We start from the raw sequence: 61,299 nt of genomic DNA on the forward strand, positions 1-61,299 counted from the left end.
CTGAGCCTGCTATGCCCTCGCTCCTCCCCCCCAGAGCCTCCTGCATGCCACGAAACAGCTGATTGGGAGGGAGGGGGAGGTGCTGATTGGTGGGGCTGCCGGTGGGCGGGAGGCGCTGGGAGTGGGGGGCAGGGAGCTGATGATGTATTACTGTGACTCTTTGGCAATTTCCATTGGTAAATTCTGGCTCCTTCTCAGGCTCAGGTTGACCACCCCTGCAATACAGCTTTCTGGCTGTCATGCCTGAGATTGCTGTCTGGGGTGAGCAGGAGGGCAGCAGGGGCTCTGGCTTTGCCAAAGTTATGGTGGGGGGAGAATTTTAAGTGTGAAATTAAGATTGGTTGGTTGGTTGGTTTGTTTTCCTAATCCTTGTGGCTTCAGTACGACATCAGCAGGCAAGGTGCTACTGTGGTGCAGCTGGGGTGGTGCTCAGAGATCTCCTGAGGCCTGTAGTCCTGCCCGTCCTATGAGAATCTTTTCCAGGAGCGCCTAAAGGGAGATAGCATGAGAAAGGGGGGTTAGAGCTCTGGAGTCCCACACACCTCCCCGTTACAGCGACAGCACTAGGTTAAAGAATTCCGAGCACCATGTGTGATGGGGTGAACCTTGAGCATCATGCAGCCTTGAGGCGCTCCTTCCAAATCCCCAAGGCACAAAGACCTGAACTACAGTAGTTAGGTGCACCTGGGCAGCAATGCTCAGGGGTGGTTTCAGTGGCCTGTGCCAGGCTTTCACTGGAGGGACATCAGGAGAGATTGGAAGGACTGGGAGGGTGTAGGGGGAGTATGGAGTGGGAGTCACACAGCTGTTTGAGGTTGCTGAGGAGGAGGGGAGGAAGGAAAGGGGGAGTCAGAAAGTGAATGGAGGATTGTGAGGCGGTGGGTTGAGGGGAACTCAAAAAGGGCTCGATCCCCGGATCAGTGAAGTCAATGGCAGCACGCTTAGTGACTGCAGTGGATAGTGGATCAGAACCAGAGTCCACATAAACATCTGAACCTTGCAGTGATTACTTGAATGTGTGCTCAGAAAGGTCAGAGGTTATGGGCTGGATGCAGGAGTCCCTGGGTGAAGTTTTCCATCTGGTGTTATCTGGTCTGACCTCCTGCATGATTAGGGAGCTCCCCCGATCTGCACCTGGCTCCCTGCTTCAGGGAAAGCTGGGATGACTATTGGGCTTGGTCCTGGGAAAGGAGTGGCCCAACAGTTTGCCAGTGGGCTGAACTCTCATACCATCAGCCAGACTGAAGGGAGGAGGCGAACGGTGGGAGACGGGCAAGGAGGAAACAAAATACAAATTTCCCTCCTGCTTCTGGCAGGTCCTGGCAGCACTGATTGCAGAGTTGGGGGTTTCTCTTGCTCCCCTATGTTTCACTAGAAAGGATGATTTATTATTGAAATAAAAAAATAAAACAGGCCAAGGCTTCCTCTGTGGTTTTGGGGAAGTAGGTGATGTCAGGCTCATTAATCATGCATTGGCAGCAGCACTCTGTCATGAGGGGTGTGGCAGGAACACCCAGCCTGGGCAACTAGCGAAACTTCAGTGGTTGAGCTGCAGTTGGTGTCATCACAAGAAATAGGCAACTGAAAATTAATGAAATCTACGCAAAGCAAAATCTATGAGCTGTTAGGAAACCCCAGAATCAGCACCCTGGGAATATCACAGAAAGAAGGGGTTCAGGCTGCACAGGCCCAGGAAACAAATAGCTATTTCTGGAACAGTTCTCCCAACTCTTCGCCATTGCCTCGTCCACAGCACTTTTGCAGGAGCCCCTCCTCTCTGATTCTCCCCCTCCACTTCCCTCTCCCTCCTCCAAGCTCTCATTAAGGAGACCAGCAAGGAGTCAGGCCAGACCATATCCATTTGGATATTTCCAGGTTTGTTTTTTGAATTTGTGTTTTAATACAGTGATCACGATGCAAGGGACCATCAGCCTCAGTTAGAGCTGTGCATAGGGCAGTTCCTAGAAGGTGCAAGCATCCTGATACGTTCCTATCACAGCATCTCAGTCCCATCCTGCAAAAGCCCAATAAAGACAATAGACATCTAGGTGATTGTAATCTTTTCTGTGGCAAATCAGAGAGTGCAGAGCTGCGCTAGAGCTGTCACACTCTGTGTGGAGAGTGCAAATCCTGTCAGCAGCACAGCACCCAGTTTTTAAGTTAGTTGCAGGTGCGTGGAACTGGCTCACATTCAGAAACTAACAGTTTGGAAGCAGCTATCGCTGCATCACACTCCTGAATGAATCTGGAATCTATAAAGTCTCCAGCAAGGCAGAGCCGGTGACTCTTTTCCAATCACCAGCTTAAAGGTTCCACATACAAGACTGCATCCCAGATTCATTTTCAGGTTATTGTTTGAATTAAAATTGTTATGAATTACTCCCGAGAGGAGGAGTATTAGATTTCATACTATGTGTGCTTTTGTATTACCTTCCACACTTCACTCCAGGACACAGCAGCTTTCCTGTCTCCAGTGCTACAAATCTCTGCACCTCCAGGAAGTGAAATGCACACACTAGAAGAAAGCATCCCCATCTCTGTAGCAGAAAGTACAGAAGTAACTAGCTGGCTGTGTTACAGTACCACGTGCTACATTGCCATCTCACACTCACTGCAGCATCTGCTTATCCTAATGCATCTGTGCCTGCCTGTCTCTGTAACAGGAGGGAAATGTATTCCACATGCCACTGCCCTCAGTCCTGCTCAAACTGAAAGGAAGAGGAAAGTACCCACCTAGGCTGCGGTTTTGGGTGATGCTAACAGCTCTACGAAAAGCAGAAATAAGACAGAGAATTGGGCAGGAAGTGAGGTCATCACTTATAAGCCTGTGGCTGCACTGATGTCATCATGCAACTTAGTGGCAGGAAGTGATATGGGACCAGGAGTCAAAGAGGAAACCGAATCAAACAACTGAGGTTAGCAAACTTGGCATTCATCATGTGGCATCTCCAGGGACTTTCTAAGAAACCAAGATTGGGTTTGGCTCCTCGACGTCAGTTAGCTTGCTTTGCACTCCAGGTTAAACGACACCAACGGTAAAGGGATGAGGGTGCAGCTGTGCTGACCGCATGTCAGTGTTAATGACAACTTCTACCTCTTGCTGGTTCCCTTTCCCTACCCACTCAAGGGAAAGCATTAAAGGACCAGCTTCCTGCAAACTTCATTCTGCACAAGTCTTTGTGAGAGAAATGGGCTCAAGCTGCAAAGGTCAAATCTGGATTCAAACTTTTCCAAGGGTCTGGTGTATTCAGAACCAGGGTTTTAGCTGTTGCCCATCTCTAGTTTTTTATGACAATGGTATTACTTTTACCTAACACCATTCATCCTGGAGAATCTCAAAGCACTTTACAATCAGATATACACACTAAATGCTGTTGTCATTTCATCCACCACTAAAATGTTAGCATCTCTGGTGAAATCCCAGCAACCGTTTAACAGCACACAATACTAACCTAGAGTTTAGGACTGGAAGAGGAGAGGAATAGCGTACTGGAGGCAGCATGGAATTATCCAGAATGGAATTTATCCATGACAATAACAACTTCCACACTCTCCTGAAAAGAGCAGAGGAGCCTTCACTCCTATTTTTAAGGCCAGAAGGGACTTCATCTAGTCTGACTTCTTGCATAACACAGCCCAGAGAATTTTATCCAGTGATTCATGCATCAAGCCCATAATTTCTGGTTGATCTTAAGTACATCCAAAGTGGCCAGAACCTCAGTCTCATAACTTGTTGGAAAACCAGAAGTACAATGCTTCCTCTCTCTGCCTGTAACAGCATCCTGGAATATTCAGTACTGATACAGAGGGAAGTGTCATATACTGGTTTGCTAAGCCTACATGATGCAGTGTTCCTTGGAGGTCTCGCATTCAAGTACTGACACACCCAACACTGCTTAGTTTCTAAGATCCAGCAGAGTCCCAGCATTTGGTGTTATAGATGCTGGGATATATGCATGGTTTACTGTTAGGATGGTTGTATATTTTAACCCTGTGATAATTCTGTTTATCTAATCCCAAACCTCCTGTGGCAGGCGGTGAAATAGAATTCAGGTCACTGCTCTCTTGGAGATATCCTTCCTGGGTTTCTTTCTGCTGGATCAGTAGCTGAGGCTGTAAAGAGAAAAAAACCCACCAACAAACAACACAGAAATCATGTCAGAGAAGATAAAATACAAATCAACCCAATCAAACGAATTAGATCCGAACAAAAAAATCTTTAATTAGTGCCTTTTAAATGATTAGCTGTGCAGGAGTGAGGACAGGCCCATCTTCTCAGCCTGTGCCCGTGTTGGCTGTACGTGCGCATGTGCTCAATGTGTATTGTGTGTGGTGTCCGGATGTGTTCCTGTGGTGTATGCGTATGTGATGTGTGAGAGTGTGGAAATAGTTGTTGAAGGCGTTCAGTTATTATGATATTTGTGAGGGAGGCAGCCCCGCAGCCTGTGCAATGTTGGCTTAATGGGGAACACTCTCCCCTATGATGCAGGTGCACAAGACAGCAACCTGTCAATTTAACCAGGAAATCCCATAACCTGCCTATGGAATATCAGAAACAGAAATCGATTGCAGTCTATGAAACGAGAGGGTAGCCATTCAGCTCTACTCTCGTCTCATTTCTAGCCCATTTAACCCATTTGCAGATGGAAAATAAAGAGGATCTTATGTGCACTAGTGTGCTGGATATACAGAAAGTTTGATACTCATGTCAATTTGCCATAGGTCCTGAAACTATCAAGATAAACCCATTGGTCTACTATCCTCAGTGTGATATAAAAGCATCAAGGAGGAATAAAGGAGGGCATCACAATGGGACACAAGCCATTTGTCAGATTTCACCATCGATATGCATAGATTCCAAGTCCAGAAGGGACCATTGTGATCATCTAGTCCAGGGGTGGGCAAACTTTTTGGCTTGAGGGCCACATCTGGGTATGGACATTGTATGGCGGGCCATGAATGCTCATGAAATTGGGGGTTGGGATGTGGGAGGGGGTGAGGGCTCTGCCTGGGGGTGTAGGCTATGGGATGGGGCCAGAAATGAGGAGTTCAGGGTGCGGGAGAGGGCTCCGGGTTGGGGCGGGGGGTTGGGATGTGGGAGGGGGTGAGGGCTCTGGCTAGAGGTGCAGGCTCTAGGGTAGGGCCAACGATGAGGGTTTGGGATCCAGGAGGGGGCTGCAGGCTGGGGGTGGAACAGAGGGGTTCAGAGTACGGGAGGGGGCTCTAGGATGAGGCAGAGGATTGGAGTGTGGGAGGGGGTACGGGCTCTGGGCTGGGGGTGTGGGTTCCAGGGTGGGGCCAGAAATGAGGGGTCAGGGTGCAGAAGGGGGCTCTGGGCTGGGGCAGGGAGTTGGGGGTCAGGGGAGGGGGCTCTGGGCTGGGGCTGAGGAGTTTGGAGTGCAGGAGGGGGCTCCAGGATGGGGGAGGGGTTGGGGTCTGGGGTGGGGGGTGAGGGCTCCGGCTGGGAGTGCGGGCTCTGGGGTGGGGCTGGGGATGAGGGGTTTGGGGTACAGGAGGGTGCTCCGGGCTGGGATCAAGGGGTTCGGAGGGTGAGAGGGGGATCAGGGCTGGGGCAGGGGGTTGGGGCATGGGAGAGGTCAGAGGTGCAGGCTCTGGGCGGCATTTACAGGACGCAGCGGTATGTCTCCCCTCTGGCTCCTATGCAGAGGTGTGGCCAGGCAGCTCTGCGCGCTGTCCGGTCTGTGGGTGCCACCCCCGCAGCTCCCATTGACAGGGAACCATGGCCTGGTGGCAGAGCTGGTGCTTGCGGTGGGGGCAGTGTGCGGAGTCCCCTGGCTGCCCCTACGCGTAGGAGCCTGAGTGGGGACATGCTGCTGCTTCCGGGAGCTGCATGGAGCCACAGCACATGCAGAGTGGGGCAAGCCCCCAACCCCGCTCCCCGGCTGGAGCGCCGGAGCGGGGCAAGCCCTCGACCCTGCTCCCTGGCGGGAGCTCAAGAACTGGATTAAAAGGTCTGACGGGCTGGACGCAGCCTGCGGGCCGTACGTTGCCTACCCCTGATCTACTTTGACCTTCTGAACAACATAGGCCACAGAGCTCCCCCAAAATAATCCCTTTTGAACTAGAACATATCCTCTTTTTTTTTTAAAGGCATCCAATCTTGATTTTAAAATTGCCAGTGATGGAGAATCCATCATGACATTTGGCACATTGTTCCAATTACCCTCACTTAGAAATGTATACCTTACTTCTAGCTTCTATTTCCACCATTGGATTATGTTATACCTTTGCTTGCTAGATTATAGAGCCCATTATCAAATATTTGTTCCCCATGTAGGTACATATAGAGTGATCAAGTCACCCCGTAACATTCTCTTATGAATTGGTTGACTTGCACCTGTGCTCTAGTTTCCTCCTTTGCTGGTTCTTCTGTGCACCATGGTACTCTAACTACTAAGGATGCTTCATGGAAAGAGGGCTCCTAGATACCACTATGTCAGGGGCTTAGGTCCAAACATCAGGCTAACTCCAGCTCCTGGAGTCCTATTAGCGTTTTACAGGTGTATGTTAAACACCAAAAGGCGTCGTGTTTTACCCATCTGGGCTGTAATTTAATCCGTTTTCATAAACTAAGGAAGATTTGGGCCAGAACAGTACGTGGAAAGGTGACCTCCAAGGAAGAAACAGGAGATGCAGGAAGTAGTATTGGTGGCTCAGTAAGGATTTCTGTCAATACTAAGCCAGTGGCCCCGTCTGGCACCAGGGAGAGCTGCGCTGCAGGATAAGATGTAAAATTGAGGTCCTGGCCAATTGTGGTCATTAAACATCCCATGGCATTTTTTTCAAGAGCAGTGGTGTAAGCCACAAATTCCATCTTGGGAAATTATATTTTACCTCCCTGGATTGCCCTTGTAGTTTCATATGCATAAAATGTCTTTCATTTTCTCCTCTCCTAAAACTCTTGTGTAATGTTGCTGTGTTCTGTTAAATACCTGCTCTATTCCACCCAACCTCATCCTAGGCATTGAATGAGACAGGGGTCCTGTAGAAAAAAAGAGTATGGGATCATATAATTAAAGACTGTATCATAATGCATCAGCACAAAGGAACGAAATTATAGTTGCACAGGCATCCTTAATGCTGGCATTCCTAATTTTTGAGTGTTTGACTTTGCAGCTTTAATGTTCTTATAACTAGAGCTGGTTAAAATCAGAATTTCTGTCCTATGGAAATGGCGATACTGTGAAATTTGGTTTTGGCCTGAATTGGGATGGAAAGGTGAAATATCAATATTTTTCACAGAACAATAAGTGCAAAAAAACAAAAAAAGGTTGATTCAAAACCTTTCATTTCAACATTGCTGAATCAAACTCTTTCATTTTGGTTTGTTGAGCCCATTGAAATGTTTTGTTTGAGGCTGGTTCAACATTAATCTGTGCCTGCATAAGCCGCTATGGTGTCTCATAGAAGTTTCAATTCAAGGTCCCCCTATTCTCCCCTGTGGGCTGGCGCTCCCTGGTTGGACCACATCTTCATGATGCAGATACATTGTTATGTTAACTCCCATGATGCATCACATGATTTCAACCAGAGAGGAGACCATGGTGCATAATGGGAGATGCAGTCTAGTCAGGGAGTCTGGCCCATAGAGAAGAACACGGGCAGGAAGCACCTGAACTACCATCTCCCATGAGGCACTGCATTAGCTCAGGTAGACACAGACTAATGTCAAACTGCTCTGAAACAAAACTTTTTGATTCAATTTGATATGAAAATGTTCTGATTTAGGTCAACCCAACCCAAAATGATCTACTTTGTTTAGATTTTTCTGATGGGAAATAAAAAAAATTTCCTGTGGGAAAAATTTTAATGTTATGAAAACTGCAATTTCCAATGAAAAAACATTGATGGAAAATTCCCAACCAGCTCTACTTTTTAATGTAGTTTTTTGGGATGTAATATATAAAAATGTGACAGGATGTTTTAGCTGTGAAAGGACAGTGTAAGGTTATGCCACATAGGACAATTCTTATTTTACTTGGTTTTGTGTTCAAGAACCCTCGGTAATTGTATTTGGATACTCACTGCCTTTTCATGCCTTTTCTGTCTGTCTGAGGTAGTTAGTTATATGGTCCTCATTAACATAGTATCTTAGTGTCTCACAATCTTTAATATATTTATCCTCATAACACCCCTGGAAGGCAGGTCAGGGCTGTTATCCCCATTGCATAGATAGGGAAACTGAGGCACAGAGAGACAGACTGACTTACCCAAAGTCATACAGGAAGTTTGTGGCAGAGCAGAGAAATCAAGCCCCAGACTAGTACCCTAACTGCTGGACAATACTTCCTCTGCTGGAACAGCCTTTTCTGCCTAGCTCAATTATTTCATCTTTGGAGAATCTCTTAGTCGTTCTCTCTCAGTTCTTCCTACTCCTCCTCACCTCACTTCCTCTTTAGAGCCCCAGGGAGGTATCCACATGCCTTTAAACTCATGCTTGGCTGCTCCCCCCCTCCACACATTGCATTTCAAATGCCACCTGGGGTGATCCTGGTCTCTACCCATGTCAGGCACACTGAACAGTTGCGAAGTGGGCTGAAAGTCATGGCTGAGCCAGTCTCCTTCCTACATGTTAGTGTCAGTTTAACCACAGGGCAGACTGTGCCAGCAGGTGTTTGACAGCTGGTTAGTGCTCTGAATCTAGCACAATATTTCTCTCCCCCCCCCACCCCCAGTCATGCTCTTTAGGGAGCCTCAGCTTTCTGTATATTTACTTGCTTAGATTTCTGCAGCTCTATAATAATAGTGCACCCAACCTAGGCTTTCCAACTGCTACTAAACTCATTGTTCAGATAAACAGAGGCATCACTGCCACGATGACAATGTTTCATGCACTCATCCCAACAGAGACCCCACCAGAGCTCCACTCACACAAGTATCCGGCCTCACCCATCTCTTTACTGGCCTGGGAGAAAAGATGGGTCTTGCGGTAATAACTAGAGATGAACAAACTCAGATTATTACAGACCATTGGGTAAATTTATCAGGAGTATAAACCAACCACCACTGCCAACTCTCATCAAGGATTGGCAGCTTCTTCCTTTGCATACACCTACTGTAGCTTGATGGTAACACAATTCACTGGCATAGGACACCTTTGTCTATCCCCCTTGACTGAGACGGGTGACTGAGACCCCTTTTGCCCCCTATACCTCTTAGAAGTTCAAGTTTGCTGCCTCCAAGGCCAGACTGCTTGGAACACCCATATGACAGCAGATCTCCTTAAAACTACAAGTGGTGAGAATAAAAACAGAGAAAATGGAATTTAAGCAAAAGAAGTGTTTTGCTTAACAACCCTCAATTTACACTTCTCATAAGCTGAACTAGCTGCTGCTTTCTCAGCTCAGTTACAGAGAAGAAAAGGCACTCCCATGTGTTTGAAGAGCAATTATCTTCTCTGGCCTCCCCTGTCATGCTGGACCCAGAAAGAGAATTTCCACCACCCTGTTTATCAAGTACCCTGAGGTCATCTTCTCTCCTCCCCCACCTCAAACCATTTTTTTTCTGCCAACCTCCCCAGCCAGGTTAACCCTCAGGGGAATCTCTCTCTTCCCAAGCTTCAAGTTCAGCAGCTCACAGATCATTCTGAAATTCCTACCTGACCGTGTTTGTACAGCACCTAGCAAAAGGGGAACCAGGTCCATGACTAGGACTCTTAAGCACTACAGTGATCACCTCCCACCCGCCCCCCAGACCTTTCATCTGTCCCAGAAGGACTGTGGATGTACTCCTCAGCTAATCTGCTTGCCATGTACAGCGTTTTGGGATTCCGATCCATGAGTCACACTTTCAACTCCTGAGCGCACAGCATATAAAACTGTCCCATTCCCATCAGCCCAAAGGCCTCTTCTGTTGTGAAGTCTCCTCCAAGCTGAGTAGCAACTTCGGAATAACCCTTAATACACTGCTTCCAAGCTCCCTGAAATTTCTTTCTGTATGAGTCACAGGTCTCTTCAAATTTCTGCAGCAAAGTGATTTTAAACTCGTCATTCAAACACTCTTCACTGGCCACTGAGATCATGCTGTTAATATTAACCATTCGGTAAGGGAGCTAGAAGCTGCATCTTATCCACAGCAGCTACCCAGTTCCGTGTGCGCCTCCATTCACAAGCCTTTAGAAAACATAGATGGTACCACCTTCTTTATGTATAGGACACAGTTCAAGAGCTACATTGCCTGTGGAATTAGATGGGTGATTTCTATCTCCACTTACCCAATAGCTTAGCCTCTGTCTGTGCAACCACTCAGTGCCCACTTCATGATAATGCTGTCTGGCATGCTCTCCCTTCTTATGTTGGCATTTTAATTCCTACTCAACACATTATCTTTCCTGCAGCTGCAGTCTCTTTGTCTCCAGCTGGTGTTTCTTCCACTCCCAGACCCATTTGCCCTGGGCACTCTGCCCAGGCGATGCTCTGCGGTTCTTCCTGTCACTGCAGACATTCCATTCATCCTCCAAGCTCCCCACTGAGGTCTCATCCTCCACCTTGGATTCTCCAGCTTTTCCTGGTCTGCTGTGGCCCTGGTCTCCCTCAACTTCCTCAGGCCCTGACCTGGCTCCTGGCACTGGCTGTGCCTGGTTCCTCCCTTGTGAGGTTTCTCCATTCTCTGCAGTTCTTGGGCTCCCATTTGGCTGCATGTGACCATGCTGGTCATGATCCCATGAATACAACACTTGTTTTTGTTGATTGTTGAAGTTGCTAAAGTAGTTTTCTTTCCCCACACAGCTCTATTGCTACTCCTCCTTTAACATCTCATAGCTCACCTCCTCCTTCTGCCTTTTCTTAATCTTAACCAAAAAGAAAATAAGTATAGAACCGATTTTCTCTTTTTCCTCCTCTATAATTCTTGTTTTTCTAACGGTTGCTTCTTATGAGTTTTCACCACAGCCAGACCCAATATGCTGCTAGCACTGCAAACCAAACACCACCACCAACTCCCATCTCCTAGGACGGTCCTTCAGCCACACCCCTTGTGTTTGCCTGCCATAGCCTGATGGCCACACAACTCACTGGGATAGGACACCTTTGTCCATGGCCCTTGACCAAGACTGGGAGGAGAGCATAAGCTCCAGAACTCCTTTCGCCTTCTGTACTCTCCTTAGAGATTGTTCCCTTCAGGGCCGGACTGCTTAAAAACCCCACGCAACAGTGGATTTCCTTAGAATTAGAGGCATTGAAAGTAAAAAGAGAGAAGATGGAATTAAAACAGAAGAGGTGTTTAGAGTATCGTCTCTGGATTTACACTTCTCACAAGCTGAAGTAGACGTGGCCTTTTCTCAGCTGGATGCCAGAGAAGAAAAGGCCATTTGATATGTAAATAGCATTTCTCTTCTCTGGCCTTCCCTGTGGGAGATTCAACCCTGAGCTGTGTCCAGAGGACATTCCCCCCTCATCAACTGTTTGCCAAGTGCTCGCTCCTCCTAGGAGTACTGTATTAGGGGATCTCACCTTGCAAACCCTCCAAGTCGTGGCACTTCCCCCATGGGAATTCTCTCCCTCCAAGCCTCAAGTGCAGCCCTTCATTGGTTGCTCTGAGAGAAGCCAATGAACCTATCTGGCTGATAGGTTTATCATGGGTCTATCCATTGTTCTGGGGATAGGTATCAGAGCATGACTTCAGTCTGGCTTGGGTGGAGTTTTTTAATCCTATCCTCCCCTCCATACTTATCTTCCTAGGTTATAAATATTGTGACAGACCCAGACCAGTGGGGTACAGGAGTCTGGTAGAGGGCAAATATACTGGTCACTGGATGAATAGTTTTCTGTTCCCTGAGTGACCAGAGCAGGGGCTGCACTAGAGTAATCAGAAACCTGCTAGAACCAGTTAAGGCAGGCAGGCTAATTAGGACACCTGGAGCCAATTAAGAAGAAGCTTCTAGAATCAATTAAGGCAGGCTAATCAGGGCACCTGGGTTTTAAAAAGGAGCTTACTTCAGTTTGTGGTGTGAGTGTGAGGAGCTGGGAGCAAGAAGTGCAAGGAGCTGAGAGGGTGTGCTGCTGGAGGACTGAGGAGCACAAGCGTTATCAGACACCAGGAGGAAGGTCCTGTGGTGAGAATAAGGAAGGTGTTTGGAGGAGGCCATGGGGAAGTAGCCCAGGGAGTTGTAGCTGTCATGCAGCTGTTACAGGAGGCACTATAGACAGCTGCAGTCCACAGGGCCCTGGGCTGGAACCCGGAATAGAGGGCGGGCCCGGGTTCCCCCCAAACCTCCCAATTGACCTGGACTGTGGGTTCTTCCAGAGGGGAAGGTCTCTGGGCTGTTCCCCAACCCACATGGTGAATCTCTGCGGCAAGAAAATCCGCCAATAAGCGCAGGACCCACCAAGATAGAGGAGGAACTTTGTCACAATATATATTATTGATGAATCAGATCATCTGTCACAGGAAGGATCTCAACTTGGACCAGTCTGGTCAAAGCCATCAGAAGGCTTGGGAGTGGGAAGCTTGCAGAACTGATTTAATGCGGCATTAGTTTCTGACACAAGTTCCCACTGATGCCTGTGGGTTCCCTGAGCCCCATCTCCCACAGCCTTCTTTCTTAAGGGAGGAATTCCATGGGCATCATCTTCTGAGTTCATAGATTTTTAAGGCCGGAAGGATGCACTGTGATCATATAGTCCAGTGGTCTCCAAACTTTTTACGCCCAAGATCACGTTTTCAATTTAAGGGCAACCCAGGATCTACTCCGCCCCTTCCCTGAGGCCCCACCCCTTCTCCAAAGCCCCACCCCACTCACTCCATCCCCTTCCTCTCCATCACTTGATCTCCCCCACCCTCACTTTCACCGGGCTGGGGTAGAGATTTGGGGTTTGGGAGGGGGTGCACACTCTGGGCTGGGGCCTAGGGGTTTGCAGTGTGGGAGAGGGCTCTGGGCTGAACCTGGAGCAGGGGGTTGGGGTACAGGAGGGGATGAGAAGTGCAAGCTCTGGGAGGGAATTTGGGTGCAGGAGGGGGCTCTGGGCTGGGGCAGAGTGTTGAGGTGCAGGAGAGGATACAGACTGCTGGCTCTGGGAGGGGGGGTCAGGGCTGGGGCAGGGGGTTGAGATGTAGGAAGGGGTATGGGGTGCTGGATCTGGGAGGGGGGTCAGGGATGGGGCAGAGTGTTGGGGTGCAGGAGGGGGTTTGGGGTGCTGGCTCTGGGAGGGGGCTCAGGGTTGGGGTGCGGCCTCCTGCTGGGCAGCACTTACCTCTGGTGACTCCCGGTCGGTGGCGGGTGCAGCAAGGCTAGGGCAGGCTCCCTGCCTACCCCGGCCCCACACTGCTCCTGGAAGGGGCCAACATGCCCCTGGGGTGGGGTGGGGGGCGGGGAGCATGTGGCTCAGAGCACTGCCCCTCTCTGCAAGAACCACCCCTGCAGCTCTCATTGGCCACAGCTCCCTGTTCATGGCCAATGGGAGCTGCAGGGCCGGTGCTTGCAGGCAGGTGCAGCATGCGGAGGGAGACTTCTGCCTCACCACCCCCAGGGCCGTGGGGCGCGCTGGCTGCTTCTGGGAGCAGTGTGGGCCCAGGGCAGGCAGGGAGCCTGTCTTAGCGGCAGCCACACTGTGCTGCTCGAGATCGCGATTGACTGGGTGGTACTCTAGGATCGACCAGTTGATCATGATTGACCAGTTGGTGACCACTGATCTAGTCTGACCTCCTGCATAACAGATTACAGAATTTCACTCACAGATTCCGGCAACTAGCCCATATCTTGTGGTTGAGCTAGATCATTCTCTTTAGAAAGACACCTAATCTTTACTTAAAGACTTAAAGTGACAGAGAATCCACCATATTCCTTGGTAAATTGTTCCAACAGCTAATTACCCTCTCTGTTAAAAAGACACACCTTTGGGCTAGAAATAAGGCATCTAACTTCATCTTCCAGCCCTTGGATCTCTTTGTCTTTCTCTGCTAGATTAATGAGCCCTCTGCTGTCAGAGTTCTAGGTTTCTCACTCCAGTGACCTTCTCTTTTCCTTGAATTCTAAAATTCCCCTTTTGAAATGAACCTGAGATCTAGGAATCCCTCTTACTCCATCAGAATTCCCAAGGAAAGCACCGCTCTTGCTGAGAAGCTCAGGAATCTTTGCTTTTGAAGTGTTGGGAATAGGGAGTGGAAGAGAGTTGCTTCCTGAATTAAGTGTAACATATTGCCAGAGGTTCTTGGATAAGAGAGTGTTTTTGCAGAATGTTCAACCCTAGGGTGGGCGGGGAGGGAGGAAGGAGGAAGAATCTTGCTCTCCTATCTGGCCAGATCAGTGCTCAAGACCCAAAGAAGGTTGCATCCAGGCCTCCTAGGCTGAAAGAGCATCAGCACAGCTAATGCTCTTGAGAAGAGGAGCAAACCAGAAAGATGGGGGATCCTCTGGGCTTTGAGAGAAGGAACTCAAGGAGAGGGAACAAAAGAGGATTTTGATGTCATTGTACTTACCCACTTACGGGGTCTCCCTCTTGGTCTTTTCTCAGCTGAAGATTCTACCTTTAGTTAAAACAAAAGACATGATCTAGTCCTCTTTCATAACTTATTGCACTTGTGATCAACACACTAAAGCCATGTCCGCATTACAATGGCACAGCTACAACATTGTAGTGCCATGGTGTAGATGCTTCCTACAGCAATGGAAAGGGTTTTTCCATCACTGTAGGAACCCCACCTCCCCAAGTGATGGTAGTTGGGTCGACAGAAGCATTCTTCAATTGATCTAGCTGCATCTACACCATGCGTTAGATCAGCATGAGTACAGCACTTGGGTGTGTGTGTGAATTTTTCATAGTGACAGTGCTCAGATATGTGGATTTTTTAACACCCCATAACACTGTAGCTACGTTGCCCTAACTTTTAAGTGTAGGCCAGGCCTAAACTTGGTCGGGGTGGCTTCATTTTAAGGTCTTCCTATGTGACTGTGGATTATGATTAAGAGTATAACAACTAGGAGGAGGCGGCGGGGTCTTAGGAGGGAGAGGAGTAGGGAAAGAGTGGAGAGGCAGAGGAAGAAGGAGGTTGCTGTCCAGGCATCAGAGAGGACAAGCAGATGTGGATTAGGAGCAGGCAAACTAGGATTAAGACTAGGACACCTAGAAGGAGGAGCTCTATGGGAAGGAGGACTTGGGAGATGACTAAACAGATGAAGCAGAAGACAAAGACAGCCTAGAGGAGGATATCAACCAGGCAGAATTGGAGGATGTCAGAGGAAGAGTAGGCAAATTAGGATGAAAACAAAAACAACTAGGAGGAGGAGGAACCAGGAGGTGGAGATTTAGGAGAAGTACTGGGCAGAGGAAGCAGAGGTAGTGGACTGAGGAAAGGAGGAACATGATTAGGAAGCAGAGTGCGCCAGATGGGGACTATGTGATGATGGTGGAGGAGAAGCACTAGGAGGAGGAAAGACACAGTAGAAGAGGAGGAGAAGGATGAGGTGGAGGACCAACCACTAGGAGGAGTAGGGTGAGGAGGAGGAGAACTATGACTAGGAGGACAATTAGGATGAGGAGGAACATGATGCTGAGGCTGACGATGACTAGGATGATGGGCAGGACAAAGAAGAGAAGGAGGCAGCCCTTTAGGTGCCAGTGTGAAAAGACTTAGGATGACTACAAAGAGGACTAGGCAGGGCTGATAATGAGGGAGAAGAATGAAGGCGACTAGGCAGCAGCAGATGATTGTCCTCTATCAGTGGTGGCAGACAGAGGACAGAGGGTGATGATCAGGAGCGGCGCCAGGGTTTTTGCTGACCTAGGCGGCAGCACTCCTCCTCAGAGCATTCGGCGGCGGGGGTCCTTCCGCTCCGCGTCTTCGGGGCGCTTCGGCGGCGGGTCCCGGAGCGAGTGAAGGACCCGCTGCCGAAGCGCCCCGAAGACGCGGAGCGGAAGGACCCCCGCCACTAAATTGCCGCCGAGGATGGCAAAATGCCGCCCCCCAAATCCTGCCGCCCTAAGCGACCGCCTAGGGTCGCCTAGTGGAAGCGCTGGCCCTGGTGATGATTTAATGGTAACAGTGGGAGAGGAGTGTAAAGTTTGTCAGAGCTTAAAGACTTAAACAAAAATTAAAAAGGAGACGACACAAACTGCCTGTCTTTTAATGAGAGAGGGCCTCTCTCGTGCTCCCCCAGCAAAAGCCTGGAGGAGAGGAGGGTTTGCTTGCCAGTGAGCTCGGCATCCTCCCATAAGCTGAGCATGTGCCATGGTCTCTTACCGTCTGCCCACTGCTGGCACTCAGTTTTTTGCTTCCTTTTGGCCTTCCTCGTGGTTTCTTTAGGGGCAAAGGTCCCAGAAGCTCCTGCTTGGACAAAAAGAGGGTAACTGTTACTCTGACACTCCGAACACCTAGCAATCAAATGATAACTTCCAAGTATGTAGCCCAGTGTATTTTTTTGCTGTGGCCTGTGGACCAAGAGTGGCACCCAACACACTTGCTAGTCACATGGCACTGGCTCTGCTCCTTGTTTCTGGTGGCTAAACTGCATTAGAAGACAGCTAAAGTACATTTGCAGAACATACAATATCCAGAGAGGAAGGAGGGTCCAGTGATGAGGGTGTTAGCCTAGGACCTGACCACAGGGGTTCAATTCCCTGCTCTACCACTGGCCTTGGGCAAGACACAGTCTCTCTGTGCCCCAGTTCCCCATCCTACCTCACATGGTGGTTGTGAGGCGCTCCAATACTACAGCAATGGGAGTCGGAGACATTCCCTCTACCCCAATATAATGCGACCCGCTATAACACAAATTCGGATATAACGCAGTAAAGCAGTGCTCCGGGGGGGCGGGGCTGTGCACTCCGGTGGATCAAAGCAAGTTTGATATAACGCGGTTTCACCTATAACGCAGTAAGATTTTTTTGGCTCCTGAGGACAGCGTTATATCGGGGTAGAGGTGTACATACTTTCCTGTGCTAATAATTGCTAAAGGGATGTTATGCCCCTGGGAATAGGAGGTGTCTATTGTGGCCCCCCTGTGAAAACATGATAGAACTCCTGATGTAACCCCTAAAGATTCCTAGGAAAGTATACAGATTATACCAGCTGCAAGGGATCGCACGTTCTAGAGCCAAAATGCAGCCGCTGCTGGGTATGGAACACAGCAGCACTACAGAACAGTGCAGGACAGCAAGCAAAGAACACCTGTTCCAATTTAATCCGCCGAGGGAGTTCAGGAAGTAATTACCTGAACTGGAATTTTGCCAACACACCAGGGTTAACACATCAACTCTTGCTGAAAGTACCAAAGGACCACAAGTGGTTAGGAAGCCCTTGATTTTATGTCACCTCTGAAAGACAGCACATGTAAGCAGCACAGTGCCACCTATTCAGTGCTGACTCAGAAGGAATCTTGCTTTCACTGGATCAGTACCCACAGGAGAATAAAGCTTTATAGAAGCATAGAAAAGGAAGAAAAAGTATTTGGTGGCATAAAGCAAACCTATATGAATTGGCACATGCACATTGGCTCACATTCTGTGGGTTCCTTATTTAAACTCTGATGGAAAAAAGTAAAAACAAGCAGAGTTCTTTGTTTTAAGTTTGTAAATGAGGAGAGTGAGAGATGTTATGTTGAAAGCCCTGGAGGCAGAAGTCCTCTGTTTATCCATAGGACAGAAGCTGTACAAGCTCTCTCTTCCCCTCCCTACTAACATGCCTTGGTCCTGCCCTGAAAGGCTGACCTCTATGGAGAGAAACCAGTTCAGCTATGTGATGCATGATGATGTTATGGTCCACTAAGAAGTGGATTTAGGCCTCAGACTCATTTCACACAAGCTACCAAACAGCCGCTAGGTGCTACTGGCTTTCCATCACTCCTGACCTGATCTCAGTTGGAACCGCCATGACCAAGAAATGAAAGGATCTATACATATCTCATTCTGAGTCTTCTAGGAGCCACCCGCCTACAGAGATAGCTATAGGGAATTCACAATGTGTCAGCTCAGTCATCAATTTAAAACAATCCTTTTCAATAATTTCATTGTTTGTGTATGTGAAACTGAAGTCCTGCCCCTGTGGCCTGACTCACTAACATCTCTCTCCAGAATTCACCCTGTGTATGAAATTTACAAAAATATCAGATGTTTGCCTTTCTTGGATTCCTAGTCTTAAAAAAAAAATGTCTCATTCATGCCTAAGTATAATATCAATTTGTATACAGGGCTCACAAATGAGGGATGATAAGTTTATCCAGCCACGACGAGGACTTTTTCTTTTAAAAGGGGAAAAAGGAAAATAAATACAAGAGCTATCAGGAAAGTGACCAATAGGAAAGTGACACAAATAAAGACAATGAAGATGATATCAGAAGGCACGGTTGATTACAGTTCCATGTTCTCAGTTGTCAATGTTCTGGAACCTTACTCACTATCTGAACATGTTGAGGGTCCTATTCTTAATTTGTGCACTCAAAGTGACTTTCAAATTCATAATGGTGCTGCACCAGATTTTACCTTTGATTTGTCCGTTATACCTGAGACAATCCTATTTTTGGAGGGTTGCATGGATTAATATTTCTCTATATCTGCTTCATCAGGGTTATTCTGAGAGCACACTATGAGCTTAGCAGAGTATACAGCTCGTGAGGTGGGGGCACAGGCTGCATATATGTAGACTTGGTAGAATTCTTTTTGTGTATGTAATTTTGATGGATATATCAATATTTATTTTTAAGCATTTTCATAGTTGTGGGAAATAATGGGGGGTCCAACCATAATTATTTAATGACCGTCAATGTTGAGATTCAAAAAGTTAAAGCTTTATAACTATTCAAACACAAATTGCATGGCAAACTATACCAAGTAAATATCCTTAAGTCAAACACTAATAAGTTCTCGAGCAACATTTTTCTTACTTTGCCTATCTGTAAATTTCAATGATCATTGATGGAAATATTTTTTCATTGATTTGTGTGCGTAGGGTGAAATCAACATTTACTGACATTTACCAATAAAAATCTAATCCTTCCAAGCCTACATATAGGCGTGTGCATAGACAGAAGGATGTCTTAGCATATGTGGGTGTCACAGACTCACAGGACTCATGCTGTCTCTCAGCTCCATACAGTTCCTGGGAGGAACCCCCTTCCGTGTGACAACCCTTCTCAGGGGTCCACTCTCTCTCTAGGGGCTTAAGCCGTAGGCCCCTCTGCCTCCTGGAACCGCACTTCTCTGAACCTTCAGCACGTCTGTCTCTCACTGTGTGCCCCCTCTGGGAGTCCACTCACTCTGGACCCCCAGGGCCTCCACCCCTGGAGGGAATGATGCAAACCTGATCTCTAGACTGGAGTGACTCTCAGCCAGCATAAAACAGAAGGGTTTATTGAGCATCTGAACCCAGCACAGGAAACTCTCTGGGCCCTTGGGCCTAGCAACCCAGCACAATACATCTAGGTCTCTTCTGCATCCAGGTGGGCTCTGGCTGCTCTCTCTCTCCCCAGTCCAGAAGCCCCCTCCTTGCAGCCAGTCATCCTATATCATCTCCTGCAACAGCTCCTCCCCTGTCCTTTGTCTTTGGTCCCAGGTAAACATGTCGCCTGGGCCCTCTCTTTCCGTCCTTTGTTCCCACTGGCTGGACCTAGCTGGTCAGGTCACCGGGGTCCTCTCTCCTCAGCCCTTTGTCCTCCCACTAGCCAGAACTGGCTGACTGCCAAGCTGGGGTGGGCCTCCTGGTCACCAGGTCACCAGTTGCTAGGATCCCCCATATCTAGGCAATTGTCTGGGGTCCTGGCTGTTAGGTGAGGTCACACCTGGTCCTCTGTAACAACAAACTCCCTCTCCCATCACCTCGTTAAACACATAGCACACAGAGAAACTAAGACCCACACAGTATTCATGCAAAACACTAAGAAAATCCTCCACTTCATCACAGTGGCTATGTCCGTGTGTTGCTTTGCACACATTTCATTACATGGAGGTGCATATGCTGATGCATATATTTATTAATTTATCTGCACTCTATCTATATATTGGTGCATATATAAACACAAATACATGTATTTGGTTTTGTAGGCATATGAACGTGAGTACATTGTGTATTTATATAGGACAAAATTTTGTTCATTCCAGCTGTGATGCATGGAATGAGGAGTGAAAGAGCATATATCCTCTTCCTCCCATACCCAAGTCACCCACAAAAGCAAAACAGTAGTAGAGCTTGGGGAATAACTGATTTTTCAGTTCAGTGGATGAACCAAAAAAATCCACCCTGAAATTTGTTTTGGGTCAAATAAATATTGTGTTCCATCTGAAACGAAACATATCATTTCATTTTCAAGTGTTTTTCACCCTTGTGTGTGTTTTTTTTAGTAAAGATAGCTGAATTTTGAAACAAAGTGTCAAAATATTTTGTGTAAACTCTTTTTAAAAACAAAACATTTCAATTTGTCTGGAAGTTCCTTCCCTTTTTCTGCCGCCAAAACGATTCACCATATTCAACCTGATTTGCAAATAATTTCAGTCGACCCCAATTTGCATTGTTCAGCGAATAAACTATTCACCAAAAAAATTGCACCCAGCTCTATTCCCCAGCACTCTTGAGTGCTAGAATAGGGCAGTGATTAACTCTCCTGATGAGGCTCCATGGCCCAGGTGGGCGTGGGCTGCCAATTTAGAGACATGGTTGAGACAACTAGGTACTTGCCATTGGTGGCAGATAACATGTAGTGTACCATGCTGTCCCTTTCTTGAGCAGCATGGTACTTATTAGTCTAACTACACAGCATTCTCCATTGTCTTCTTAAGGCCTTGGGCACTCACCTGTGGCTGCTTCTTTGGTCTTCCCCTCTTCCTCTTTGGTGGCTCAGGCAGAGGGGATGAGTCAGGGTCCATTTGCTTCTCATTGCTGCTCATGGTGCCCCTTGCCACGTCTTCCAGATGATGGCCTGACAGGCTATTTTTCCATGGGCAACTGATGCAATGGGAATGAAAATCGCACCTCCTTGCTCTTTTTCTCTTCTGTTGCAAGCAGACCCCGTCTCCACCTGCAGGGACTGAAGTGAAGATAGAGTCAGGCACAACAGCATGTCATCATGCTTGCTCATGAGGAGGTTCTGAGGACCCAGCTGCCTTCTAGAAGCACAAGAACATTTTGTGAGCAGTTATTTGTTCTCCCCACCCTCTACTCTGACATGAAAGCCTTGCGCTGCTATTTATTTTTAGGAGGTGAATGCGGTGCTGGTGTTAGCCCTTAAGGCAGAAGTTCTCTAATTATTCATGCAATGGGTATCATATGGACAGCGACAGCAGAGGGGTAGACTCAGCCCAGGGACTGTAGAACATTTAGCTCCTTTGGATGACAGGTGCTGTATCAGCGTTACTGTTTCCAGTAGGATGGGGTAGCCTTTGAAGGACACAGCAAGGATGTACAACCCACGGCCAGGTCTCTCTCTGGTGGGTTTTCATTTCAACACCTTATTTTGTTTGGCTCCTGTATAACTACTTTAGACAAACTAATATCGAGGGAAAGATGTCAAAATAGCAGAACTGTTTAATGTCTACTCCATCCCTTCCCATCTGCTCCTTCTCTCCCCAAGTCCCATTGAGAGCCCTCTGTGGTTGGAATCAGCTCTGGTCTTAGGACGTGTATGGTTCCAAGAAGTAACTCAGGCCATGAGCTGTTGAGAGAACGGGGGGGACCAGTTATTTTTCTTGCTCATGCTTGGTCTCCTCCAGTGCTGTTGCCAGAGAGAAGAAGGAAGTCAGACAGTGAAGCTCCTCACCCTCTGACCCCAGTGCTGGTGATGGGAGATTGGGTCAATGGACCTTCTCCCTGGGTTCTGTTGTCAGAAGAGGGTGGTGGAAGTGGAATAAATCCAGCCTTGAGTTGAGGCGGATAGGTGAAGCTCCCAGCAGTTACTTGTGCTGGTTATGTGTCAGACCATCCCTGGTGGAGGACTGAGCAGCCAGTGCCTGCCTGGTTCTCAGCACAGGTTCCAGTTTGCTGCTCTGCCTGGGAAGGACGCTTACTATACTTGCTATCTGACCTGTCAGATCTCTGCTCTTCATTTCTTACTGCACTGAATACAGAAAGCATCTAGAAGACTATGCTAAGCCTAGCGAACTGAGCCCTGCTGGAGTGACTAGGCAGATGGAGATTGCAGCCTCAACTGAATCCCCTTTGGGCAGGAATTCTGATCACAAAATAAATAGTCAACAATAGCGTGGCCGGGGAACCAAAACCATTCTCTGCTCAGGAATCACAGCACTGAATATGCATAGACAATGCGTCTCTCTTCCCCCTACATAGAGCGCTTAGCTCTTTCTCCTCTTCTTGCCAATCTCAAGACTCCTAGTCCATTTTATCTCTCCTCCTGTGAAGCTCCATCCTTGCCTCAACCAAGGATCATTGTTATTGCCCTTTTCAGGGCCAACTTCTTTCTCCCTTTCCTGAATGAGGGGTTGGAATGGTGAGTGCTCATCACCAGGGTGCTCCCTTGCATCAGGGTGTGATGTCACAGGGGTTTTCATCTCCAGCATGCCCATCGGGTTGTCTGTCTTTGCACACCACTCAGCTCTCCAGCTGAGAACAGACTAGTCCAAACCCCTTTGGAGGTAACACCCCTGTGCTCAACCCTTGCCTGGGGTTCCACTGCCTTCCCCAGCTCTGGTATCCCACACTGTTCCACCCCACCTTTGTCTTCCTGAGGGCTCTATCCGCCAACAGCCTCTGGTGCTTCATCCCTTCACAGGAGCAAGCCAGCCCACTGCTTCTCCCTGAGTCTGAACACTCTCAACTTATTTATAAGGCCAAGGTATCTGCTAGCACTTGATCTGTCTTTAAGTCCTGCTCCTTCTGGCTGACAAGTAGCTATCTAACCACCACCCAGGTGGAGTGAATGTTCCTAAGTGACCTTTAACCTTTTCTCACCCACAATGGGGTTCCCCTCATCACAGGGGTAACATTTTTGAAAGAATGCCCCTAAGTCACTTAGGTTAATCCCATTTTCAAAAGTGATGTAGGTACTTAGGAGCCGATGTCCCACTGGCTTTCAATGAGATTTAGGCTGCCGAATGCTTGAATCATTATAGAAGATTTTACCTGAGGTGACTAAAGCGGAACACGGTATCCCAGGTGATAGTGCACTGTCGATTTATAGAATAGCATAAGATTTTCTGTATTGTTCTAAAATAATGCCTAGAAGGAATACGCTGGATCCAGTTCCTGTTCACACCTGAATGGCAGTGTTTGTTAAATTCTACCCAGCTGCACCTTTGGAAACTGGGTTGCACAGGTGTCCCGGAGGGCCTAGTTTTTCCCTCAGTTTCTTGTGGCTTTGAGACTTCTAGAATAGTGGTGAAGAGTGGGTTGTGGAGGCTGCTTGTGGCATACATAGAAGAGAAGATGAGTAAGCAGGTAGAATGGACATGGCTATAGCATGTATATGTGAAGTGCATGACAAGATGTTAGTGAAGCCAGCTTGCTGAGCAAAGCAGTGGTGAAGAAACTGTGGTCGTGCAGGTAGCCCGTGGGGAGTGGGTACCTAATGTATTTGGAGAAATGCTACTTAGACAATTTAAACAATTTAGTTTCAATGGACATTTTTGGACAACCTCTAATGCAGAAGGAGAGTATTACTGATGGGGCATGGCTGACATTGCCAATGAAATAAGTATAATTCCTAGCCTTTATATTGCTCTTTTCATCAGTAGCTCTCAAAGGGCTTTACAAAGGAGATCAGTGTCATTATCTGCATTTCACAGATAGGCAAACTTAGGCCCAGAGCAGTGAAATGATTTGCCCAAGGTCACCTAGCAGGCCATTGGCCAGACTGGGAATACAATGTAAAGGATGTGTTTGGAGGGGGAGTGTGCAGGGAAAGGGGGCAGAATTAAGGTTGTTATGGTACCTTAATTCTGCACTTCCATATTTTTAATTGTTTGGGTTTTATTTTTAAATTGTGCCGGCTTAACTTAGAATTTTGTGACCTTCCAACATTTGTTTATTGTAAAACTACAATGACCTAATAGGATTTTATCTTATGTATTGATATGATCTTTCAACCTTAATCCTAGCTCAACCAAGCTTTTGCCTGGGGAATTTCCATCCCCCTCTGCCACAGCCTGCTCTATATTTGTATGGATTGATCTGACACACCTTGGGGTTGCAATCAGAACTTTGAGTCTAATGAAGGTTGTAATGAGTGCTGGATCCAACAAAGGACTTGACAAACCTCTGAAACTGGAGCTCTGGGTCTTGTGCTGGATCTGTCAATGAAACTTACAAATCCCTCCAGCTTTCCCTCTGAGTTCTAGCAAACGTCCCAGGGGATGTGTGCATGCAGGGAAACTATCCCCCTGATTGTAGCCTTTCCCCGATGAGTAGCTTAGGGGTGGACTAACCCCAGACTTTGTGTGTTGGGTATAATGTTCAAGCTCAGCAGGCATAGCAGTGTTTTCCTTTGTACAGACTCAGAGGGCCTAGTCCCTGTATGGGGGCCACTTTCTAAATCCTAACAGACCGATGGCAAACTTTATAGTGTCTGGCGAGCTTTAAAAAGTCTATCAGGCCTGCAGAAAAATGTATGAAGGTCAGCTGGAGCTGACAGTGTGTTCATACATTTTTCCCCCCAGAGGTGTGTATTTGTTGGGGCATGGGGATTAGAAGAGACTTGCAAGCAAAAGTCCTTGGAGGGATGGGGGTGGCTTCTAAACACCACAGGAGTCGATGCTAGGCTTGTACAAGACAGCAGCACTTGTAATAGTCATAGTTCTTACATAGCACTTTTAATCGGTAGATCTCTGGGATTTACAAATGAGGTATCCTCATTCATGTTATATTGGTGGGGAAACCGAGGCACAGATAAGCAAAGTGACTTGCTCAAGGTCACCCAGCAGGCTACTGGTAGACATGGGACTAGAACCCAGCTGTCCTGAGTTCCAAGACAGCACTCTAGCCACTACACCATGGGATTTATAAATGCCACAAGAGACTTTGTGGACCTGTGATGAATTTTGCAAACTGCACATAACCTTTTTTAAAGGACTATCAAGGGGGTAGATAATGGAGCCCTTGTTATAGCCTTGACTATAGAACTGCGGCTGTCTCTTTAAAAGGAAACATTCACAGAGCAAAACTCTCATTCCACAAAAAAAGAGCCATATTCCACTCTCATTTATGATGATGTAAATCCAGAGTAACTCCATTGACATCAATATGGTCAGGCGTGATTCACACCGGTAGCTGTGAGAGCAGAATTTGACCCAAGCCCTGCATCAAACTGAGGAGGATAGAATACTGAATACACAGGGACTGAGAAGGCAAGGCAAAGAGAAACCTTTCGTTTTAACAACTGTAGCAACAATGATCGGTTTTCACCTTATGGGAAATTACTTTCACCTTCCGAGAAACACTCATGTCTCTACAGACACTGCTCACAGATTAAGAGATATCGGAGCTCACTGTCGTTTCCTATGAACTCTTCAGCCAGTGCACTAGGCTGTCTGGGAAGTTAAATGTTCTCTCTAGGAGAAGGGGACAGTGGCAAGAGTTTGGAAAACATCCCCTCCCTGGAAGATTCCTATATGGAAATGAAGCCATCCTGCCTAGCCTGTCCCTGACATGTCAGAGAAATACGCTTGCAGAAACAGTGCACCACCAAATCACCTGGAAAAATTCCGCCCTTGTGCAACGTTAACGAGGTGAGTTTCCAAGTGGGTATAACCAGTGCCCCAGGAACCTACAGAGATGGGTACCAGTTCTGCGTTTTCTGTGCCCATCATTGACAACAGAACCCTTTGCTTTCAGGGGAGGGAGAGGTGGGCTGCTTCTAAAGCAAACCATTGACCAGGTATTGTATAGAGGTGGTGAAAGGTTCCCAACTCACAGTCCAGGAAACTGGAATCTTCTCTTTAGCCCCATAAGGTACAAAGACAGCAGGTGTGCAAGCTTCCCTGCTTCACACCTGTACTGAGAAGGCCAATTCAGGGGCTGAGGGAGAAGCTCTATCTGGGTTCTGAGGGTTCAGTTCCTGACAGTACCATAGATTCTCCTGTGCATCCCTGGGGAAGTCACTTAGTCTCTCTCTGTGCTTCAGTTTCCCCAACCAGAAAATGGGAATAATCCTTTAGGTGCTCAGAGACCATGGTGATGGGCATGGGGTAAGTATCTGAATAAGCCAGGGGGGAAAAGTTTTACTCTCTGTCCATTCAGTCCCTCCATAGCCAGCAAGGCTGCTGAGTCCTGCCAGTTGTGATGATGGCTTTCAGGATCAAAGGTCTGTCTGCTAAGAAACAGACTAGTGCCACCAGCTCATTTCACATAGGGGCCACCAGACAGCTACCTCCACAAAAGGGCTATTTACTACTGACCTCGGCTGGGTTTCAACCAGTGATGTAGGTGTAAATGTCTCTATTTCCCATTACCCAGCTCCTGAATCATCCAGTTTCAATCCGTTGTAAGAGGGATTTCTAGACCGAAAACCCATGTTTAGTGCCATTCCAGTCAATCTATTTGTCTGCCCAGCCACCTGGGTGCCAATGAGAGTAGTGTCTAGGTGCAAAATTCATGGAGATAATCATATAAATCATCACAGCGGGTTCTGCTCTTGCTATCTCAGAGTCCAGCCACTCAGTCTAGAATTCTCCCTCTCTCCCTGCCCTGCTCCTGGGAAAGGGCAGGTTTTCCCCCTGCCTCTAAAAACAGACAGACTAGGTGTGAAATCCTGGCTCCACTAAAGCCAATGGAAGTTTTGCCACTGACTTCAGTAGTGCCAGGATTTACCCTAGAACCCTTCCAGTAGGAGGTTCCACAGGCAAGGACCCAGCATTAAGAATGCCTTGACTCCAGCTTGTGCCCGTTTCACTGTAGCCCCTTCTAGTTTGTGTTCCCAGTGAGCACCGCTGTCTTGCTGGAGCATATATGGAGAGGAGGTCCCTGACATACCCTGATCCAAGACCATGGAGGACTTTGGGCAAGATTTTCAAAGGCATTAGGCACCTAAAGATACAGATAGGCCCCAAGTGTGATTTTCAAAAGTGCCTAGGCACCTAACTCTGACTGAAATCAATGGGACTTAGTTTTTATCAAACACCCCTCTGAATGTTTAGGCTCCTAAATACCTTTGAAAATCTGGTGCCTTGAAGATTAGGACTAAGTCCTTGAACTAGATGATTTAGAAGCAATCAGGGAACTGGTGGAAAACATGCAGAACTGGTCTGATGTGCTCACAGCTGCCAGTCACATTCACACCACAGCCCACAGGCTGGAGTCTGACAGGCCTTGGCTGGCTGCCTTAGGCAGCAGGGGTTACAGTAGCACAGTCTTGTGGAGATGGGCACATGGGTCACGGGTGCTAGGCTTTCATCTGAAAGGAATGGGACTGCTGGAGCCTGGTCATTGCCACTTTTCCAATGAATTTGCCTAGGAAAGGTACTTTGGGGCAGGTTAACATCCCAGGTCGCACTGCCTGTCAACCCAACCTTGTGTGTAGCAGGGAGGTGCCATTAATCTGGAAGCTGACATGGGGTGGTGCAATGGGAGGCACACACTTTTTTCCTTTTTATTCTTCCATTGCCTCAGCCTCTGTCTTCTCCCCTCTCCCCCCAAGGGGCTGAGTGTGTGCTCCCAGGTGTGCACTGTCATCTCTAACAGTGTCTTGCAGTAGGAGCTGTCCCTGGCCCTCAGGATTCTGTACACAGGAGGACTGGTGGTATTTAGGATTGACTATTCAAAAATAGTTAAAAGCCTAAATAAAACTTAGGAACCTAACTTCTAATGAAGTCAATGGAAATTAGGCACCTAACTCCTTTTGTGCATTCAGCCCTTAGTTCCTAGCAGCTATAAGTCCCCAGGGTGTCTTCCTAGGAGTATGGGCACAGGAGGGCATGTGCCATCACATGGAATTGCTAATTTCCTGGAGTGTGGATGGCCACATTTCTTACAGTGACTGGTAGGCTCCAACAGCCCCGCCCCCAACATCTACCACGGTCCTGGAGCCTTCACAATCAGGACTCTGACCAGGCAGAGCATGGAGGAACCTTGAGTAACACTGCTGGGTGATGGATATGAACAGAGGTCAAATGTCAATACTCACACAAGGGAGCTCTGCCCAGTGGTTAGAATGGGGAAAGGCGCTCAGGAGAACCGGGATCTATTCCTGTGGCTCTCCCACAGCCTCTGTAGCTGCTTTGTGCCTCAGTTTCCCTGTCTAAAATTATGGCATAGGTAATAATTCAGATATTAATAGTCATCCACCTCCAGGGGGTGGGGGAAATGGAGGATTAATTCACTACAGTTTGTAAAGCACTTTGGGATCCTCAGGGCGAAGGAGCTAAAGAAGGAGGCCGTGATTATACCTGATAGCTCACTGCACTTGCTGTGCTAGTGAGCACAAGGGCAAGTGCTGGCTTAGGAGATGATGGGGAGGCACCAAGGAAGGATGTGCTACAGCCCAGGATTTGCGGGCACATGTAGGAATTGCTTGCTACACCCTGCTGTGCGGTGAAGGCAGCCTTGTTGCTCCCAAGGGGCCAGGTTGGCAGGAGATATGTTGGCAAAAGTAATGAGTTAGAGTCCCCCCCTGAAATCCGGGGGCCATGGCAGCAGCTTGAGTACAGGCTGGGGCTGTTGGGAGCTGCAGGGTATTGCTGAAATGCTCAGCTAATCAGGGTGTCTGAGCCATATCCAGCCCCAAGCCAGAGAGGAAAGGTGCGGTCAGAGCCCAGCTCAGGGAGATTCACATACACGGGTGGTCCTGAGGTCGAGGGCATGGTCCCAGGTCCCAGACTCCCCCAGCGCCCTCCCACCAAAAGTACCAAGGTCCATGTCTGGATCCAAGACACCTGAAGTGCCTCCCAGGTTGCAGACCCCCTAATCCAATCAGCAGATCCCTTTCAGGATCTTTGTCCCAGGTCCCAGATTCCCCTACTAACCTCCTTCCCTAGCTCTTAGTCCTAATTTCCCTGTCTGGACACCTCTCCCCAAAATCCACCTCTCCCCGTGGAAATCCAGAGCAGACCCAGTGGGAATAATCCAGAACCAGGAGAGAAATAAGAGAATAAAGAAAAACCTATTAGCACAAACTAAAAAAATCCTATGCTTCTCTTATCCCAAATAGCATCCAGCCCCTATGCAAAGCTCCAACCCTCAGCAGTCACTGGGACACCCAAATCCAGTAACTGGCATTTACTATGTGGTATCCTCATTCACACACCCAGGAGAAGGTCCTCTGCACGTACAGTGAGCAAAGACGTCTCAGAGACCTGGCAGAGGGATGGACTAGGACCAGATGTTGCTCCATGACCTATTTCTATGCAGTGCTTTCAGGTTCCCAAGATGCAATTAACAATCATTGCTTTCCCAGATCTAGGTGATCTCCCCATTTCTAACACATGAGCTGTGCACATGCATTTCAAATGCAGGCTCGGTAACGCGATAAGAAAGAAGCAAAATTACCTGTCAAGAACTTGGACAGCTCCACTTGACCTGGCCCCAGTAGAGCTAATGGTGAAAACCGGGGAGAAAGAGACAGAGATCTCCAGTGACTGACACTCCTCCTGCACTGGGGAGAGGGACCTAGCTTAGGTCTCTGCACACACTCATTTCAGGAGCCTTACAATGAGCCGAGCGCTATTTATTTCACTCCCAGTTAGTGATATGGAAAGCAGCGCAAGCGTTGCCTGTGATCTCCTTCTGATGGCAGTCCTGAGTAGTGACAGCAAGTGAAACTGAAAAAAAGTTCACTTTAACTCAGCTGGAATCTTGCAGTAAATTGACCAAAAAATAAAAATAAAAAAGTCCCCAACTAAACCACTGAGCCAGGCAGCCCTTACAACTGCCCTGCTTACTAAAAATAAGAATAGAAGGGACAGATCACTTCACAAATTCCCCACTTCCAACAGGGGTGGGTTATATTTACTCTGACCTTATTTTACAACCGTTAGAGAAGAAAAAAAAACAAGGGTAGCATCAGTCTGGCTTGAGATGAGACAAAGTGGTTACTATGCTGGGTCCAAAATAATTTTAGGGACTTTTGCCATGAGCCATAGTTAACACCCAGGGTTGGAAAGTGGCCCAGGTTAGGGTTAGGTGTGCTTTGATGGAGTTTAAAAAAGTGATATTGTCTTGCTATGTACGTATCATATTGATGTGAGTGTTAATCATGGCTGCTGTGAGTATTTTGCAGAGGAGAATACAGACTTTTAATATGCATGGTTTGGTTTCTGGCATACTGGTGTGTATTTCAGCGTCAATTAAAACAGGGAGTTTGAGTAAGAGCCAAATTCTACCTGCACTCCACACCCTCTGTAACCCAACTGAGGTACCTAAAAACCAGACTCTGGTACCCTCAAGACAAGTAGTAACCTACACAAACAATACATTGAAATGAACCAGCAGCCTAATAACTCTCTTTCAGAACGGTGCATAAAGACTTTCCTTGAGACTTAGATTCCTGAGTCGCTATGAAAATGGAACTTAGGTTCTTCTTGAAAACGTTACCCTTGAACTTATTTGTACAGGAAAATTGGCCTGGTGATTAAGGCACTGGACTGGGATTCAGAAGATCTGCGTTCAATTCTTGCCTCTGCCACATAGAGTTTAAGGCTGGAAGGGACCATCAGATCATCTAGTCCAGGGGTTCTGAAATATCATTGCACCGTGACCCCCTTCTGACAACAAAAATTACTACATGACCCCAAGAGGGAGGACCGAAGCCTAAGCCCACCTGAGCCCTACTGCTCTAGGTGGGGCAAAGCCAAAGCCTAAGCCCCACCACCCCGGGCAGAGAGCCAAAGCCCAAGGGCTTCAGCCCCAGGTGGTGGGGTTCAGGCTCGGGCTTCAGCCCAGGGCAGTGGGGCTTGGGCTTCAGCCCCAGGTTCCAGCAAGTCTAATGCCAGCCCTGGCAACCCCATTAAAATGGGGTCCCGACCCACAATTTGAGAACCACTGCTCTAGTCTGACCTCCTGTATAGCACAGGCCACCCCAGCCACCTCCACACCAAGGCTAACCACCAAAATTAGTGCAAAGCATTACAGCCCTCAGGACACTAAACTATGGTGTGCCACAGGCAGAGAACAGGAGGGACAGAGGTGTGCCAATGCCCAAGATTCTTGCCAATCTGACTTGGATGAAAATTCCTTCCCACATCCTGTGACCAGTTAGACACTAAGCATGTGAGCAAGACACACCAGACAGCGCCCAGGAAAGAATTCTCAGTGCCACCTCCGAGTACTGCCCATGCTGTCCTGTGTCCCTTCTTCAGCTGTGGCCCTCTCTGCTGCTTCAGAGGAAGGAGACAAAAATCAAACTGGAACAATCACACACCACAATACATTTGGGGAGGGGGATCCCTTCTAGACTTTACAGGTGACCACCTGAAGCATGAGATTTTAGGATCATAAGACATGAACTGGAAGGGATCCCATGGCTGCCATGTCCAGTGATACATACAATCCCACTCAGACATGTATCAAGCTCTAGCCTAAAATGAATTAGGTTGTTTGCTCCCACAACTCTTAGCGGGAGGCTGTTCCAGAACCTCACTCCTCTGATGATTACAAACCTTCCGGTGTGACCTTGGGCAAATCACATTCTCCATCTGTAAAATGAGGATAATAATACTTCTTTTGTCTGCCTTGCCTATTTATGCTGTAAACTCTTTGGGGCAGAGACCATCTCTCACTAAGCATTTGCACAGTGCTTAGCACAGTAGGGTTGCCACCTGTCCATGTTTTCCCAGGATTGTCCCTTTTTGGAGGAGAGCTGTCCTGGGAAATCTGCAAGCGTGCTCAGTACGCATTGCCAGCTGTCCAGTTTTATGGGCTCAGGAGCATCCCAGGTGTCCTGGTTTTTTGTGGCTCAGAGGTGCCAATCCTATAGCACAATGGGGCCCTGATCCTGGCTGGGGCCCCTAGATGCTAATATAATCAAAATAATAATAATACATACGTTATAAAAAGATTGATCTTTCATGCAACCATAGTCATCCACAAAATCAAAAATATTTTGAGTTTAAGGCTACCAGAATCTAACTAATTAGAAATTGCTCATAGCACCCAACACTCAAATTGCTTATATACCCAAACTGTAATTTTTTTAAGGAGAAAAATAATTGCATGTGCTCCTAATTAGATAAATACCATTAGAGATGAAGTAACTGTGCAAACATAGAATAACCATAATGCGTGGGCCAGAACATAAAACGACACCCATTATATTAAATCAGGAACTCTTCATGATACAGCAAACCACCAGACAAAAGAAATATAATACACAGTTCATTATCCTGCTTTATAAACATTAGTTACACACAAAAGAACTATGTTAAAAGAACATTATTGATGCTGTAAATTCAAGCCCTCAAAAGTTAGGAAATGAGAGTTACCAGGTTAGCAAATACAGTCTTAGTTCAGTTCTCTTGTGTGTACACATTATGAGACAATCTTTAATTCCATGATCACATACTTTGTAGTTTCACAGTTTAATGCAAGAAGGGACCATAGATCATCTAGTCTGACCTCCCGTGTATCAGAGGCAATTCAATTTCACCCAGTTACCCCCTTATTAAGCTAGATAACTTGAGCTTGGCTAAAGCCTATCTTCCACAAAGCCATCCAGAGATGACATCAAGATAACCCCTTGGAGGACATCAAGAGATGGAGGATCTAGCACTTCCCTTAGTAGTATGTTCCAATGGTTAATCACCCTCACTGTTAAAAATATGTGCCTAATTTTTCATTTAAATTTGACTGGCTTCAGCTTTCAGCCGTTGGCTCTTGTTCTGCCTTTTCCCGCTAGATTAGAGAGTCCTTTAGAACCTGGTATTTTCTCTCCATGAAAGAACTAATGCACTTTAATGCTCTCAGTTTTCTTTTTTGATAAACTAATCAGAATAAGCTCTTCAAGTCTCTCTCTGTAAGGCATTCCCCAGCCCTCAAATCAGTGTTGTGACTCTTTCTGCAGCCTCTCCAATTTTTCAACATCCTTTTTGAAATGTGGCCACCAGAACTATCTGCAGGATTCCAGTATTGGTCTCGCAAATGCTGTAAACAGAGATGAAATCAGCTCTGTCCTCCTCCTCACTGCTCCCCTGTTTACACATTCAAGGATTGCATTAGCCCCTTTTCCCACTGCTTTGCATTGTTGTTTTTCCACAGGACCCCTGCATCATTCAGCGCACAGGGTGGATGGTGCTCAGTGAATGATCAGCTAGTCAAACTTCGTTTTATCCTTATAGTTCAATGTGTGGCCTAGGCCTTGTTTACTGCACACTATTCAAACCCTGTTCTGAAGACAGAATTATTAATTTCCTTGTAACAGAGCTGGCCACTTCCCAAGCAAATCCTCATGGCCAGGAGTGGCTCCAACGCACCCTGCCTCAGTTTCCCTTTGTTTGGACTCCTCCATAGCTCAAAAAAAGCTTTCACAAGTCCAGTAACACCCCTCCTTAGGGTATAGGTTTATAAACAAAAAGTTTAAAATAATTCAAACCATCCTCAAAGCCCCAAAATAATTCAAGTGGCCTTTCCTAGGCTTCTCCTACCTGGAGTCGTTCCACCAGCCTCTGCTGCTTTCCTGGTTTCTCAGGATACCTGCAGCATCTTTCCACCAGTTTCCAACTGGGCTTAGCTTCTCCTTCCTGAGGAGCCTGTTCTTTGCTCCAGCTCTCAGCCTGTCCCCCCGTGATTGTCCACAAGCCTCTCTTTCTCTAACACTCCCTCCACCCCCAAGGCTTGGTTTAGTCACATAACCATCTGTCGCACATCTCAATTCATTTCCTCCATCTGGGGAGGCAAATAGCCTGTGTCACAGGTGGGCAGGGCCCATCTCCTCTTGAGGGGCCAGCCACCCTGTGACATTCTGTGTGGGCTTTTTTATGGCACTTCACAAACATTGATTAATCTATCCTCACAACATGCCTGGGAGGGGGGGGGGGCGCGTGGGATCTCCATTTTACAGATGGCAACCTGAGGCACAGAGATTAAGGTCAAAAGTAGAGGTGGTCAAAAGTTGTCTGATGGAAAAGGTTTCCATCTGAAAATGCTGATTTGATGGAATCTAAATGTTCTGCAGGAATGCCTGTTTTGGCTGAAATTTTCAGAACCATGCCAGCCTGAGGCAGACAGCTAGCATGGAAATTTCACCTGGAGAGTTAAAGCTTGGCAAAGTTACAAGCAACTAAAAACAGGGTTTTCTAATGGGAAGTATCAGGCAACCTTAATACTAGGTAGAGGAGCTACCAGTCTGGCCTGTAATAAGACATATAAAAACCAGTTAACATTAAAGCCAAAGGAAGGACTACCACTGACTTCAATGGAAGCTGGATCCAGCCCCAAAATAATTGAATTGGGCTCTAAAAGTAGGGACTGAGTTCAGACTGTTTGAGTGCTGATCACTGAGATGGTTTCTGGAGTAGTAGTGTATGCGTATGAACTGAGCTATAAGGCATGTGTAACTCTCGCTTGTGCTTTCCATAGGGCTGGGTTTTTCATCAAGGTGTTTGACACTGCACCTTTCCTTGAGCTGCAGTAAGCCACTTTCACTGCAAGGGGATGACGTTTTTATTTTGGAATTTCCTTTCTTTTTGTTGTGAGGCCAGGCTCCTGCTGCTTCATGTAAACAAAGCAACATGGGGCAAGCTCCCTCTGGCAGGTGTGGTCCACAAGCCCAGGGCACTGGAAATAAGAACCGGCTTGTTGAGTCAGCAGAGCAGGAAGGTTATTCCTCCTCTCCTGAGATCCAGAGTACCACACTTACAGGATGTGATCATCCTATGTCATGCTAGGGCAGGGGTTCTCAAACTGGGTCGGGACCCCTCAGGGGGTCGCGAGGTTATTACATGGGGGGTCACAAGCTGTCAGCTTCCACCCCAAGCCCCACTTTGCCTCCAGCATTTATAATGGTGTTAAATATATTTAAAAGTGTTTTTAATTTTTAAGGGGGGGTCGCATTCAGAGGCTTGCTATGTGAAAGGGGTCACCAGTACAAAAGTTTGAGAACCACTGTGCTAGGGGCATATGTACTGAGGATGGCAATGCCTTATAAGGACTATCTTGTAATTATAAGAAGGTCACTAACTCCTTTTAGGAAGGATCCAGATTTTACCATAGTGCAATGTAAATCCCTGTCTGCATTCTTATTTCTTGTTCATTTTTGCTAGTAGATTGGCCACCACTGTTTGCTACAATACACTTCACATAACACCCATCACAGGTTCACTGGGATGTAACCGACATCTATAGGGCAGCAATAGACATATAGATATGAGGATGGCTTCATTCACAGTTACCACAATGCCATTAGGACCTCTCGTGTGCACAATCTTGGTATCTCTTATGAAGTGGGATAAAAACTACAGTTTCACAGTAACTGATTCAGTATTCGGAATCCAGAAATACTGTTATTGAATATTTTGTTTGGAATTAAGGATGGGTCAGATTTTGTAAAGATAAAACATTTATCATGCCCTATTTGTAGTTGAAGTGTAATCCTTAACTTTGGATTTCCTAATCTTTTATTGTTTGATGGACAGCGGCCACAAGTGACATGAAACAAAACTGTTTGTTGCTGAATATAAATATGGGGAAGTGGCCAGGGATGGCAGAGAGCTATCAGGTAGAGAATAGTTCTGCAATGGACCATATGATCAAATAGGGTGCTTCCCTCTCATTTGTAATTCCCACCAGATCATGGAATCAATTCATCTGACTGGTAGTAGTATCTCTATTGAGGGACTGTGAAAATCAACATGGCCTGCTTCTACTTAAAGACTGGAATAACTTTCACTTCAATTCAAAACTAATTTCAGTTCTGAACTTATCTCCATTGCAGCAAGCGTTAAGGGAGCAGAACTAGCTGAGTGGTGATTTGCATTAAACATCCCCTTTGGGATCTACAAAAACAACAAGGAGTCTGGTGGCACCTTAAAGACTAACAGATTTATTTGGGCATAAGCTTTTGTGGGTAAAAACCTCACTTCTTCGGATGCATAGCTCCCTTTGGGATCTACTGCACCAGACAGGAGATGCATCCTGATTCAGAGTGGCTATACCTGTGTTTCAGTCCCAAAGTGCTGCTGCCGAGGTGATTATCTGAGATCGGCACCATGGATCCAATGGCAGAATTTGGCCCCTTTGGAGGAGGGGTGAAACCTGGTGAAGCAAGAACAGCATAAACACAACAGCATAAACATAACCAGGCGTGAGCCAAAAGGTGCAGGGAAAGCAGCTCAGAGTAACAGAGACAGGAAACAATTTATCTCAGTGAAAAGCCATGTTAGACAGCCTCTTTCAATGGCAATGTGGGTTCGGTTGGTCTCACATCCTTAGCATAAATCAGTGGCCTGGTGGGACAGGATTTCCACCCTGTGCAGCCTGCACTGGAACAGTGAGAGTTTCCTGGCTCCAGCTGCACACGATGATTTATGGCCACATTTCACACTCCCCAGAAGGCGACAGTTAATGCGGGGCAGATAAGAAGTACGGGACATGTCGGGAGGACACCTTCACTGCAGGAAAGCAGAGTGCAGCTGCAAGATTAGAAAGGGTCTTACTGGGAGCAGCACAGGGGTCTATACTGGGACCAGTACAAAGACCAATACTGGTGTCTTACTGGGATATGTATGGGGATGAGTACCAGAGTATTACTGGGATCTATACTGGAACCAGTGTGGGGTTTGTACTGGGACCACTACTGGAGTATCGCTGGGACCAGTGGGGGGGTCTGTACTGGGATCAGTGCTGGGATCTGTATTGGGACCACTACTGGAACCGGTATTGGAGTTTGTACTGGGAACAGTACTAGAGACTGTCTTCTGACCAGTGCTGGAGTCTTACTAGGACCAGTACAGGGGACTCTCGGTATTAGTTCCAGACCTGGTCCCAGTAAGACCACAGTACTAGTCCCAGCAAGACCCCAGCATTTGTTCCAATAGACACCCCAGTACTGATCTCAGTAGAGTCCTGAGCACTGGTCCCAGTATTGGTCCCAGTACTGGTCCTGTAAGACCCCAGTACTGGTCCCAGTACTGGACCCAGTAAGAGTGCAGCACTAGTCTCAATACAGACCCCAGTACTGGCCCCAGTATTGGTCCTAGTAAGAACCCAGCACTATTCCAGGAGGGTTAGATTTTTAAAAGACTTTAAATGAAAAAAATATATTTAATTATTTTTTGTAAAATGTATATTAATTTACATCAAATTACCATACACTTTATAACAGGAAAAATATTTGCAGTTGTGGTTTGAGGGTATGATAGACCTATCGGACAGCAGGCAGATTTAAGAGTAAGATGCACAAGGGGAGCACAGATACTTCCAGTCTTCCCTGCTCACCTAGTGGCTACTGCAATGGTCCCTGTAGTCCAGATCCTCAAAGGTATCCTAACTCTCATTGCAGTTTAGGTGCCTAAATACCTCTGAGGAGCTGGGCCTGTGAGACAAATGCAGCCCAGAACACATGGTGACTGACAGAAGATGTACTTGCTAGGCAAGCATGTGAGTAGGCTGGAGGGGATGTATGCTCATGTCAGCAGCATTTCATTCAGATCTTGGGAGCCCCAATTCTTATAACATCTTTGAGTTTCCACGAACACCTTCCTTGTATGTAGTTAAGGAAGGAAACAATGCAGCTCTCCTGAGTGCTCTCTGCACTGTAAGGGGTCACCGTTGTCTCCTTGCCTTCCACAGAGAATGCAGACTAATGTCAACTAGAGTCCCAGAGGAGGTGAGAACTGATGTGTGCAGCATTTCCCAGGCATCAGCATCGGTTTTGTGCACAATAGCTCGATTTGACATACACACCCTATAATTTCCTTGGGGATCACCTCACCTTCCCTCTCTGTGCATTCCTTGCAAGTGCTTTTTCAGAGTGCTGGGGATTTCATGGCGGGATTGTGTTGTATAATCCTTCCCCAAGCTCCCCAGACCAATGCTGCACAACAGACCTGTACCATCTTTCTCTCCCTCCTTTCTGTAACTCCCTGGGTTCTCTACTACATCTCAACTAGGACATTTAAGAGCCACATGTTTCTAGTGTTCTAAACAAGGAGGCAGTGTTGCCCAGTGGTTAGAGCAGGGGTCAGCAACCTTTCAGAAGTGGTGTGCCGAGTCTTTATTTATTCACTCTGATTTAAGGTTTCATGTGCCAGTAATACATGTTAACATTTTTAGAAGGTCTCTTTCTATAAGTCTATAATATATAACTAAACTATTGTTGTATGTATAGTAAATAAGGTTTTAAAAATGTTTAAGAAGCTTCATTTAAAATTAAATTAAAATGCAGAGCCCCCGGACCGGTGGCCAGGACCTGGGCAGTGCGAGTGCCACTGAAAATCAGCTCGCGTGCCGCCTTTGGCACGCGTGCCATAGGTTGCCTACCCCTGGGTTAGAGCAAGGACCTGCCAAATCTAGTCTTGACTCTGCCACTGTCTTGTCTGAAGCAAATCACTTAAACCCCTCTGTGCCTCCATTTACCTAACTATACGAGGTTAGCAAAACTCAGCCACCTTTGCAAAGCGCTCTTGGATTCTAGGATGAAAGATGCCTTCAAACTACTAAGTCTCTTTATGAATGAGCTCTCCTCTGAATGAGCTCTCCTCTGACATCTAGTGATGAGCTGGGGAAAAATATTCCAGGAACCAACCTTGTTCGCATAGGTACACTGTGACAGGGTGCACTCGCCCCGCACCAGACGGGATGGAGTTAACAGCACATTGTGGGCTAAGGAAGCCACGCCCCCTTCTCCCTACTGGGCATACTTCAGGTGTACCAGTATAAAAGAGAGCAGCCCAGCTCAATCAGGAGGAAATGCTGGTGGGGAAGGATATATACCAGGAGCTCCTGCAGTGAATGGCCTCCAGCCTGTGCCAGAGGGGAGCGGAGATGTGGACCACAGCAGCCCATGGAGTGGCCGGTGCTGGGGAACTAAGAGATCCCAAGCCTCCTGGTCTACAATGCCTGAGACTGCGGTAGGAAGTGACCCAGGGGTGGTGTCAGAGTGGCATCTCCCTCTGAGGTAAGCTCGGTGTGTTTCAGTGGTACTCCCTGCTGAGCTGGTAGTTCTACTGCTACTAGGGCCCTGGGTTAGGGCCTGGTGGAGTTGGGTGGGCCCAGGCCCCCCTACCTGGGCCAACAGCCATCCTGCCGACAGCCCCCTATGAACTCTGGCTATTGGGACACACTGCCCTGACAGTAGGGGTGTGTTTCATGGACTCTGGCCACTAGGCCATACTACCCTGAATGAGCAGGGTGTTTGCATAGACTCTGACCATTGGGCTGCACTGCCCTGGCAGTAGGGGCATGTTTCATGGACTCTGGCCCCTAAGCTGCACTACCCTGAGTGGGAGGGATATTTGTATGGACTCTGACTATTGGGCTGCACTGCCCTGACAGTAGGAGTATGTTGTTTGGGCTCCGGCCACTAGACTGTTACCCCAACCGAGAGGGGTGATCCTATGAACTCCGGCCATTGGGCCACTCTACCTTGCAGCTAAGCCCAGATGTGCAGATTTGAATTGGGGGAAATAAGAACGTAAGGCTTGTGTGCCTGCCCCTATTAGGTGGACGTACTTGCCCCACACCGGACGGGGCCCACCTTAATTGTATCATATACACCTGCTCTGCTTAGGTGTGCAGCATGCTGGAGCTGCTTTGCTCAAATGCTCACTTTTGGCTGTTGTTGGATAGCAAATCACTTTGGGATTGGGTGCAGGGGTAATAAAATGTAGTTACCCTTGTTGTATGAGTCACCCTCCATTGAACTGCAGTTGCTAAGCAGGGGGTAGGGGTGCCAAGGACCAGGGGAGGAAGAATGGGGGGGAGGTGTATTTGAACTTGGTAGTGTGGTCTTTGTCCAAAGAGTGCTAGATGCTGTTAAACCCTTTTGGTCTCCACTGATTAGACTCATTTAGGAGTCTTTTGGTTTGTTACAGATCACTAGTGCTGAAATCACTGATAACCAGGTCGAAGCGCTAAACCTTACACCTGCTGTTGGGGAGTGTCTCCAGTGAAAGAGACTGAGCAGCCTGCCCTACTAGCGAGGCCCCCACACTAACGGCTGACATCACTGAGAGCTATGTTAAGTGGTGGGACTTCAAGACATCGCAGAGGTTACAGTAGAGCGACACCGTGACGGAGCGGGTGATGGCACAGTGATGGAGTAATCGACTGTGTGGTAGCTAGCAGCAGAGTGGATGACAGCATGGTGGCACCATCACAGAGAATGGTGCAGCAGAGGCATTGCTTGATTCCTTCCCCACAACCAAGAGCGTTGGAAGCTCCCTAGAAGTGTGTGTGGGGGCCACTGGGCCCTGAACCATGGCCCTCCCCCGTCATGCCTCTTCCCCCTAGGCACCGCTCCCACCATGCCTTTCCCCATACTTTGGGATGGGTGTCTTGCTCATGGTCATATGCTTGTGAATCATGCTTGCAGCGTTTCCCCAAATTAATGCCTAGTTCCTTTCTCTTTTAAAAAATAAATAAAAAGTTCTTTGCTATATACTGACTCAGTGCTTGCAAGAGGGGAAGTATTGCCCCTTAAAGGTGCCTAGGGTGGTGGTTCATTTTCCCAGATAACTGGGTGGGGGCTTGAGCCAGTTCTGTGTTGTATTCTTAAGAACCCCCTAGATATTGAACCTGGCCCTTGTTGCTACTGACTCCACCTGGCAGAAGGGTTACATGATGATTAATAGGACCCTACCAAACTCATGACCACAAAACACACGTCACAGACCATGAAATCTGCTATGCCCCATGAAATCTAATCTTGTGTGCTTTTATCCTATACTATACAGAGTTCATGGGGGAGACCAGTGTTTCTCAAATTGGGAGTCCTGACCCAAAAGGGAGTTGCAGGGGGTCACAGTTATTTTAGGGGGGTTGTGGTATTGTCACCCTTACTTCTCCACTGCCTTCAGAGCTGGGTGGCCAGAAAGCAGCAGCTGTTGGCCGAGTGCCTAGCTCTGAAGGCAGCACCCTGCCAGCAGCAGCACAAAAGTAAGGGTAGCAGTACTGCAACCTCTCCTGCAACACCCCCCAACTCCTATTTGGGTCAGGACCCTTACAATAATGTGAAATTTCATGTTGAAATAGCTGAAATCATGAAATTTACCATTTTTAAAATCCTATGACAATGAAATTGACTAAAATGGACCATGAATTTGGTAGGGCCCTAATGATTAATAAGCACTATCTGCCTTTGAACAGGGTGGTTACTGCCCCTCAGGTTGCTGAGAGAAAATACTGTTTTTATATTTAAATCTTTCTATTACTAAATACCTCTGGCGATAGCAGTCATAAGCAGCAAGCCGAAGATAAAGTTCTGAAAGAGGAAAAAATGAGACTGGGATAGAAGAAAGAGAGAGCCTTTCCCCAGTGGGACAGAAACCCTGAGACTACTGGATCGTAATAACAAATGCTTTACTATTTAGCACTTCACTGGCACCTTCCAGTGAGGGATTTCTATAAACTTCAGAAATATTGTTAAACCACAGCCATACTGCAAAAGTGGCAAAAAAAAATTTTAATTTGTTTTTATTTAGGATTCATGAAGAAATCAAAAGAGGTTGAGTCATAGTGTTCAGGTCTTTCACACAAGCCTTTAGTTATGAAGTGATGGGATAAGGAAAACACATGATGAAAAATCACCAAGGCCCTTATCCTCCAAATACTTATGCACATGAGAAACTTTACATAGTTGAATATATGTATGTAAAGTCTGTAGCATGGCACGCACTCACCCCCATGGTGCCTCCTCCTGGTCAGTCTAGGAATTAGCTCTTTCCAGCCTCGGAGTGCCTCCTGCTGGCCAGTTTCTCACTACCTGTACCTGCTTCCTCATCTCCACCACCTCTGGCCTTGTGTCCCTCCCGGACCTTGGTGCCCCTTACCTTGGGGTGCTGCCCTCAGGGGAACCCCAAGCTCCCCTATGCCCACCTTGCCTCAGTGGCTACTGCATCTAGCCCCTTTACTTGGGGGCAAACTGCAGTCTGCAATGGCCACTCATCATTGGCTAGGGGGTTGGACCTGCTGCCTTTCCCTGCAGCCCCAGTACCTCCTGAGGCCTTCCTGCCAGGCCTCAGCCTGGGAGGTAGTCAGGCCCGAGCTCCCCTGCTCAGCCTGCCCCTTCCCCAGCACTGCTCTGTTGAAGGTACCCTGTCTCTCCCAGGGAGCTAGGTCCTTCTCACTCTGCAGCTGGAGTGAGACTCTCACGGCTTCTTACTCACAGCCCTCTTACCAGGGCTAGCTATGGCCAGCTATACAGCCAGCCTCCCTCAGCTGCTCTCACTCCTTTTATCCCAGGAGCAGGGTAACTGCCCTGCTACATAGTCCCATTGACAGTCCATGGGACTACTCATCTGAATAAACTTCAGTATGTGCCTATTTGCATCTTAGATGCCACAACAATGGCATAGAATGATCCTCAAAGGTATTTAAGATCTACAGTAAGGTTCTAAATACTTCTGTGAATCTGAGCCTATATAAGTGCAATAGAGGCACCAATTGCATTTGATCAATATTACACAAGCAGCAGCAATTAAACCTTTGTTACTATCAATTAGCAAATTTTGTAAAGGCATTGTCCATAATCTAAAGCTGTCATTTTGCCAGATAAATTCCAACATTGTGTAAATTGACAGATTGAGTTCCAATTATCAGAAAGAAGGAGAGAGAAAAAGAATAAAAAGGGAGTGACAAAATGTCACTCCATGACCCACAGTGTTACACAACTCTGAAACCTGGCTAAGTATTGTAGGTATTTAAGTAAATCACCTTCTGATGGTATTGATAAATCATCCTTTTGGGCCAACAGGAGATAATTGGGGCCTGGATCCTGCAAATTAAAACATGCCAGGGGAATCATTTTCCTGTGCCCTGTTAAAAACTTGATTTCAATGGAAGTTAGAAACCTACATGCCTTTGAGGATCTGGGCCTTAAAATGTAAGAGCAGGTTTTCATCATGATTTAATTATTTCAGGTTTTTCAATGGGCTTTTAATAGAGTGGCTGATTTAGGCCAGATCTATACTGCAAATGTACACTGGTATAACTACATCGCACGGGGATGTGAAATATCCACACCCCCAAGCAACGTAGTTCTAGCGACCTAACCCCGGGTGTAACAGTGCTATGTCGATGGGGGAGCTTCTCCTGCTGATATAACTACTGCCTCTTGTGGCGCTGGATTAACTTCGCTGACAGGAGAAGCTTTCCAGTCAGCGTAGTAGCAGCTTGGGTATGTCTACACTACAGGATTAATCCGAATTTATATAATTCGAATTTAGGAAACCGATTTTATAAATTCGAATGTATTCGGCCACACTATGCACCATTAATTCGGTGGTGTGCGTCCAAGCTACCATAGTAGCATCGATTTCCAGAGCGTTGCATTGTGGGTAGCTTTTACATAGCTATCCCATAGTTCCCGCAGTCTCCACCCCCCTTGGAATTCTGGGTTGAGACCCCAGTGCATGATGGGGCAAAAAACATTGTCGCAGGTAGTTCTGGGTACAGCCTCCCCCTCCCTCCCTGAAAGCAACGGCAGACAACCATTTCGCGCCTTTTTTCCTGAGTGAACTCTGCAGACTCCATTCTGCATCAAGCATGGATCCCGTTGTGCTCCAGAACGCAGTCTTGAACATTATAAACACCTCACGCTTTCTCGTGGAGTTTATGCTTACACAGGACCAGAAAAAAGAGGCGAGGAGGAGGAGGCGGCGATTGCAGCGCAGCGACCAGCGTGATGAGGACATGGACACGGACACAGAATTCTCTGAGACCGCGGGCCCCGGTGCTTTGGAGATTATGATGTTAATGGGCCAGGTTATAGGCTTGGAACGCCGATTCTGGGCCCGGGAAACAAGCACAGACTGGTGGGACCGCATAGTGTTGCAGGTGTGGGACGATTCCCAGTGGCTGAGAAACTTTTGCATGCGTAAGGGCACTTTCATGGAACTTTGTGACTTGCTTTCCCCTGCCCTGAAGCGCCAGAATACCAAGATGAGAGCAGCCCTCACAGTTGAGAAGCGAGTGGCGATAGCCCTGTGGAAGCTTGCAACGCCAGACAGCTACCGGTCAGTCGGGAATCAATTTGGAGTGGGCAAATCTACTGTGGGGGCTGCTGTGATGCAAGTAGCCAAAGCAATCACGGAGGTGCTGCTACGAAAGGTAGTGACTCTGGGAAATGTGCAGGTCATAGTGGATGGCTTTGCTGCAATGGGATTCCCTAACTGTGGTGGGGCGATAGATGGAACCCATATTCCTATCTTGGCACCGGAGCACCAGGGTACCCAGTACATAAACCGCAAGGGGTACTTCTCAATGGTGCTGCAAGCACTTGTGGATCACAAGGGACGTTTCACCAACATCCATGTGGGCTGGCCGGGAAGGGTTCATGACGCTCACGTCTTCAGGAACACCAATCTGTTTAAACGGTTGCAGCAAGGGACTTACTTTCCGGACCAGAAAATAACCGTGGGGGATGTTGAAATGCCAATTGTTATTCTTGGGGACCCAGCCTACCCCTTAATGCCATGGCTCATGAAGCCATACACAGGCAGCCTGGACAGGAGTCAGGAGTTGTTCAACTACAGGCTGAGCAAGTGCAGAATGGTGGTAGAATGTGCATTTGGCCGTTTAAAAGGTCGCTGGCGATCCTTACTGACTCGCTCAGACCTCAGCCAAACCAATATCCCCATTGTTATTACTGCTTGCTGTGTGCTTCACAATCTCTGTGAGAGCAAGGGGGAGACCTTTATGGCAGGGTGGGAGGCTGAGGCAAATCGCCTGGCTGCTGATTACTCGCAGCCAGACACCAGGGCGATTAGAAGAGCACACGATGAAGCGCTGCGCATTAGGGAAGCTTTGAAAACCAGTTTCATGACTGGCCAGGCTACAGTGTGAAATTTATGTTTGTTTATCCTTCCTGAAAACCCGCCCCCTTTATTGACTCATTCTCTGTAAGGAACCCACCCTCCCCCTTCCCCCAGCTTGCTTTCAAAGGAAATAAAGTCACCATTGTTTAAAAATCATTTATTCTTTATTAATTGATTATAAAAAGAGGGAGAGAACCTGAGTGGGGTTTGGGAGGAGGATCAGCGGGAAGGAAAAGCCCAGTAAAAAAAGGTTAAGAAAATGGCAGCCTTTTGCTTGGGCTGTCCACTGGGGTGGAATGGGAGGGTGTACGGAGCCTCCCCCCCCCCCCGTGTTCTTAAACGTCTGGGTGAGGAGGCTATGGAACATGGTGAGGAGGTAGGGGGGTTATACAGGGGCTGTAGCGGCACAGAACCTGAGTGGGGTTTGGGAGGAGGATCTGCGGGAAGGAAAAGCCCAGTAAAAAAAGGTTAAAAAAATGGCAGCCTTTTGCTTGGGCTGTCCACTGGGGTGGAATGGGAGGGTGTACGGAGCCTCCCCCCCCGTGTTCTTACACGTCTGGGTGTGGAGGCTATGGAACATGGTGAGGAGGTAGGGGGGTTATACAGGGGCTGTAGCGGCACTCTGTTCTCCAGCAGCCGTTCCTGAAGCTCCACCAGACGCCGGAGCATGTCTGTTTGCTCACGCAGCAGCCCCAGCGTTGCTTCCCGACTCCTCTGATCTTCCTGCCGCCACCTCTCATCTCGAGCGTCCCTTCTGTCCTCACGTTGGTCCCTTCTGTCCTCACGTTGGTCCCTCATGTCCTCACGTTGGTCCCTCCTGTCCTCACGGTCACTGGCTTCTTTCCTATACTTGCAAACCGTCTCCTTCCACTCATTCAGATGAGCTCTTTCATTCCTGGTGGATTGCATGATTTCGGAAAACATCTCTTCTCTCGTCTTTTTTTTACGACGCCTTATCTGGGATAGCCTTCGGGAAGGAGGAGGGAGGCTTGAAACATTTTCACCTGCTGGAGGGAGTGAAAAAAGGAGAGAATTTTTTTAAAAGATACATTTTTCAGAACAATGCTTATACTCTTTCACGGTGTATACTATTCACATTACATAGCACATGTGATTTCTGTGCAAGGTCGCATTTTGCCTCTTAATATTGAGTGCCTGTGGCTTTGCTGCTAGAGATCACAGACGCAGGTCCGGGCAACAGAATTCACCTTGCATGCTGCCATGGTAAGCCACTGTCTTTAGGCTTCTGCGCCCTGCTTTCCCACATACCAAGCAAAGCCCGTTGTGCTGCAGTTTTCCTGTTAGCTTGTTTTCTGCTGCTGAAGGTTAACACCCCCCCCCCCATCCAATTCTCTGGGATGAGTGCTTTCTCCCTCCCCCCACCGCGTGGCTGGTATCAGGGAAGATCCCTGCAGGAACCAAACTAACAACACCCCCCCCCACCCGCCATGAATTCTCTGGGATGAGTGCTTTCTCCCTCCCCCCACCGCGTGGCTGGTATCAGGGAAGATCCCTGCAGGAACCAAACTAACACCACCACCCCCCCCACCCGCCATGAATTCTCTGGGATGAGTGCTTTCTCCCTCCCCCCACCGCGTGGCTGGTATCAGGGAAGATCCCTGCAGGAACCAAACTAACACCACCACCCCCCCCCCACCTGCCATGAATTCTCTGGGATGAGTGCTTTCTCCCTCCCCCCACCGCGTGGCTGGTATCAGGGAAGATCCCTGCAGGAACCAAACTAACACCCCCCCCCCCCACCCGCCATGAATTCTCTGGGATGAGTGCTTTCTCCCTCCCCCCACTGCGTGGCTGGTATCAGGGAAGATCCCTGCAGGAACCAAACTAACACCCCCCCCCCACCCGCCATGAATTCTCTGGGATGAGTGCTTTCTCCCTCCCCCCACCGTGTGGCTGGTATCAGGGAAGATCCCTGCAGGAACCAAACTAACACCCCCCTCACCCGCCATGAATTCTCTGGGATGAGTGCTTTCTCCCTCCCCCCACCGCGTGGCTGGTATCAGGGAAGATCCCTGCTAGCAAAACGCGAAAAGCTATGGGCCAATCCTCCCCCCCCCCTTTGCACTTGGCTAAATGCAGGGAAGGATTTCTTTTCAGCCACAGGCAAACAGCCCAGTAGGAACGGCCACCTCTGTCCCCTTAATTAAATTCCCTTATTTCAACCAGGTTACCCTAAGCGATATCACTCTCCTGAGGATTACACAGCAAGATAAAGAACGGATGTTGCTTGAATGCCAGCAAACACCGGGACCATACGCTGCCAGGCTCTGTCAGGCAATGATACCAGATTACTTGCTACTAGCATGGCGTGGTCAAGTGTCCTACCATGGAGGACGGAATAAGGCTGCACTGCCCAGAAACCTTGTGGCAAGGCTTTTGGAGTACCTCCAGGAGAGCTTCATGGAGATGTCCCTGGAGGATTTCCGCTCCATCCCCAGACATGTTAACAGACTTTTCCAGTAGCTGTACTGGCTGCGAATGCATCCCAAGTGCTCAGGGCAAATTAATCATTAAAAATGCTTGCTTTTAAACCATGTTTTATATTTTAAAAGGTAAACTCACCTGAGGTCCCTTCCATGGGGTCATGGTCTTGGGTGCTGGCTTGGGAGGCTTGGGAGGGTACTTCAGTCAGGGTGAGAAACAGATCCTGGCTGTTGGGGAGAACGGAGAGCTGGGTGCTCTCTGCCAGCTCGTCCTCCTCCTCCTCCTCTTCCCCTTCCACGGAATCATCAGGTGTACCTGATGAGATTATCCCCAGCTCGGAATCCACAGTCAGAGGTGGGGTAGTGGTGGCGGCCCCCCCTAGAAATGCATTTAGCTCAGCGTAGAAGCGGCATGTCCGCGGCTCTGACCCGGAGCGACCGTTTGCCTCCTTTGCTTTTTGATAGGCTTGTCTGAGCTCCTTGACTTTCACGCGGCACTGATCTGTGTCCCTATTGTGGCCTCTCTCCATCATGCCCTTGGAAATTTTTTCATAAGTTTTGGCATTTCGTCTTTTCGAACGCAGTTCTGCTAGCACTGAATCCTCTCCCCATATAGAGATCAAATCCAGTACCTCCTGTACGGTCCATGCTGGTGCTCTTTTTCGATTATCAGCCTGCATGGTTACCTGTGCTGATGAGCTCTCTGTGGTCACCTGTGCTCTCCACGCTGTGCAAACAGGAAATGAAATTCAAATGTTCCCGGGGCTTTTCCTGTCCACCTGGCCAGTGCATGCGAGTTCAGATTGCTGGCCAGAGCGGTCACAATGGTGCACTGTGGGATAGCTCCTGGAGGCCAATAACATCGAATTGCGGCCACACTAACCTTAATTCGGATTAACAATACCGATTTTGACGCTACTCCTCTCGTCGAGGAGGAGTACAGAAATCGAATTAAAGGGCCCTTTAATTCGAATTAACTGGCTTCGTTGTGTGGACGGGTCAAGCGTTAATTCGAATTAAGGCAGCTAAATCCGAATTAAAGTCGTAGTGTAGACCAGGCCTCACTTAAAGCGCTGCAGCTGTGCCCCTGTGGTGCCGTATGTGTAGACAAGCCCTAAGACACTCTATAGAAATGCCGGGGCTCTTTTGTTGCCTCACACTAGGCTCAGGTGTTTAAACCCTGTATTATAATTCAGGGTAAGTACTGCTGAGATCTGCTGGCAGGTGAGTTCAGTTATCTCCAAACAGGATATAAGGGGGAGAACACGACTATGGGCTTGGCAACACTTGCGAATTAGTGCGCAATAAAGGAGCCCCGTGCACACTAGCTCACTCCCCGTCCACACAGGTAAGGCACGTAGAGTGCTCTGTCTCCGCGGCTACAGCACTGCTGGTACTCCACCTCGGCGAGAAGAATAACGTTTGCTGCGCCCCCGCTGGAGCGCTGCGGCGCCAGTGTGAACGAGGTGTTGCATTACTGCGCTCTGATTGGGCTTTGGAAACGTCCCATAATCCCCTTAAGTCAAGTGGCCACTCTTGTCATTGTTTTGAATCGCTGCAGGAATACAGAAGTGCCCTTTGAAAGCTCCATTTCTGACAGCCGGCTGCTTATCTGCTCCGAGACAAATCAACCATGACTGTGGAATGCTGTGTGTGTGAGAGAGAGAGAGGCGGGAGGAGGGGGGGGGTCTGCGGCTGTCTGAACTTACAAGACAACATGCTGACAGGCTCTCAGCCCCCCAAAAACCCACTCTCTCCCCCCCACATACACACAACACACTCCCTGTCACACTCCACCCCACCGCCCCATTTGAAAAGCACGTTGCAGTCACTTGCATGCTGGGATAGCTGCCCATAATGCAGCGCTCCCAATGTCGCTGCAAGTACCGCAAATGTGGCCATGCCAGTGCGCTTGAAGCTGTCAGTGTGGACAGATTGCAGCGCTTTCCCTACTGTGCTCTCTGAAGGCTGGTTTAACTCAAAGTGCTCTACATCTGCAAGTATAGCCATGCCCTATATGTGAACTAAAAACCTAGGCTAGAGAAAGTAATGGAAAGAAACGCTATGAACAGCCAAGCTTAGGAAGAAGGCTTAGACTGAGGGCTTAGTTACACTTGCGAGTTAGTACACAATAAACGAGCCCCGTGCACACTAGCTCACTCCCCGTCCACACTGGCAAGACACATAGAGCGCTCTGACTCCGTGGCTAGAGAGCTCCTGGTACTCCACCTCGGCGAGTGGAATAACATTTGCTGCGCCCCCGCTGGAGCGCCGCGCCGCCAGTGTGGATGACCTGTCCTGTTAATGCGCTCTGATCGGTCTCCAGAAGTGTCCCACAATGCCTGTTCTAGCCACTCTGGTCATCACTTTGATCTCTACTGCCCTGCTCTCAGGTGACCAACCGTCAGACCTGCCCTTTAAATTCTCTGGGAATTTTGAAAATCCCCTTCCTGTTTGCTCAGCCAGGTGTGGAGTGCTCTCAGCGAATCTTTCCAGGTGACCATGCCTCCACGCGCCAGGTGATCCCCAGTATGGAGCAATGGCGAGGTGCTGGACCTCATCAGTGTTTGGGGGGAGGAAGCTGTCCAGTCCCAGCTGTGCTCCCGCCATAGGAATTACGATACCTTCGGGCAGATATCAAGGGACATGATGGAAAGGGGCCATGACCAGGACGTTCTGCAGTGCAGGGTTAAAGTGAAGGAGCTGCGGAATGCCTACCGCAAAGCCCGCGAGGCAAACAACCACTCCGGTGCTGCCCCCCCAACCTGCCGTTTCTATAAAGAGCTGGACGCGATACTTGGGGGTGACCCCACCTCCACTCCGAGTACCACCATGGACACTTCAGAGCCCAGATCAACAAGGCAGGAGGAGGAGGAAAGCAGGAGCGAGAGTGCTGAGGAGAAGGAAGACACCCTGGCATCCCTAGATGCATGCAGCCAGGAGCTTTTCTCAAGCCAGGAGGAAGGAGGAGGAAGGTAGCCAGTCATGGCGGCCGGTGCTTGGGGAAGGACAAACACCAGAGAAGGTTCCCGGTAGCGGCTTTTATTTTGGGAAGGAAGTTATTCGGTGCGGGCTCTTGGGGTGAGGAGGATTAGGGCTGCATGCATGCCTAGATAGGGCGTTGATGTGCTCTCTCACATCACGGTAATCGGCCTCAGTGATCTTTTCAAAGGTCTCATCCAGAACTTGGGCAATGCGCTTGCGCAGGTTTCTCAGGAGAGCCACTGTGGTCCTTGTCCCAGTAAGGCTAACTTGTCCATGCCACTGTGCCGTGAGGGGCAGAGGGACCATTGCTGTACACAGGCAAGCTGCATATGGGCCATGGCAGAAGCTGCATTGCAGTAGAAGACCCTCCCTTGCTTCTCAGGTCACCCTCAGCAGCGAGATATCTTCCAGGACGAACTCCTGTGGAAAATGTGAGGACAGTGTTCAGTATAGGGGCCCCTGCCGCTGTTGGCTCTCCCCAAGACACAGAAACCCAGAGGACAGTACAGCCATGAAGCAATCAGTCATGCTTGACCCTGTGCTTACTCACCATTTTGGGGCTCCCGTGGGTTTATGTGTGCTCGCTTTGGGATGGGCAAATTATGCTATTGTGTAGACTGTGCTTGCCCTCAAGTACGGGGGAATCATTGCTCTGTCTGGTGTGAACAATGCGGCCTCTGTTAAGTGTTGCATTTTGCCTTTACAGATGCAACCTTGAGATCTCAGCCATCCGTGTTATCACCAGCCAAAAGACTCCAAAGAATCAGAAAGAGGCCATGTAGAAGCAAGGAAGACATGTTGCATGAAGGAATGCAACATTCAAGTAATGAAAATCAAAAAGTGCAGGAGTGGCGGGAGAGTGAAAGGAGGATTCGCCAGCAGAATGAGGAGCGCCGGCACAAAAGCACGGCGCTCCGGCAGAAAAGCACGGATCGGCTGATAAGCATAATGGAGCACCAAGCAGACTCTATCCAGGCACTCGTAGACATGCAGGCGGAGCACTATCGCGCTCGCCCCCCCACCCTGCAGCCCTTGTCCCAAAACCCTTTCCCTTGTGCCCCCATTTCACCTCCAACCCACGTTCCCCAACATCCGGGTTCTTATCACCACTAGCTGCCTCCAACACCTATAGCTTCACCACCCACCCTGAAAACTACGACCCTTACCCACTGCACTCAACCCCCATCACCATGCAGTATAGCCATCCTGAAGTGCAGCACTCATTACACAGCACTCCAGAAAGGACAGATGCAAATCTGTGATTGTACCGTTCCCCACCCCATCCCCTTGCCCTTTCTGTTTTCCCAAGCAGTTGTGTTTCTTTTCAATAAATGAATTTTCTTTTCAATAAATGGATTTTTTGGCTTTGAAAACATTCTTTATTATTGCATAAAGTAAAAGATACCTTAGCCCAGGAAAGCAACAGGCACTGCAAGTCAGCGTAGCAGACACAGATTCCTACTAACATTGGAACCACTACACTTCTCTCCCGTGCAGGGCACCAGACATTACTGCTGGTTTTCAGCCTCAAATTGCTCCCTCAAGGCATCCCTAATCCTTGCAGCCCCGCGCTGGGCCCCTCTAATAGCCCTGCTCTCTGACTGTTCAAATTCAGCCTCCAGGTGTTGAATCTCCAAGTTCCATGCCTGAGTGAATTGTTCACCCTTCCCTTCACAAATGTTATGGAGGGTACAGCATGCAGATATAACCGCGGGGATGCTGTTATCAGCCAGGTCCAGCTTCCCATACAGAGAGCGCCAGCAGCCCTTTAAATGGCCAAAAGCACACTCCACAGTCATTCTGCACCAGCTCAGCCTGTTGTTGAACCGCTCCTTGCTGCTGTCAAGGCTCCCTGTGTAGGGTTTCATGAGCCACAGCATTAAAGGGTAAGCGGGGTCTCCAAGGATCACAATGGCATTTCGACCTCCCCTACGGTGATCTTCTGGTCTGGGAAAAAAGTCCCAGCTTGCAGCTTCCCGAAGAGGCCAGTGTTCCGAAAGATGCCTGCGTCATGCACCTTTCTGGGCCTGCCTGCGTTAATGTCAATGAAATGCCCATGGTGATCCACAAACACCTGGAGAACCATAGAGAAATAGCCCTTCCGATTAACGTACTCGGAGGCTAGGTGGGCTGGTGCCAGAATTGAAATATGCATCCCATCTATCGCCCCTCTGCAGTTAGAGAAACCCATTTGTGCAAAGCCATCCACAATGTCCTGCACGTTACCCAGAGTCACGGTTCTTCTGAGCAGGATGCAATTAATGGCCCTGCAAACTTGCATCAACACGATTCCAACGGTCGACTTTCCCACTCCAAACTGGTTAGCGATCAATTGGTAGCTGTCTGGAGTTGCCAGCTTCTCCACCGTCAGGGCAGATCTCAATCTTGTGTCCTTGCGCTGCAGGGTGGGGGCGAGCTCCTCACACAGTACCATGAAAATGGCTTTTCTCACCCGAAAGTTCTGCAGCCACTGCTCATCATCCCAGACTTGCATGACGATGTGATCCCACCACTCAGTGCTTGTTTCCCGAGCCCAAAAGCAGCGTTCCACAGTGATGAGCATGTCCGTGAATGCCACAAGCAAACTTGTGTCGTATGCGTTACTCCAGCCAGGGAGCAGGGTCGGGGGCCACTCCACGTGGCTCCCGGAAGCAGCGGCAGAGCCCCCCTCTGGCTCCTACATGTAGGGGCAGCCAGGGGGCTCCACTCTGCATGCTGCCCCTACCCCAAGCGCCGCCCCTGCAGCTCACATTGGCTGGGAACCATGGCCAATGGGAGCTGCATGGGCGGTGCCTGCGGACTGGGCAGGGTGCAGAGCCACCTGGCCGCACCTCCGCGTAGGAGCCGGAGAAGGGACATGCCGCTACTTCCGGGAGATAAGTGCTACCCGGAGCCTGCACCCCTGAGCCTCCCCCCACTCCCCAACCCCCAGCCCTGATCCCCCTCCTGCCCCCCAAACCCCTCAATCTCAGCCCGGAGAACCCTCCTGCACCCAAACCTCTCATACCCATACCCATCCAAGAGACCGCACCCCCAGCCGGAGCCTACTCCCCTTCTCACCCTCCAACCCTCTGTCCCATCCCCGATCCCCCTCCCACCCTCTGAACCCCTGTTCCAGCCCGGAGCACCCTCCTACACCCCAAACTCCTCATCCCCAGCCCCACCCCAGAGCCCGCGCCCCCAACCAGAGCCCTCACCCCCTCACACACCCCAACCCCAATTTTGTGAGCATTCATGGCTCGCCATAGAATTTCTATTCCCAGATGTGGCCCTTGGGCCAAAAAGTTTGCCCACCCCTGCCTTAGATTGTAAGATCTTCAGGGCATGTCGTGTGTTTTTGGATGCTAAATAATTAATAATCCTTTGGCAATACTCTGGCCATTGGGGGGTAATAATGCTCTAAAGGTGAAATAACACCATATGCCAAGAAGAGGATGTTAAAGGAAAATATGTGTGGTAGGGGTGTTTGAGGAGATTTTAGTAGCATGCAGGTCCAGAAACGGGAGATCTCTCCTGTGGCCGCTAGATGGTGCTGCAGCCTCATGCTTTCTCATTCTCTGAATTATCCGAATTATCTGATCTGGCCCTGGTCTCAATTAGAGCAGATCAATGGGGTTCTGCTTGTATTTACATTTCTTCATGAGTGTTTCAGAGTAGCAGCCGTGTTAGTCTGTATCCGCAAAAATAACAGGAGTACTTGTGGCACCTTAGAGACTAACAAATTTATTAGAGCATAAGCTTTCGTGGGCTACAACCCACTTCTTCGGATGCATCCGAAGAAGTGGGTTGTAGCCCACGAAAGCTTATGCTCTAATAAATTTGTTAGTCTCTAAGGTGCCACAAGTACTCCTGTTATTTTTTCATGAGTGTGTGTTCGTTTCCTTCCTCCGGGCCTTCACCCAGAAATTGACAGACTGGGCGACGCTGTGGTTGAGGCCCGACGCCCAAACAATGGGACAGATTATGGATCAGGTGATCCTCAAACCGTTTGTGCAGTGCCTCCCTGATAGCATGCGGGTCTGGATGCGGCGACATCAGCCTGACACTGTAGAAGCCACGGTCAAAAGGACGGAAGAATATGCAGAGGCAGACTTCCCCCCAAGGGAGCATCGGACCCTGCAAGACACAGAGGGAGGCAAGAAACCCCGTGAGCATCCCGCTGGGAAGCTGGTAGACAAGCGACGGGAGGAGCACAAGGGAACCCCTAGCCTCCTGGGACAGCTTGTATGCTGGCGCTGTGGACAGCCGGGGCATAAGAGCTGTGACTGCCCGGTGATGAACTGTGGGGCCACTGAATTCTGTGGTTGAACCAAGGTTGGGTAGGGGTGGAAGAAGAGGCGTGGAATAGCCACCACCCCCGTGTGGGTTGGGAGAAAGCCCCAGAGGGGTCTAGTGGATTCGGCCTCAGCCTGCTCCCTCATACAGTGGCGCTTGGTGAAGCCGCATTGGCTTATCCCAGGAGAAAGGATGCTGGTGGAATGCATCCACAGGGATGGGGAGTATTGTCCCATGGCCCAGGTACCCCTGGATGTGCAGGGAAGGTTTGCCTGGAAGCGGGTGGGGGTAATAGAGAGGTTGCCCTACCCCGTGGTTAGATTGGAACCCTGCCCCAAAAGGGAAAGAGGGCATGGGGAGGAGACCAACAGAGAAAGCAAGAGGGAAGAACGTGGAGGGAGGAGGCAAGAGTAAAACCCTGAGAAAGGGGAGCCCCCACTCCCTCAAGAAGAAAATGACAGGAATCCTAGACAACACAACCAGGATAGGAACCCTATGGGAGGGACTGAAGAGGGAACGGAGGTCCCAGGACGGGACCACCCAGGGGAGGGAATCCCCATGATACAGGAAGAGAAGCCAAAGAAAGTTGAGAGTGTAGGAACCCAAAAGGGGGAGGCTCAAACTCCAATAGGCAGAGGCCCTGAACTGGAGACACAGGGCAGCCTCGGGGCAGTTGGTGCTGATCCGTCTCCCTCACCAGGGAAGGAAAGAGAACGTCCGGGGCGACCTGCCCAAGGTTGCGACTGGTGTGACGACCTTCGGGTGGAGGTGGACTTGTGGGGTGGCCCACCCCCTACCCAATACACCTTTTGTGCGTGGGGCATGCCAAAACCCCACAGGGTTGAGCCCAGGGACCACCCAGATGGGCAGGGAGGCCATCCCCAGAGTAAAACCCCAGGCCGAGAAAAGCGGGGCCGAGCAAGATCAGGCCTGGCATCGTCTTAAGGGGGGAGGTATGTAGCAGGGTGCTGGTGCAAAAGCACCTACTTAGCCCCTGCCCGGTCAGCTCCAATCAAGGGAAGCAGATTGGGGCTGATGGAAAAGGCCTGATCCCGGCCTGAGGATTGGCAACACCTGCTGGCCTGACAAGCCAAGGGCTATAAAGGCAAGGGGCAGTAAGGGAAAAGTCAGTCAGTCAGGAAGCTGGACACCTCCTAGCTGAAGGCTGACTCTTCCTGTAAAGCTTGGGATCACCTTAAGTAAATAAAGACATGGGTGTTGCACAACCCTGAAGCCTCTCTGAGCCTTATTGTGGAGAGCAAGCGGGCCCCAGGAAGAGGGGTGGATCGTGAACCCTGTTACACAGTGGTTTTCAAGCAGGGGTCTGCAAACCAGGGCAGAAAGCTCAGAGCCATCAGAAAATGGCTAGTCAGGTTACATATCAACAAATGATGATATTGTTGGCCAAATAGGGCCCGTTTCCCCCCGGAGCTTACCTAATTACACCAAGGAGGCACGGAGAGACAAGAAGACGGGTACCAAGTTCTTTATTGATCGATCAGCTGAGCGGGCGCTCTCATCGGCTCATGCCAGAGGAGAGACACACCTTACATGGGCGACATAGGCCCTTTTTATAATCAGTAACAAACAACTTAGTTCTCATCCTTTCTACGTCATTATGCTGACCTATAGATAACAGGTTACACAGAATACATGTATTATTTTGGGGAAGGGGATACAAGAGACATCTGTTGCGGATACATTTATCATTTTGAAGGGAGAACAAGGTACATCCCTTGACCCTCGGCACTAAATGCCTTGGGGATATATGGGAAAGCAGCTGCATATACTTGTAAGCCAAATGAGCCAATTAGCAAATAGCTGACATGATTAAATGCAAGGCTAAATACTTTATTTAGATCTTTAGGCCTTTCTCATCAGAAAGAGGCCTGCATCAGAAAGAGGCAAGAGGCCTACACAGAAAGAGGCCTTTTTCCATCAAATATCCCCCCTTAAAAATATTTCAAGAGCTCATGGCCCTTGTTCCTCAGCTCCTTCCGGCTGGTATAATATCATCATTTGTTGATATGTAACCTGACTAGCCATTTTCCGGACTACCGTGACCAAGCAAGGGGTAAAACAAGCAAGCGTTAATAGGGTGGTAATAAAGAATATAAAAAGGAGAAAACCTTTTCGAAGCCATCCCAGTTGTGGCAGCCAGGAAGTAAACCAATCTGTGTCCCACCCACCCCAGGTCTGTACTGGGACATGGGTTAATTTTCTCATTTCCTTTGTTAACTGTTTTACTGCCTGGCCATTGTCGTCTATTTGTAAGCAGCAGTTAGACTCATTTAATTTTGCACAGAGTCCTCCTTCCTCTGCTAGCAAGTAGTCAAGAGCTATGTGGTGTTGAAGAATTGCATGTCTCATTTGAGTCGATTGATCGGCCAAAAGGTCCAGTGCTGCGGCTGTTTGATTGGTTAATATTTCCAAGATAGCCTGCAGCCTAATGATTCGATTTAGATTCTAAATTGGTTCCCTGGCCCCTGTTACTAGTTCACTAGGGTTCCAGGCTGCTGGTCCATAATGTTTGATGATTCTTTCAGGGGGCCATTCCTGAGCTCCCCAAGTTTGGGAACTCCCGGCAGTCAGAGTGGAGTCCACAAATCGTTTTTCTCTAATCAAATCATCATAAACCTTAACTCCCAATTTATTTCCTTGGTTTTGAGGTAGCAAAAAGAATAGAGGCCTAATATATCCCACATAACATATTCCTGACCAGTTTGGAGGTAATCTGCGATAAGCATAGGATCCACAGATCCAATAATGGCCTTTCAAGGCCCAGATTCCTTTAACAAAGGGGCCATCCCAGGTCTCGGGGTCGTCTGCGGGGCCCGGCTCCTCGTAATACAGAGCGTTACCTGATTCTATGGGCCCCCCTAGGAAATGATCTACGTCCGGATTACAATAGTCACATTTCCATGCCCCAGCCCCTGCCTTCCAAACACAATTACAACCAAATTTTGGGCTATTGGTACTAGACCAGAATTGTTTTAAATGGGTCACTCGGGTTCCATTAGGGTGCTGCCATGCCCACTGATGCCATCGTACCACGTGGTCTTTACTAGTGGTGTTATCTCGCTGGCAACTTAAAAAGAGGGCATCAAAGTACCCATCCAATCCGACTGCCTTACAACCATCGCCCCTATGATTCCAGTAGGAGCATCTTACCCAGCTATTATTACTCAGCTTTACATGGGTAAGATTCCATCATCCTTGATACTTAAAACAGTCATACGGGCGACAGTGGGGATCCCAGCAATCAAATCCTAAAGATAAGGTCCAGTTGCATGTACTTTCCCCTACATATCTTCCCTTGCGTCTTGTTCGATTAAGGCAAAAGACACCCACTCCTGTAGAATAGAGCCGCCAGGGGCCACTATCCTCAGTCCACCTTCCCGTTTCCTTACGCACTATGCTTAGGCTGCTTAGCCACCATTTGGGCTGTACTGGCTGGGCTACTCAGGGCCATTCATTTAGTTCTCCTGGACCACCACATACCCAACAATTAGTAAGGTTAAAGGAACCTGCTATTATTTCCCCTAATTGCAAAAACCTATTCTCCCAACCATAGGAATAGCTAAACATGCATATCAGAAACACAAAGGATAGTTTCATTACCCCTTTCTCCTAAACAGTCCCTTTAGTCCTTCTTGTCCTTGGTACTCCCAGGTAGAGTCTTCACCTGTGCCACCCCGGGCTTCCGGAGCCGGAGCGGACAGAGGGCTGTTGTCCGTAGAGTCTTCACCCGTGCCACCCCGGGCTTCCGGAGCCGGGGCGGACAGAGGGCTGTTGTCCTCTTCGGTTGTGTTGTTCTCCGGATTTGGATTCAAGAACCGCTTTACTCGTGTATGATGAGTCCACTTGTCGCTCCCGAGGACCTTAACGGCGGCCTGGCTGATGAGCGATACAGTGTGCGGACCGTCCCACCGTGGCGTGAGGGGATCACGCTTCCACTTTTTGATGAGGACTTGATCACCGATTTGGAATGAATGCACGGGTTGATCCAAGGGAAGGGTCTAGAAAGGCGCCGCGTATCGATGTAGCTGTAACAAAACAGATTGTAGGGCAGAAACCTGCTTCCACAAGGAGTCATTCCCTACTTCCCAGTTTACATCCTCTCAGTACCCCGGGATGAGTACTCGGGGAGGGAACCCAAAAACCAGTTCAAAGGGTGAAAGTTTCAGACCCTTACGCGGAGCCCTCCGAATGCGGGTAAGGGCAAGTGGCAGAGCATCAGGCCACTTTAAACCGGACTCCATACATAGTTTAGTGAGAGTATCTTTGAGAATTCTATTCATTCTCTCTACTTGGCCCGAGCTCTGCGGTCTCCAAGGTGTATGCAATTTCCATTGGATACCAAGGGCTCGTGATACCTGTTGAACCACCTGGGAGATAAAATGGCTTCCCCGGTCTGACTCAATTACTTCGGGGAGATGGAAGCGGGGGAGTATTTCATGTAACAGGGCTTTGGTGACTGCCCGTGCCTGACAATGCCGTGTAGGGTAACACTCTACCCACCCAGTAAGTTGGTCAATAAAAACAAGCAAATACTTATAGCCCCTACAAGGGGGGACTTCAGCAAAGTCCACCTGCCACCTTTGAAAAGGATAGGCAGCCCAGAGCCGGCCTCCCATTGGGGCGGGGGGGCCGCATCCCTTTTGGTTTGTTCGCTGGCAAATGGAACAGTTATTAACAATTCTTTGGGCTTCCATATGTATACCCAATCCCCTAAGGGACCGTGTAGCCAAATCGACCATAGCTCCTGATCCCAAATGTCCCTCCTTTGCCCATCCACAACAGTACTACTTCCACCTGTATACCATTCCAAGTCAGCATTTGGGAGTGGCTGATCTTTTAGATCTGGGCGGCTAGAATACTGAACATCTATGATTTCTAAACAGTCATGTTCCGCTCCCTTAACACATTCATACAGAGGTTTAGCCCACAGTCCAAACTCTGGAATCCATATTCTGCAAAAACCTGCCATGCCCAGGAATGCCCTAAGCCGTTTACGGTTGCTGGGGATGGGAACTTGGCAGATAGCCTCCTTCCTTTCGTTTGAGAGCTGTCTCTTTCCCTGCCTGATGTGAAATCCCAGATATTGAACCTCTGAAAGAGCAATTTGGGCTTTGCTTTGAGATACCCTGTATCCTCGCAGTCCAATAAAGTTCAGGAAACTCACAGTAGCTCTGAGACAAGGGATTAGACCCACAGCAGCAATCAACAAGTCATCTACATATTGCAGCAAGAGGGCTCTGTCTGAATTATCCCACTCCTCCAAGTCTCTGGCCAAAACCTGGCCGAACAGAGTGGGGGAATTTTAAATCCCTGGGCCAATACTATTTAGCCAAGCTGCTTCTTAACCCTTCGTTTGTCCTCATTATGCCTTGCAGTATTTTGCAGATCTGAGTTGCTTGGGCACATTCAGGCCCCCCTTTCTCTTGGTGGTCAGCCAAGTCTTAGCTGTGAACACTGTCCTTGGATGAGCCTGCTAGCTGTATTTTCCTCTTAGTTAACTCATTCCATGCTTTTTCCTCTTCTCCCTTTCTCGGCTTCTTCTAACTTCCAAAGGAACCTTCCACTCTTCACTTATACACCTTTCCTCCAACCATTAACACATACACATTGCCATTATCCATCCTTTCCAGTAACATAACTTCTGTACAGAGCCTTGAAGCAACAAACCAGGACGAGCACACTCACTTCTGAGGATTCCACTCTGTACAACCTCTGGTAAACCTTAAATGCCTTCCCCGTCTTCCTCCTTAGAATCAATAGCCACCAGCTCCGCCGCCTGGGCAGATAAATTGGGGCTAAGCTTAAACTTGTACACCTCTCCACTCTTAACTACGACGGCTGCTCCTGTAAATCGCTTCCCCTCTACTACATAACTAGATCCATCATCGTATCCTTCGATATCGGGATTGGGCCAGGGCAAATCCGAGAGATCAGGGCGAGGTTTAGTCTCTTGTTGCAAAACTTCAATACAATCATGAGTGGGGCGGGTCCTACAGGGAACTTGGGGATCAGACAATAAGGTAGCCGGGTTGAGGGAACTAACTGTTTTGAAAGTCAGGTTAGGGGCCAACAAAAGCCCCACCTCATATCTAGTATGCCGACTGGGATTTAGATGCTTTTCCCCGGCTCCTGTTCCCAGTATCTGGGGTATCCCATGGGGCACCACAACCTCAGTATCCCCTCCCAAGGTTAATTTCTCAGCCTCCTGCACAAGGAGAGCGGTCGCGGCCACGGCCCGTAAACAAGCCGGCCAGCCTTTGGCAACCGGGTCCAATACTTTTGAATAGTAACCTACAGGTCGCCAGGTCGGTCCCGACCTTTGGCACAGGACTCCAGATGCCACCCCTCCCCTCTCGTGAACGTATAGGGTGAACGGCTTCCGGGAATCCGGGAGAGCTAGAGCGGGAGGCTGAACCAAGGCTTCTTTAAGCTCTTGAAATGCTTTTTCTTTTTCCTTGGTCCATGACCAGTTGAGCAAACCCTCTTTAGTAAGGGACTCGTATAATGGTCTGGCCTTCCCTCCGTAGTCAGGGATCCAAAGCCGGCAAAAACCGGTTAGTCCTAGGAAAGCCCTCAACTCTCTGGGGCTCTGGGGTCGAGGGCTCTCGAGTATAACTTGGATCCTATCCTTTCCCAAGCCACGACGTCCCTGACAAATATGATACCCGAGAAAAGTGACCTGTTGCTGAACCAATTGGGCTTTTTCCCTGGAAACCTTGTACCACTGAGCCCCAAGAAAATTAAGGAGTTCTATAGTCTGTTCTCTGCAGGCTGTCTCTGTCTCA

General features: G+C 48.6%; 1 protein-coding gene across 1 annotated transcript; it reads right to left on the bottom strand.

Moving 5' to 3' along the window:
- Positions 1 to 403: 403 nt before the first annotated feature.
- Positions 404 to 20,831, bottom strand: LOC135880884 (high mobility group protein HMGI-C-like). The gene is made up of 5 exons (XM_065407265.1): positions 20,739 to 20,831; positions 16,198 to 16,281; positions 14,437 to 14,484; positions 4,023 to 4,113; positions 404 to 489 (listed from the first exon to the last, which is right to left on the bottom strand). Exons 1-5 carry the CDS (start codon positions 20,829 to 20,831, stop codon positions 404 to 406), a joined length of 402 nt encoding a protein of 133 aa, XP_065263337.1.
- Between the last annotated feature and the right edge of the window lie 40,468 nt (positions 20,832 to 61,299).

The sequence above is a fragment of the Emys orbicularis genome, chromosome 7, assembly GCF_028017835.1.
Source record: "Emys orbicularis isolate rEmyOrb1 chromosome 7, rEmyOrb1.hap1, whole genome shotgun sequence".
NCBI lineage: Eukaryota > Metazoa > Chordata > Testudines > Emydidae > Emys > Emys orbicularis.

Excerpts from the sequence above, each read along its gene's own strand:
- LOC135880884 (XM_065407265.1), bottom strand. The coding sequence starts at position 20,831 with ATGAGCAGCAATGAGAAGCAAATGGACCCTGACTCATCCCCTCTGCCT. Across the intron at positions 14,485-16,197 it reads GTGCCAGCAGTGGGCAGACG|GTAGAATCTTCAGCTGAGAA; the intron begins GTAAGAGACCAT and ends TTTTAACTAAAG. Across the intron at positions 4,114-14,436 it reads GAGGGAGACCCCGTAAGTGG|CCTCAGCTACTGATCCAGCA; the intron begins GTAAGTACAATG and ends TTCTCTTTACAG.